General features: G+C 31.6%; 5 protein-coding genes, 1 long non-coding RNA gene and 1 pseudogene across 38 annotated transcripts in view; 2 read left to right on the top strand and 5 right to left on the bottom strand.

Moving 5' to 3' along the window:
- Positions 1–4,933, top strand: part of LOC111283556 (lysine-specific demethylase JMJ31-like) — a 6,368-nt pseudogene extending 1,435 nt beyond the window's left edge. Inside the window, exons 4-13 of the transcript XR_016337115.1 lie at positions 1–115; positions 1,262–1,380; positions 2,008–2,070; positions 2,255–2,292; positions 2,401–2,538; positions 2,619–2,678; positions 3,051–3,164; positions 3,332–3,425; positions 3,585–4,136; positions 4,633–4,933. The product of XR_016337115.1 is annotated as a lysine-specific demethylase JMJ31-like (transcript). The remainder of the gene's footprint in view (positions 116–1,261; positions 1,381–2,007; positions 2,071–2,254; positions 2,293–2,400; positions 2,539–2,618; positions 2,679–3,050; positions 3,165–3,331; positions 3,426–3,584; positions 4,137–4,632) is intronic.
- A 4,497-nt stretch (positions 4,934–9,430) lies between these two features.
- LOC111283861 (protein indeterminate-domain 12-like) lies at positions 9,431–13,333 on the bottom strand. The gene is made up of 3 exons (XM_022872499.2): positions 12,309–13,333; positions 11,816–12,212; positions 9,431–10,455 (listed from the first exon to the last, which is right to left on the bottom strand). The coding sequence occupies exons 1-3, from the start codon at positions 12,475–12,477 to the stop codon at positions 9,705–9,707; spliced, it is 1,317 nt and encodes a 438-aa protein (XP_022728234.2). The 5' UTR covers positions 12,478–13,333; the 3' UTR covers positions 9,431–9,704.
- A 4,769-nt stretch (positions 13,334–18,102) lies between these two features.
- LOC149519785 (uncharacterized) lies at positions 18,103–23,382 on the bottom strand. 2 transcript variants are annotated; one of them, XR_016341033.1, is made up of 6 exons: positions 23,166–23,382; positions 22,589–22,741; positions 19,453–19,588; positions 19,282–19,356; positions 19,092–19,214; positions 18,103–18,289 (listed from the first exon to the last, which is right to left on the bottom strand). It is a non-coding gene; the product is annotated as an uncharacterized LOC149519785 (long non-coding RNA). The 2 variants fall into 2 exon arrangements; XR_016341032.1 differs by lacking the exons at positions 19,092–19,214; positions 22,589–22,741; positions 23,166–23,382 and adding an exon at positions 20,253–20,946.
- A 1,316-nt stretch (positions 23,383–24,698) lies between these two features.
- LOC111283650 (heat stress transcription factor A-7a-like) lies at positions 24,699–28,123 on the bottom strand. Of its 10 annotated transcripts, none has more exons than XM_089758637.1 (5): positions 27,404–28,123; positions 25,673–26,496; positions 25,346–25,548; positions 25,126–25,228; positions 24,699–25,049 (listed from the first exon to the last, which is right to left on the bottom strand). In XM_089758637.1, exons 1-2 carry the CDS (start codon positions 27,710–27,712, stop codon positions 25,711–25,713), a joined length of 1,095 nt encoding a protein of 364 aa, XP_089614763.1. In that variant the 5' UTR covers positions 27,713–28,123; the 3' UTR covers positions 24,699–25,049; positions 25,126–25,228; positions 25,346–25,548; positions 25,673–25,710. The 10 variants fall into 10 exon arrangements, with proteins under 10 accessions (XP_089614763.1, XP_089614758.1, XP_089614764.1 ...); XM_089758632.1 differs by having other exon boundaries at positions 25,715–26,496; XM_089758638.1 differs by having other exon boundaries at positions 25,715–26,496; positions 27,497–28,123.
- A 5,895-nt stretch (positions 28,124–34,018) lies between these two features.
- LOC111283351 (kinase superfamily protein) lies at positions 34,019–49,431 on the top strand. 20 transcript variants are annotated; one of them, XM_089758620.1, is made up of 24 exons: positions 34,019–34,431; positions 35,066–35,324; positions 35,443–35,548; positions 35,636–35,777; positions 36,027–36,288; positions 36,862–37,229; positions 37,862–37,935; positions 38,742–38,904; positions 39,081–39,267; positions 39,998–40,232; positions 40,367–40,861; positions 41,410–41,467; positions 42,382–42,469; positions 43,295–43,369; positions 43,464–43,547; positions 43,688–43,831; positions 44,782–44,988; positions 46,515–46,597; positions 46,697–46,751; positions 47,588–47,664; positions 47,781–47,963; positions 48,611–48,767; positions 48,986–49,035; positions 49,129–49,431. In XM_089758620.1, the coding sequence occupies exons 1-17, from the start codon at positions 34,131–34,133 to the stop codon at positions 44,798–44,800; spliced, it is 3,060 nt and encodes a 1,019-aa protein (XP_089614746.1). In that variant the 5' UTR covers positions 34,019–34,130; the 3' UTR covers positions 44,801–44,988; positions 46,515–46,597; positions 46,697–46,751; positions 47,588–47,664; positions 47,781–47,963; positions 48,611–48,767; positions 48,986–49,035; positions 49,129–49,431. The 20 variants fall into 20 exon arrangements, with proteins under 20 accessions (XP_089614746.1, XP_022727551.1, XP_089614751.1 ...); XM_022871816.2 differs by having other exon boundaries at positions 44,916–44,988; positions 49,129–49,266; XM_089758625.1 differs by having other exon boundaries at positions 43,662–43,831; positions 44,916–44,988; positions 49,129–49,266.
- Positions 48,948–52,923, bottom strand: LOC111283352 (ETO1-like protein 1). The gene is made up of 5 exons (XM_022871828.2): positions 52,655–52,923; positions 50,857–52,569; positions 50,072–50,363; positions 49,464–49,773; positions 48,948–49,376 (listed from the first exon to the last, which is right to left on the bottom strand). Exons 1-5 carry the CDS (start codon positions 52,783–52,785, stop codon positions 49,156–49,158), a joined length of 2,667 nt encoding a protein of 888 aa, XP_022727563.1. The 5' UTR covers positions 52,786–52,923; the 3' UTR covers positions 48,948–49,155.
- Positions 52,924–58,369: 5,446 nt separating this feature from the next.
- On the bottom strand, positions 58,370–65,443 carry LOC111283802 (protein TIFY 4B-like). Of its 3 annotated transcripts, none has more exons than XM_022872420.2 (9): positions 65,061–65,438; positions 64,815–64,957; positions 64,499–64,668; positions 62,461–62,551; positions 62,201–62,363; positions 61,947–62,012; positions 59,555–59,612; positions 59,244–59,458; positions 58,370–58,690 (listed from the first exon to the last, which is right to left on the bottom strand). In XM_022872420.2, exons 1-9 carry the CDS (start codon positions 65,176–65,178, stop codon positions 58,674–58,676), a joined length of 1,041 nt encoding a protein of 346 aa, XP_022728155.2. In that variant the 5' UTR covers positions 65,179–65,438; the 3' UTR covers positions 58,370–58,673. The 3 variants fall into 3 exon arrangements, with proteins under 3 accessions (XP_022728155.2, XP_022728159.2, XP_089614741.1); XM_022872424.2 differs by having other exon boundaries at positions 59,555–59,609; XM_089758615.1 differs by lacking the exon at positions 58,370–58,690 and having other exon boundaries at positions 59,326–59,464; positions 65,061–65,443.
- Positions 65,444–70,258: the final 4,815 nt, after the last annotated feature.

Below are 70,258 nucleotides of genomic sequence, written 5' to 3'. Positions count from 1 at the left end.
TTTCGTTGCTTTGGAAACCCTGATTTTCAATTCATCCAAGAGCACAATATTCCATGGGATACTCTCAGGAGGTTATTCTTCATGCAGGTGATGCACTTTTCATTCCTGAAGGAAGGTAAGGTTAAGCTCTTATTATTATTATTTTTTTTTTATGAAAAACTAATGTTGTTAGCAGGCTTCCCTTAAGTTCTCTTTTTGATTGGCCCTTAAGTTTCAGGATAAGACTGGTCTTTCTTTCTCTAAGATTAATTCTATCTCTCTTCAAGTTTGATACACCTTAGTCATAAGTTACTGAGAGCGTCCACCCTCTTCTTTAAAGTTATTTAATGATCTTAGATTTGATCGAGTGTGCTCAATCTAGTGCTGTCAGTCTGGCAATTATATTTTGAATTCAGAGACTACAACTTAGACATATCCAGAAGTGATTTCAATGTGAATTTGTACAATTTTTTATGAAAATGGAAGGCAAGAGTGATCTTGACTAGGATATGAGGGACTGTACATTCAACAATACTTCCTAGCCAAATGTGAACTGTGCTTTTTCCCATTTACTCGGGCTGGTGGGTCACTTAAAGCATCATCTCTTTTTCTTCCATTTTTAAGATTGAGCACTCCATTTAATAATAATTGCTTGCTTTCAGGTTATTTGCACATTTGACCTAGAAGTCCAAAGGTATCTAATCCTATTGAGTGTGTTGTACTTGAAGGGAAAAAAACATGGAATCTTTGTTGATACAACCAATACTTCTAATCTATCCAATTTTCTCTCCCACCAGTTATGATAACTCTCCTTACCCATAAGAGAATTGTTGAATTGGGGAGCTAATCCCATTACTTTGATGCCTAAGCACTTTGATTTTGGACAATAGCCACCGTTTTAATTAGGAGTAAAGTAAAGTTCTAGGTGGTGCAAGTCAATACCTATATCTTTTGTGAGCTGACTTTTCTGTTGACAGCTTTTGTAGAGAATCATAAAATATATAGCGAAAGAGCAAAGCATATACTGAGAGGGCATCTGTTCATAAGACATAGTGAGTAAAGTAAATGTTGGGAAGGAGAATTTTAGACTTTACAAAAGATTTGGGAACTTGTAATGTCTTTTTTTTTTTTATGATTTTATTGAGTCAAGGTTGATTTGTAACTATTAAACTTAAATGTTGCCCTGTTGGTTTATAATACAAATAGCCATTAGAAGTTTTTTTTCCTCACAGTGTTTCTTCTACAGCATCAAGTTAGGTGATTTTGATTCCAATTGATACAGGTTCCACCAAGTAGATAGTGATGATTTGACTTTTGCTGTTAATTATTTGTGGCACTCCAGCATAATGTCGAGCCTGACAGACCAAATGGATAAGTATTATTTGTGCAGAATACTTAGAAGTTAGTAGCGGTTCATCATCTTTTAAAATATTCCATCTTTTTATCATTTGTCTTTTTGGCTATGAAAATGAATTTGTTAATCACTATTAATTTTGTAAGCGAACTTGAGTTTCTGTTACTCATGGAATGAACCTGTTATCTGAAGATTGACAGACGGAGAAATGTTATGTATACTGCTATGCCATTTGCTGCAGTTATGTTTTTAACTCTTGGTTGGCACGACACTCCTCTTGTCTGGTCATTTCGATATTCTATGATACACCATATGCTTCTTGGTAAATCCTTTTTTATGGATTTTGATTTCTGTCCAAATTATAGCTTTCTTTGAATTTTGATTGAAAATCTTATAGCTGTATAGAAAGATTGAATTTGTTGGTGGCAGATATAATTCTTCATCTGCTTATCTGAACCTCATTTAATCTCACCAATTCTTAGAGAGACATAAATCTTCAGTGCACTTTTGATATCTTATTGCTAATTGATTCTTGAACTAGTGTGGACTAGAATCATGATAGATGATGCATTATTGGTTCATGCAATAAACAGCAGTGTTCTTAACTTCTTATGTTTTACTGCTTATTCTGTATTTTTGGGGATTGAGATGTACTGCTGTCTCTGCTTGTTCAGTTGTTCCCAAGTCCATCAGCCACTGTGTTGTGTATTGTACTTTTGAAACTAGGACAGGACCAGGTACTTCTTGAGGGTTCTACTGCTATGTGGAGACAGGATATACCACAGCTGCCATGTAACAAAGGTTAGTTTCTGATAAGCATGCCAACTTTTGCCAAAAACAAGAAAAGATAAACATGCCGAGAAACCTATCTTATATTTTACTTAGTTGTGTTATCCTTTATGTTTTCTTTTAATTGATAAGGAAATGAAGCTGCTGATATTGTTTTGCAGCCATTCTTTGTGAATTATACTGGATAAGTTTTTATCAGATCATGTAGACCATAGCTTGGATCAGGCTAGTTGGAGAAAGGATTTAAAGGGAAAGAATAAAATGGCCTTCTTTTGTATGAACTGGAACCTTGTGCTCTCCAGGCTCTTCATGAACTAGTTACTTTGGTTCATGACCATGTTAATGCTTCTGATCAAAATCAACCAGTGTTGTCTACTTCAACAAATGGTTTGATGAGACAGATAAGCAAAATAAAACTTTAATGACAAAAATATTTCATTTTGAAGATAATCCAGCAGCTAAAATTCTCTGGATCCTGGAACTGGGCATCTTTCAGGATATGTTTCTTGCCATGGCGGTGAGTTTGCAGTCTCCTATAAATGTTGTTACACTTTTAGTATGTGCCTGGATTTTTCATTAATGTTGTTTTGATTTTTCTTGAATTTGAAAACTATTTTCCTGAGATATTCTTCCAGTATTATTATTTGTATTTTAAAATTGAAGAAGTTATGTTGAATCTTAATGGCACTTATTGAATTGATGCTTGTCCAAGTAAGGGTTCTGTCCTGTTTTAACACATGTTGCGGAAAACTAAATGCAAGAAAATTGAATTCTGCATGAACTTAAAACAATAGCGTGATGAATGCTTACCTATCTAATTTTATTCTAAATTGCCTTGTGTTCTTTCATTCTACCTTGCTGGTTTTCTTTGTTTCTCTTACATTTTTATGAAGGAATAGTTACCCATTTGTGCTCTATCATTTTCCAGCACAACTTCCCCAGAACTTTGGAAGCTCTAATATTACACTTGCTTTCACCAGTGGTGGCAGAATTCCTTACAGAAATTTGATGAGATAGATCAGCAGAACACCGAAGAAGATCGGTACATGTTAATATTTTTTGGAGTTCTGATTTAGGCTTCATTTGGATGGCTGGTGGGAAGGGATTCCCACTGCTCCATCATGTCATTTTGGGACTGGTCCCTATTAGTTGTTCTTTTCTATGTAATGGTTTTTGGCATCACTATGTTATTCATATTCATGGTTTCAGGAACAATTTCTACCAGGTCTTCTATGGTGTATTTGACAACCAATTTGTGGCAATGGATGAAATTCTAAATGGTAAAGAGTCATATGCATGCCAGGTGATGCTTTGACCTTGTTGAACTTTTTCTTTCAGAGTAGAATTCTATGGTTTCTGAGATTTGATACATCATCTGCACTGATATGTTTCTATAAGAAAAACCTTTCTGCTCAAATTCAAGTCCAATAATGTTTTATTTAAGTTTAATTTTCTTTTGCAGGTGTGGAGGGGGAGAGGTGTATGGGTGATTTGAGCTGATTGGAGGAATGCGATTTTCATCCTGAACTACATGATGGTTAATGTAAATAGTTTTCGGAGGAAATTCTATCAAGTCAGTCCACATTGTGCTTTACCACGACATGCCCATTGAAGTTGCATAAAACAATAAAAGAATTTATTTTGAAGGTTGATTATAGTCTTTCTTTGGTGTTATAGATTATTTTTCACATTTTTTTATCAGCAAGAGATTCAAATTTGTTAGTAGATGGGTGAGACAATGCAAACAACATGAAAGCTTGCTATGTTCATTCTTGCCATCCTTCCAGCAATTATAATTTCTTTTGCTGAGGTTTTTCAGTTACAAGGAAAGTGTTGAAAACCCTGTCCACTGCATGATTTTGGTAGATGAAAAAGAGGTCATCATCTGATTCTACTCATACTGCTCTGGATTATTTCAAATAAAGTTACTCTTGGGACCATTTTGCCTAATCATATTAAAGTTTATTTCCATGCATAGTCATCAAAACTGTGATTCTATTAGGTACTGTTTAAGGTATGTCTTTCCCTTCTTACAGCTACGCAGAACGAATCTAATTTAAATTTGTAATTTACTTCATTATAGTTTTCTAATCCAATTCACCCACGAAAAGCTTCACCCCCCCCCCCCCCCCACCAAACACACACACACACAAAGAAAAAAAAAAGAGGAGTCTTTAACTTTCCTTGTACCGGCACTCCTTTTCATTTTGTTCTTTATTCTTTTCCATCATTATATACTCAGGAGGTATGCTTGTTTATTGCTTTAGCATGTTATACAGTTGTTAAGTTGGCACAAGCTCACAAATCAAGATTATGCAGGTTGACTGTAAAATTCTTCAAAGCTTACCCAATAATATTTTAGTGCATCCGTTATGATGATTTTGGAATCTTGCTATGAGAAAATTGACAATATAAAATATAGAAAATTTTGCTGAATTATGGTTCATCATCTCACAACATAGATTAAATTCTAAACTTTGCATTCTTAGTCTTATACTTTTATATTGCAGGCATTCAAAAAAGGGTTGGATAAATACTTGGAAGGAAATTTTGATGTACCAAAACTGTATGTTGGATGAGACATCTTGTGATGCGTTCTTCTTTTGGGAATTGGTCCCATGGTGATCTCGAGATAGTAAATTGATGCATATTTCATCCCAGAAGCTTTCTGTCACAATCAGTACTTTTACATGTGAGTCATCAACAATTTTGTAGAATATAAATCATTGCTAATCGTGAATAGTGCAGCATATCTCAGTTACGCTTAGATGCTGTATGATTTAAATTACAAAGTTCTTCCCGTTGCCTTATCTGAATGTTCCATTAAGACTGTATGGCTAGCATAAACAACATGTTTAGGGAAACAATCTCTTCTTCATGAACTAGATGAAAATGGTAACATGATGGGGGATATGGTAATTAACTTGAGATAAGTATGCGCTTAATCCTGAAGTACCTTTAGGAAAAGAAAGCAGGACAGCAGTCTTCCTAGAATTTAACCACCCACACACAATGACAGCAACCTGCATTATTTTATATGTTTGAAATGGGCATTGAGATTGCCATTGCTAGGGACTTTACTCTATGAGTGTATTAGAAATGACTGTTAGTGGTGAGGCGATGGGATGCTATCATGGTTGTCGATCTCATTGTTGTAGTCCCTTTCTTTTAACTATCTTTTGCTAAGCTTCTATTCGCTAAATTCTAAAAGCTTTTAACGATGAAAATAGCAAGTATTAATGAAAATGGGCTTTTATAGTTATTGGCTTAAGCAACATGGTAGAAAGATGCTTTTTTACATATATAGGATTGTAGAAGCCATGCAAATATCTTTTTTCATGTGCTCATTTGTGGTGCGAATGTTAATACTGATGGGGGTTGTAGAAAAGAGGGGATTTGCAGCAGAAGGTAAAAAAAAGAAGAAAAGCATAGAAAAAAGGGTTTGGTAATTATTAGGATTGGAAGGGAAGAAAAGATGGCAAAAGTAAGGTTTGTTGAGATGAGATTCCCTGATGGAAGATGACATATGCAAAGTTCTGTTGAGAGTGGGAAAAAGGGGGAAGAAGAGGGGAATAGAAGAGAAGCTTTTGGTGAGAGAGAAAAAAAAAAAAAAATGAGGCAGTCTTTTTTAGTATGCAAATGGCATGTATATCATGTATTGTACCTTAACCCTGCAACTCTCATATATACTTTCTAAAAGCTTGGATATACCTATAAGCACTGAACTTCTACTTTCATTAATCCCAAGGCTCCTCTCTCTCTCTTTTGTTGAATATACTAACAAGGATTTGCCAGAATCTTTCTTTTCTTTTCTTTTCTTTTTTCTTTTTTTGTTTTATCAGGTTAAGGTTGTTAAAGAGTAAGGTGGCAATGAATTCGATTAATCTCCTAACAATTTGACTCACAAACCATTTGTTACCAAAGCAAAGTTGAGCTACTCTCTTTAACCTCAGTTGTTCATTTAACTCTTCAATCCCATAGTAAATATATATATTTTTTGTGTGTGTAGAAAAGTAATACCTCAAGTCAAACATTCAGATACAGATGATGGAATGGATTGGTGGGTCATGCAATCAAAGCAGGCGAAGCAGAGGCCTAACATTATTTGGACGTAATATGATTTAAGTTAAGTTGCCAACAAAAAGCTGCCATATTGGGACATGCACAGAAATTGATAAAGGGTAATCAAGAAAAAAAAGAGAAAAGTCTGAATTGTTGATTCAAGCTTTCAAAGTTCTATCCACCATCTTTTTCTTAACCGTTGACATTTTTTTCTTCTTCTTTTGGTTTAGTACCACTATATGTCCCGGACCACCAAAACACATGCACATTTTCACATAAACCATCATCTTAGTAAACCTTTTCACCCATGCTTACTCCAGGTTTTACAGCGCCCCTCCCCCACCCCATCTCTTTAGAAAAGCCCACTTGACTTCTTTGTATATAGTATTAATACATTTTCTTTCTTAGAATCCCAAAAGAAAATGATTGAGGGAAAAGAATTTCTTGGAAATTGATTAAACATCAATCTTTAAGTGGAATTCGAGGAAGTGTGAGGATGGAAAGAAAAAAAAATTGATGTGATTGAATTTGTAAAGAAACTATCACATATCATATGGTCTAGTCTGGCTGCCAATGATGTTCAAATTGAAACCAGTGGTTTCAATTTAACTTGTAATAGTCAAGAGATTACATAATGATCTATTATAGCTAGCAGTTTTTTTTTATTTTATATTTGTCCCCTCTTTGAAGTTTCTCTTTCTTTATCTTTTTCTCAATAGGTTGCTCTCCTTCCATGTGCAATTTCCACAAAACAAAAAACATGAGTTCATGAGTATTTGATTTTGCTTAAGGGTGTTTGGTTTGTGGAATTTGATATTTCAAGGGAAAGTGTGATCTACGAAAAATTGTGGATTCCTGGCAATGGGTAATTCTTGCCAGTTTCTCATTATTAGATTTTTTTGTTTGGTTGGAAAAAAGTCAAATTATTTAATTTTGTATTTTTTACTATAACATCTCTCACTACATAAAAAATATAACAATTTTTCAAGTAAAATAATCAAACATTAAAGACCTGTTTTAAAACAATTACATGATCAATTACTGTAATGCGGTAATCGATCATTATAAAATTTTCTGACTGTCAATTACTTCATTATAATTAAAATCAATGCAATAATTGATTGTTTTAAAAAAATTACAATGATTAATTACTTCGTTATAAAACAAAGGAACACAGTAATTGATAATTTGAGAAAAATTAAAATTATCAATTGCTACATTTTTTAGCCAATAAATGTATTAATTGACTATTTAAAAAAAAAAAAGATTAATTGCTGTGTTATAAAACAAAATTAAGTAAATAATATCAAAAAATTAGAATTATCAATCAGTGCGTTTTAAAGCCTATAAATGCAATAATTGATTGTTTTAAAATAATTACATTATATTATTATTACCTTATAAAATATTATTTGTTGAGAGAATCTTTTTGGTTGAAAAATGGAATATTAAACACCATAATAACAACATTCCTTGATCAATGGGGACACATATAATCAGTCCATCAATCCATCATGCATGCTTGTGAAGGTAATTGAGTTTTGATGGAAACCTGCATCAATTAGCTTCACAAACAATAAACAATTATATTCAGAATCACGCTTTGGCATCTCAAACCCATTCAAGTATCTTGTGATTCATGGTGAGCAGCAATTTCTTCAATATTTATCTGTTTTGACTGCGACATTAGAAAATTGAAAATTTCAGAAGCCCTATCAATAAGCATTAGCATCCGAGGAAGATGTTGTGGCTCGTTCATGTGTTGTCATATGATAAATATTTAAAAAAAAAAACATGTGGACTATGAGTACTTGAACTAGGTTGGCAGCTGGACCTGGAAGGGCATGATCGTCAATCCCAGGAGTCATGATCTCTTCTCCTACTCCATCCATCCAGCTTTCGCTACCTGTATCTGATGGATCTGCTTTTTTGTGAATAGTTCTGTTGATGTAGACGAAGGGTACAATGGTAATTCTAATGCATGGCATTCCATGAAACGTGTAGTGTAGGGTCATCATCATCATTGAGAGAAGACAAGAGAATGCTCACATGCAAGATTGAATAATTAATGGCTGATGAATATTCTTTCACTTTTTACTTTTTTTTTTCTTTTTAATTTTCCTCCTTCAGCAAATACACTGTGCTTGAAAAATCATATGTTTATAATCCACTCCTTCACTTGCTCTCAAACAACTTTTCAGAGAATATTGGTATTTGATTCTAGTATATTTGCTTTCCACTTTATTACATCCGTTCTTTATTTAAATTCCTTAGTATTACACTTTGCTCTTGGAATTAATAAATAAAGTTTTGAGTTAATTTCCAAGATATTGATAATATCAAGCCTTGAATAGAATTTGTTGGTACAAATCATATAAATTCGACCCTCTTTGCATACTTACAAAGCGGTCAATTGACTATACAAAAAGAGAAGAGGGGCTAAGTCGATCTCAGAATTACGAAATATAAAACTTAATCTATTGTTATTATTGTATGGATAGAAGGGGAGGTTAGGAGGTGAGAAAAAAAATGAAAATTTGAGATTGATTCAATTTTTGCTATTTATAGTAAAAGAAACACTTCAAAGTAATTCAAACTTCTTGAGGGGTAATTCATAAACATATGTCCTTTTCTCCACTTGGTATATATTCTTTCTAGGAGTCCATCTCACATATATAGCTACTCAAGACAATGCAACTTAATTGTGAAAGAAAAAGATGGTAAAAATTTTCTTAAAAAAATTAAAATAAAATAAGACATCGAAATTTTATTTTTTAGCTTAATGTCCCTCCAATTGGATGTAGTAATTAAAAAAAAATTTGTGATCCATGTTATATGGCTATCATGATAAAGATATGACATTACTACAAAGGAAAATTAATTTGAGAGGTACTTGCATATAAATTTGCATGTGACATTTTTTCCTTTGCAAAATCATAACAATGCCAATACAATATCCACCATACATTCATACACCTAGCTACTAATGTATTTTTCCATGAAAATAAAAGAAAATGTGCATAACCAAAATATAAATATTTCTTTTATATTTATATATATATATATATATAAAAGAAGTCATAATTTCAAAATAGAGGAAGGAGTTGTAAATGTTGAAATTTAAACCTTAAACTTATTATATACTACTTAACTAGTTGTGTTAAGATTTAGATTCAGATAAAAATATTTGTCATAGGAATATAGCATTGAACACAAGTCCTAATATTAAATAAGGCAAAATTAATATAATCAAAATGCAAGTAAACTACTAAATTTTTTTTTTGGGAAATTTAAACTCAAAAGTTAAAAAAAAAATGTGAAGAGGAGAGGATGACTAGCTAGCTACTCCATGATTATATCATTGCCCTTCTTTCTCACTTCTCTTTTTTTTTTCTAACAAAGGGAAGGGCATTGCTGTCATTACAAAAAGGGCTATCTCTAAAATATTATTTTAGCCTTTTTTTTTTCTTTATCCCACTGGTTTCATCAACTTACTTTTTTTTTTTTTCTTTTTTTGCCTTCAACAATCACCCCATGTTTCCGAGGCAGGCTCAGTGAATCCAAAACCTTGGGGCTTCAACAGCGAGTGGTCTCTCTCAAAGTGCTGCAACTCCATTCCCCCGGCGTAGTTTAGCACATCCCTCACGTTCATGCTAACGTTAGCATTCCCATTGCCACCACCATGATGGTGACGGTGATGGTGGTGATGGTCTCCAGTCAAACCTAGAAAGTCCCTGGTGAAACGGTCACTGCTCTTCTGCCACGTGGCCAGGTTTCTAGCAGCGAAACCCAAGAAATCCGGGGAGACTTGACTCGCCATGTTGTCATTATTGTTGTTGATCTGAGTGGCGGTTGCACCAATAGTGGCAGCCTTTTGGAGAAGTGCAGTGGCTGACAAGTGAGGAGTGGTCGACGTGGAAGCATTGGAGGGAGGGTTGTTGCTTACATGGAGGTTTTGGAAAGGTGAGGTGATCAGGGCCTTTGGAGGCGGTGGTTCTTGGAATATTAATGGTGAGAAATGGTGAGACTCAGGCTTGACATGAAGTGGGTTATTAGGGTTAGGGTTAGAGGCTTGAGTAGGGTCCCATGGTGGGTTGAGCAAGTTATGGGTTTGGAAAGTGAAAAGAGAAAATGGGTTGGGGCTGGCTTGGGATGAAAAATGATGGAGAGCTGGATTTGTGGCAGCAGAGGCAAGCTGGTTAGCTGAGAGTCTCGCACTTTCTTCAGCCAATGCATCGCAAAATGCTCTGTGAGTTATGAAGCTGTCCTTCCTGGAGGTTTCACGAGAAAGTTTACAAAGTCATAACAATTGCATTAGCAAAAAAAAGGAAAAGGAAATGACCCAAACAGTTTTGGATTGTCATAGAATTGCTTAGACATGGAGGTTTGACTATCCTCAATTTTGAAGCAAAGACAAAGTAAATGTAGGATTTTGACAAAATTAAGAGAGAATAGAAAGAAAAAGAGTATAGACTTTGGATCGTGCGTGCTCATTGGGTAGACTTATAATGCCATAAAGTTTACAGAAAAACAAAGGAGAAACTATCTTTGCTGGTCAAATGTAAAGGAGGAGAGAAGAGAGAGAGAGATGCATGACAGTTAATTGATGACTATGCATGCAAAGATGGCTCAAATTTTCAACAATTTGGTAAATTATGATGGATATTGTTAATATTTTGAAACTAGAGCTTCATGCATGTAACAAACATGTGCGGTTGAAACATGAATCTAATTGATGAATGGGGGAAAAAAATTCAGCCGTAGATATTAATTTTGCAGATTTATCAGTTTTTCATCATGAAAGTTTCAGAGTTTCTTCAGTGTTCTATGCATGTTAATAATAACATGCTACATGAAAAATTTTCTCAATCTCAAAAGCAATAATTATACTTCTTTTGCTTTTTCTTCGATACTCATCATTGTTTTTGAGACTGCAGTTCACTCCATTACAATGTACCAGAAGGAAAAACACAGGACAAAGAGCAACTCATGTCATAAGCCCTTGCATGAATTTTGTATGATAATAAATAAACATGTTTATCATACTAAAATATTGAAGAAACCGTGTAATATTCCCTGTTTATCATTAATATAGGTCTTAGAATTAAAAGTGGTGAGTACTCAAAACTCAGATCATCCTAGCAAGGAGGAGAAAAGGAGAATAAGATAAAGAAAAAGTCAAGAACGCTGTCAACAATGCAAGAAAAGAGGTACTGATTTCAGTTTTTGATTGTAAGATCACCAGTAACAGACACTTGTATTAATGGTGTCCACTTCGACGAAACGAAACCTGATGCTGCATTTATGTTCCAGTTATATTCTATGCATAGCTTACCACTCTTGTGTAAGAGAACAACTGAAAAAAACAAACCTACTAAACAAAAAACAAAAACGGCCCTAAAGACACAAGACTCCCACTTTGAACTAAAGACCAAGAGCTCTATGAATCCCCATTAGAGTCCAAAGTGATGAATGATAGCAAAGAAAAGAAACATAAAAATTTATATAAAGATGGGAAGGTTGGAAAAATGAGACAAAAACAGAAAGGTATAGAAAAGATCAAAAAGATCAAACAACTCAATTATGTGTTATTTTTTTTAGGATAAAAAGAAAGAACATAAAAAAAAATACCTTGAGAAAAGGGTTCCACAGTCACATCTGTATTCTCTTGTTCCACAGGTCTTAGAATGAGCCTTCCAATCTGATTGAACAGCATAGATCTTTGAGCATTTCTCACACTTCCACTTTTTCTCTCCATGTTTTCTGCAATAGTGTTTCTTGATGCCAGTAAGATCGCCTAAAGCCCTTGAAGGATGGTGGTGGACACATGTAGGCTCAGGGCAAACGTAGGCTCTCTTTTTGACCTCTTTGCTGTTTCTTTGCTTCAGCTTCCATGGAAGGTTATGGCCTCTTCTATGAAGCTGAAGGTTCTGATCTCTCTGAAAACCTTTGTTACAGATCTCACAAACAAACCTGTTGGTAGCCAATAGTGTCTTTGGAGATAAAGAAATCACTTCAGCATCTGGGTCTGTAACAGCATCAAACAGTAATTTAAAGACCCAAAAACGAAACCTAGACTAATCTAACGGAAAATTTGAAAGAGATGGAAAGAAATTAAGTCTACCTGGGTTCCCTGGGAGGTTTCTCTTCTTTTTAATTTTTTGTAGCTGCTGCTGAGGAGAAATGGTTGAAACTATAGGATTTAAGCCACCAAAGTCTTGAACTCTTGTACCCGAAGAAACACTAGCTTCCTCAGACAAAGAAGTAGAATTGGACATAACTGCAGGAAACATGCCTGAGAAGAAGAAAACTCCAAGAAGAAAAACAAGAGAAAACCCCAGAGACTAGTCTGATCTCTCTCTTTGTTCTTTTGATATCTTGTTCCACTTTATAATTAGCTCTTGTTCAAGAGTGAACACTCTGCACCTTTGAAAGAAGCAACAAAACGTAGAGCACCAAAGGGTAGCCCAGAAATAGAGAATCCCCAGCCCTGGACACAAACTAAACACAGCTTTGTTAATAAACAGGTGGCAGTGACATGTAGATACAGAAAGGCATCATTCATTGGTTGGCAAAAGAAAAATCTCGTGAAGAGATGATGATGACGATGATGGGTTATTCTCCATGTCGCTATCTAGCCATGGATTGCTTGTCTGAACAACTCTGCAACGCAATTCAGATATATCTCTTTTTCCTCTATCTATCTCTTAGAGAGAAAAAAAAAAAAACCATCAAAACCTGAGGAGCTCTTCACATGCAATTAAAACACGAGGAAAATACAGACAATAAGATGGTTTTTCTTCTAAGCCTCTCTACTACCCAATAACCCTCTCCTTTCTATCCATTTATGTGTATAAAAAGATTCACAGATAGATTGAGAGAGTGAGAGAGAGAACAAAGAAAGTTTCAGTAGCAGGGTCCTCTTGACAATAGAGTAGAGAAGGTGATGATTACAGTTGCAGACTAAAAAAATTCAAATAAATAAATGAAATTCCAGGTGAGAAAACAGGCTAAGAAATCCGAGGAAAAAGCTAAGAATTCTACAAAGGGAAGCAAGAGGGAGGGGGCAGCCCACTTGATTCAGAAAAAAGAAAAATTCTCTCCAATATTATTTTAATAATAATTTATCTTTTGAACTCTGACGTTGGCACTTTCTGTCTTTTCCTTTGTTCCTGTTATAAAACACCCAAACCCTAAAAGGGGCTTGATTTGTATGGAATGATAGTATTAAAAGTAGGGATTGCTTTGCTTACCACTAGATGATCACTTAGAAGAATAAGAAGCTTAAAAAGGGTTTGTGGGGTGGTAAAGGCAAAGGGCTAGTTTGAGATATAGCCCTTCTCTTAAGTTTCTCAACCTTTTCTCTATTAACCCACAACTAACATGATTGATCAATTGATTCGCTGTCATCAGCTTGTAAACCATACACTAATGTAAGAGCAAACTACTATGTTCTAATACATTATTTGAGAAACATATGCTTTCACTTGTTCAACAATCTTCAACTCATCTATCAATATTTTTGGCTTGTCTTATTAAGCTTTCAGATTATATTTTTTATATATATCATAATTAATCTCGTCTTTGCATCATATCCACAATTCTCAATGATTAAAAAGTTATATATTTTTAATCAACGATCACTAATTTATTGTTAAAATATTAAAATTTTAATTTCAATAATCAAAATTTAATTTTGGACAATCTCACGTATCTAACAAACTACACACTTGTAGTTATTAGTAGCTAATAACATTGTCCATTTAAATTTTGGAATCTTAAAGAATATCTTTTACATTCCACTATACAAGTGTTTGACGATTTTTATCCCCTTTCTGTCTCTCTTTCTTTTGTTATTATTATTCTATCACATCCCTAGTGTGTAGTGAAAGTGCTCAAGCAAACCCCACCGAGGAGAATTTGGAAGCCCTCTCTTCTTTTTCTATCCCTTCTTTATATAACTTTATTTATTCCAAACCCAAATGTGAAGCATGGGAAGATATTATCAAATTGACGGTTCTACCCCTTTCATTTGTCCAAATCAAATAACACACCTAAGGGGTTTTTTAAGTATTAGTGGATATAATAGTAATTGCATGTAAAAACATAAGGGGGAATTCCCTTTCTTTAAAGGGCATGCGTGGGCTAAACATGGCATCGGTAGCTCTTTAGTCCCAAGGCAGAGATGGGGGCAAGGGAAGGCAGGCAGCAAAGTGAGCAAACCATGCAAACCAATCCCCATTATCATAAATAATAGACGTGTGTAAGAGATCGGACCCTTTTTTTTTTTTTTTTCATTTGCAGAGACCCTTTGAGAAAACAAATTACATGATCACCTAAATCATGTTGTTGTTCGTGCAGTATTGTAAGTACTTTGGAATCCTATGTGATGGGCAGGGATTCTTATGATAAGTAAAATCTATTGAATCATTTGGCTTTTGAGTGAGATTCATGCTCCTTTTCTTTTTGGATAAGAAGAGATTTATGCTTCATTGATTCACCTTTAAGGCCGGAAAGTCTTTTGTGTTTGCTTGGCATGTATACTACCACCACCATTTAACAAAGCTATATCTGCTTTCTAATAATGTGGCTTTTTTGCAATAAAAACATTATAACGTTTGCCAATTCATATATTTTGTGTTATATTTATTTTGTGTTAAATATGCAAAAAAAGATGAAAATTATTATATCACAATTTATGTTAACAAACCAAATATAAAACAAATTTTTTTTTTTAACTCAATTTTTACTAAACTTTAAAATTCTATCATTTTCATTTCTTTTTTTTTGTATTATTTTTATATCGTAAATAAAATTATTAATCTTAAAGTTACTAAAAGACCACATTTTTAAACTTAAATAATAATGAATTTAATAAATCAGTTAAGGCAACATTATATGAATGATTATCTCAAGTTTTAGCCTAATGTAAGATAGTTTAATAAGGTATATATAAACATGCACATGTTGTAATTTCTGGATTTGATTTTTTTCTCTGTCCAGTTGACCAAAAGTTCATTGTCATAATAAAACAATAAAAGCAAAAAAAAAAAAAAAAAAGGGAAATAAGAAACATTAGTTTGGGACAAGAAGTAAGCCTAAAATATGAGCTTTGTGACTGGTAAATTGACCAAGAAGGAAGACAAACAAATGAAAGCCCCATTTAAAATCTTGAAGTGGTAGAATACAAAGTAATATAGGGTGGTCACTGATCTAAATATTAGTGATGTAGTCTTTTGCAAACCTAACTATTGAATGTAAGATTCCATTTTAAAATCTTGACTACAAACAATTGCCTAAAATCATTAATGACGGCAACAAACCAATGGAACTAAATTCGAATTTTGTGTTTTTGATCTTAAAAAAAAGTTCCCACCAATTTGGGATTGGCACATATGTCACAGAATTTAATCTCTGAATCAGAATTCATATGAATTTATATCCAAATCTTGGAGTCATATGAACATAAAAATTGAGTCTCGAAACGTGACACATGTTCATTTTTATTGGTCAAAATCTTGTCAAAACAAATAAAGTATAAAACTTTTAGGTAAACCCAATTTTGGATTTTTTTTATTATGATAATTTAATTATAAAAACTTATATTTTAGTTACTAACGATTGAGTAAATTTTTTTTTTGGTCACTTAATTGTTTGGAAGCTAAACAATTCGATGACAAAAAAAATCTCTCAAATATTAGTGATTAATACATAAATTTTTTATAATTGATTAATCAAAATAAAAGATCCCTAAAACTTAATGACTATTAGTAGAGTTTCTCAATTTTTTTTTTCACCTTTTCAAGATATTCAAGTACTGGTGCAGAGTTATGATAGCCATCTGCTAGTAGTGTTTCAATTGGCCATGCAATTTTCTGATTCTGATTCACGGGTTCTTCTATTGCCAGATTCTCGCATGCAGTTTTGGCTCTTTTGCCCCGCAATGGCAAAAAAAAAAAAAGTGTATTCAATCATTTTATCCTTTTTTTTATTTTTTATTTTTTAAATTTATTAAAATTAATAATTAAAAAATATGTAAAATTTTTTAATTTTACATTAATCCCTCCTCATAAATAAATAAATATATATATTTAAGCAGTGGACCAAATTTTTGGGTCTTTTTTCTTATGTTTTCTTGGAAATTTTGTTGTCATTTTCTCCTCTGTCCTTTTATCTTATCAAGATTCTGTTACCCAAATTCATGTATTCATTTGACATTCTAATAAGTTCAAACATTGTTACTCTTAAGGCACATTGGTGCTTTTTATAAATGAGTTAACAGTTCGAAGAAGAGGTCATAAATATTAAATTTTGAATTTTCAACTTATTGAATGTTATTTTTATAAAAAAATTATATAAACAATTAAACTAAAGTAAATTTTGGACTTAGAAATGTTGACGTTTTAACTATGTTGGATGACATACTAAATTAAGAATGTTAGAAAATTAAAAAAATAAAAGTAAAAAACAAAAACAAAGTAATCCTCCTACTCTGAATTGCATTGTCTTGCTATGACCAGTCAAACTTAATTTTTTTTCCCATCTCTGGCTTGGTTCTATGCTTACTATGTATAGCAAGATCATTGATGGTACCAGATTTCCCCTATTGAGTAAATAGCATGTTGCCAAATCGTTGCCATCCAACATTTTTAAAGTTTAAATAAGCTTTTAAGGTTAATAGCGAGTGTCACAATTAATGAGCTATTATTATAATTCATCTCTCTGTTTTGCTAGGAATGATAGAATAAGAAAAAAAATTTAATCTAATAGCTCAATTATAAATTAATATTTTTTTATTTTTTAAATTTAAATTTTAGTTAGTTAAATCATATATTCATCTTAAAAGATAACATTTAATAAATTAAAAAATTAAATTTCAACACATTTAATTTGTTTTTATTTTCAAACTTCTGTCTCTTTTATAAAAAAAATTGAATAACATGATTTTATAAATTTTAATGATTTGATTTTTTTTTTTTAATTTTTTATCAAAAAGAAGCCAACTACAAAACGCTTGAGGCGAGTATCAGCAGCTTTATGGTACGTAGTTGAAAGGTCTTTCAAGTTTCAACAAAAACCCTATACTAATAGGCTTTTGAATTATGGAGACCACAGGCAAGAGAACTGAGCTCCACCTGTTCTGAAAGTTGACCAGTTGAGGCCTTAAAATTTAGAGCCCAAAATATCAGGAGGGCCCATTTAAGAGGTACCAAAGTAGGGCGGAGGACGATATATGGGGCCCACATTAATAATCGTGACCTCACGAGATGGTACTGCCCACATTAATGATCATGCGCTCTTCAACCCTTCACCAATCACCAACTCCCCTCCCGTCTAACTCTTCACGAATGTTGATTAAGCATAAAATAAAAAGGTTGTTAGATCGAATAATTCTTAAACTATAATAAAATATGTAATATAATACTTAAATTTTTAAAATTTTAATGTAATATTTAAATTATAAATTTATAATATAATACTTAAAAATTATTTATTCACCAAATGTTCTTATTTAAAATTTACCTCATTAAAAAAATATATTATATTAATTAATAAATTTATAAATCAAATACCATGTTAAAAATTTTTAAAATTACATACCCCATCTAATATTTTACTAAGATTATTTATGACACTAATTCAAAATAAAATAATAGAATTCCTGTGTGGCAGTTATGGAGCCAAAGACAATAGGATGGGTCCTAGATCACAATTACGCACTATAATCCTTGTGACCAGCCCACTGGAAGGATTTACCTAACAAAATCGGAAGAAAAAAAATGATTTTGTGATTGGACTTGGATGATGGCTTGATCGTCTTGACCATGAAATTAGAGATTTTCTTTTCTTTTTTTTTTTTTTTTTGTGCGTTAGGGTCATGGCACCAAAAAGAGAAAAAAGAAAGTGCGACATACGAGTGCCTAAATGAGATTTTAATCATTGTGCTGAATAATGTTATGTTCGGTGACTGAGTCACGGATGAGAAGAGAAAAAGAAAAGAGCAGAAGTAGGACCACAGATCATGAGCATTATGGTAGTAATGATAATGATGACATGATTACCAATTTTTGGCTCCTTCTGTTCCCTCCATCCACCGTGCTGCTCCTGCATTGCCGATGAGTTAGCACCTAGCATAGATATGATATGAATATATATGAAAAATTAAGAAAAAAATAAACAAATAAAAGAGGTAACCAAACTAGCTGCAACCAAATCAATAATTATGAACAAAAATTGCAGAGCTATTCCAAAGAGAATTTCCATGTTCCCTTTTTTAGAACCGATATTAAGATCCCCAAGAAGAAAACAGGGAAGCAAAATGCAGTCACCATACAGAACAATGGTACTCAGATGTTAACAGTTATAAAGCAAGAGACCAAGCTCAACACAACTTTATACATCATGTTGACCAGCCAAACTAGTGTAGCAGACTTGATACGGTGTAGAAGTGGGACTCTGTCAACATTATTTCAATGGCCCCCACTTGACTTTTATTTACTTTCCTCCAACCCAAAATTTCGGAAGAGTTTATAACTATTCTATTTATACTTCTTCATAAGATTGGAATAATTAATCTTTCCGTAGTCATTTTTGTTATACATAAGAGGTTGCAATCTGATGATAAAGGGTAAAGATTGTACGTATTAAAATTTAAATCTTAGACTTAATAGATACATTTCTTAAAAGTGATTACATAAGTTAACTGAGTTAAATTTCAGATTCATCCCTCTGCAGTCATTGATTCCCCAAAATGACTTCAATGTGGACCATGTGTACAAAACATTTATTTTTACCCTGCCATGATGCAACTTGCGCATTTAGGTATAAGTAAGCAACGACAACATCATCAGATTCATATCAAAATAAATGAAGCCCTCGTACTAAAAAGTAAGAAGAAGTTGCAAACCTCAACAACTAGAGCATGTGACATGCTTGCTTAGTGAGGTTATGGCCAAGAATTCAGGATTAATATCATCATACAGTTCTGCTCTGCTGTCTAACGTATTCTAGTCCTCTGGCCCCTCGTGACCTATTTATTCTATTGTTTTTATTAGCTTGGCTGCACAGTTATATGGACAAAAAAAAAAAAACACTACCTTGTCAGATGGTAGCCCACCAGACAAAAATCATATGTCGTGCATAGCACCTTGGAACAGAACCCCTTTGCATACCTAACATAAAAGGGATTTCTCATCTAAAAAGTGATGAGAACACTAATAAAGGTAAGCAAATTTAATTATAGTACAACTAAGAAAATGGCCACTAACCTACTCACGGTACTTTGAACTTCATAAAGTTGAGTAATCCATTCTGCTTCAATTGAAGATGCTAAATCTTCGTTCCGGTAGAATTCTGCCATAATAAGTGCAGTTAAGATCGGCAAGAGCCAAGATCATTGAAGTCCTATGCCAACACAACAAGAACATAATGAACAAAATTTGGACTCCATGCACGTGATATGGTTAAAATGGTAAACTATAGTCAAGGCATGATCAAACTTCGTGTTAGCACAGATGATATAAAACAGATTATCACTCTTAATCAAATCATACTATTCTCCACAAGATATATACAACAATTGAAAATTAATATATAATCTATTTAAAGATTTTAGGACACTTCTGGATGATATTAACCTAATAGGTTGAAAAAAGTGCATTTTCTTTGCATTTTAGAGCAGCAGTAGGTCCCATTAATTAATGTCTCCCAAAACCCATCAAAAGGTTTCAAAAATTTGTCCATGCAATGAGAAGCATCTTTTGACAGATGTTGCTGCGAAGGAAATACTCCCCGTGTACCAAGGAAATTTTGCCATGCATTTAACTGACCCATTTAATTCACATATGCTCCTAATGAATATGCCAGCCTTTTCATTTTAGGAGCTACTTTGGTGCGCCAAAAAAGAAAAAAAAATAGATTAAAGAGATGTAAATGAAAGTGCTACAAAACGAGTTATATACATAGAAAACCAACGAAGACAGAAAAATATTAACACAATAGTATCTTTCACTAGACCATAGAAAGAATCTCTGGGGAAGTTTGCTAAAAAAAAATATCAAACATTCACCATTCAGGGTACCCCACGTATGATCAGGGGCATATCTTTAGCTGGTAATCCCATCAATCTGTCTAACAACACCTAAATCAAGAAGTTGCAAAAGCAATATTATTTTTTGTCGCATTACTGAAAAAGTCAACCACTTGCTTCAATGTGAGGCCACATTAACCTTGTATAACCATCAAATAGAAACAACTATTGCATAGGTTGGATTCCAAACTAGCTTTAATTGTCAGAAACTTTGATGTGAGGCCACATTAACCTTGTGTAACCATCACATAGAAACAACTATTGCATAGGTTGGATTGCAAGCTAGCTTTAATTGTCAGCATTGTTCTGTTGGCTCTATAAAAGAAATGCCAGCCATTATTCTTGTGTGATAATTTAGGGTTTTAACCAGGTAGTTTTTAAACACTTGAAGTATGAAATTCACTTCCATAGATGAAAAAACCTATTTTACAAATTAGAAATATACAATCTGCAAACTCTCACGTATCTGATGCTTAAAACAGTAAAAGAACAGGAATTGTATGCATGTGAGCACTTTTTCGGTGAAGCCTAGTTCCTCACTATCTTTATTTTTCCCTCTAAATATTCTGTATTTTTCAAAATAATAATCAGACACAAAAAGAAGAAGAAAACATCCGTATGAATTGAATGTGAAATGTGCTTGCAAAATTAAAATTCCATGAAGCGTAAGAGAAAAAGTACCGGTCAGAATAGGGTTGACAACGGGTCAGGTCGGGACGAGTTTTTGCTCGCCTCAAACCTGACTCGAAATTTTTTTTTATTTTTTTCATACCCGAACCCGACCCAACCTGATATTGTATAAACAGTACCTGATCCAACCCGAAATTAATAAGATATTATTTTTTAAAAATATAAAATATTATTTTTTAAAATATAAAACTATAATTATATAAATAATATAAATAAAGAATTTAAAAAATAATTTTTATATAATATCGGATCGGATCAGGTTTACCTAAAACCCAAATCCGACTCGACCCAAAACCCGATTTAAAAAAAAAAAAAACCTACCCTATGAGATTAGGTCGGGTAAGAACCCGCCAGGGATGGGTTGGGCCGCCAACCCTAGGTCAGAATCATGTCAAACAAATTCTAATATTTTCTTCTGCTATCTGTTCGGCCAAGATAAACAACACATATTTTACAGACATGCTCTAACCTGGTCATTCATTTTGCCAACTTCTCTTTACTACACTCGCATCATTTTTGACCTCCCCTTTATTGTACCAAACATTTTCTCCAATTATGCATGACCACTCCATGAAATGACTCCGTATATCTAGTCAGCTACACTTCATATGTTCAACCATTCCCAATGCAAAGACTGACCACTATTTCTTGTCAGTCATGCATCAACAAATTTCTCATCATTTCATTTTTGCATTTTAGTTCCTTATTATACACCATTAGACATCACTATCTTATAGCTGTTTACCTCCCTCCAATTTCTCTCGCGGATATACCAATTATCACCATCGGGCCAAAATTTATTTTACTACAACTCCGTTAATGAAGCTCAAGCAGTTTATTACCAGCCTTGTGTAAACTGATAGTCCATGCAAAGTTCAGCAGTATTTTGTTTTTCTTCCAACAAATAACACACACCATAGGCTGCTTTCCAAAAAAAATTAATGGCATATGCTCTATTTTATGATTTTATGGAACATCATACTGTCTTAGATTGTATAGTTAAGCATTGATTCCTTTGTAAATCATAAGATTAACCATATTTATATGTTCTTGCCCATTCAATGCGTTCTTGGCATACAGCACTTGTACAAGTTCACTTACTTTCAGTCTGTTACTCTGTCACCATTCCAATATTTTTACCTTCATAATTTAACCACATAATTAACTAGAGAAGAATAAAGGATGTTAATCAATTGGCTGGACCCTATCCCTTTTAAACACTTCTTCTGTCTCCATATGCCAATGTCTTGCTACAAAGAAAGTGAAACATACTTCCCAAGCACCAGTTATATCATGTAGGCCATATAGCCACCCACTTGCTTAAAATTATATTACAAACAAAACAAACACTCATCACGAGAATGTCATTGACAAGAATAGAATCATTTAAATATTGACCTAACTTAATTACCCCATGATCATGTTTGACAAGAACTTGAACAAATAGAAAAAACCGTGTTATTTAGTCTTTACCTTTTCCTCTGTATTTGATAAATGATTACCAGATATAAGAATAATTACACATTTAGCAATTTGCACATCGCTATCTAATCAAAGTGTTTCTCATCATTTTATGTGAGAAATAGAAGGCCTAACATTACTTGTTTTAAAAGATAACAGTTTACCTGGTAAGTTGCAGGATTTTTTATGGGTCCTGCAACTGAGTCCCCATGCTTCATTCCGAAGGCATTGCCCCAGTTGTCAATAAAATATTAAGCTCCACTAAAAAATGCCTAGGCAGACGGATTCTTATCTAACATCGCCAAACAGTTATTGTCCTACGTTTATAAACAAAATGCTTAAGTTAGGCAAATCAAATACGACCTCCAAGGATGGTGGCCTGTTAAGAATAACAACAACCGAAACAAAAAGCCACATTAAAACACGAAAATGCAATAAAATCAACTTGTTCCTGCATGATCTTACCAACATCAACTACAAAGCAGTAGCCATTTAACAAAATGAAATGACCATTACTTTAAACTTGCATTAGATTTCAATAAAGCTCAAATGATTTCTTAATCTTATCTTTATATTTTTTTTCAGCATCTTTAAATCGATTGGTTTAAGCTACATCAATTAGCCAAACGCAATTGAACTAATTCATCGTGACTCATATCGACTACTGAAGAAAGAACAACAAAATCATCAAATTCATTCTCGGATTTTTAGCATTAGCATAAAAGACATTCGTGATCAAACCTCATAAAATTGATATATCACATCAGATTGACTTAATTAACAGTAATTTCTTGAAAAGAAAAATCAAGAAATTAATCCAAACGAGTAAGCTTTCAACTATTCGAAGCAACGTTAATTCCAAAATCCATAGATTTACAACAAGTGTAGCATAGTTTTTTACTGCGAAAAAAAAATCTATAAAATTTAAAGGAACAGGAATGGAGAAAACTAATAGAAAGCAATTACTCACCCTACGAAATCCTGTTGAAGAGTGATATATATTCAGAGGGAATACCTCTCCTTTTCCCAGCCAGCATTTGAAATGAGAATCGAGGATGCTTCCTTTTGTTTCTGCTGTTTGGGCTTTTAGACGCTTAAGATCGAAGCTTAAAGCCCATTATTCATGGGCCTTTGTAGTATATTGGTTGGTATAGGACTGTTAAATACCTTTTATCTTGAATGGTTCATATGTTTAATAGAAATTTTAATTTCAAAATTATACAAAGTTCTTTTTTTTTTTAAATATAATATGCATATTTAAAGATTATAATACATAATAATATTAATTTAGGTTTTTTTTCGAATTTAATTTTGATATTGAAAAAAACCTAATAAACTCAATCTAAATATACATATTCTATTTTTTTTTAATTTAAAGATGTAAAAATTAAATCTTGATCACTGAAATTAAGAGTTTAATATTTTATCAATAAATTACATGAATTTTAATGTAAAAATTTTAATTTCTATTCCAACTTGAACTCAAACTTCATGTAATGTCAAGAAGACTTGGCTTGATTTGATAAAAATTATGAATATTTCCATTTTTTTTATATTGACAAATTCAAATTTGTGTAATTCCTTCTAATGGTTTTTTTTTTTTTTTTTTAATAATTCCTTCCAAAGTTGAATAGATAAGATTTGACAAGTTGAATGTCCTAAGTAATGAAGACTTAATGATAAGCCATTGAAGTCAAACCAAAAACTTACAATGCAAGACAAAGAAGAATAAAGTGCTTAAGGATATCTTGTAATATGGGTTAGGTCATTAAATCTCGATTTAATTTTATAATAAAAAAAAAATTATTTCTCGTATGATTATATTTTTTCTCTTCAAATAATTGTATTAGTGAAATTTTTTGTCATTGAAATTGTGGATTATGAAGATGAATTACTGTAAATCTTGAAAGATTAATTTTTCATTATCAATTTTTTTTACATATTAATTTAAGATGAGGATAAATTTTTTAATTAAAAAATTATAATAAACGATAAATCTTAAAAAAAATATATATTAAATTTATAAATTATTTCTCAAAAAAAATTACTGACAACAAAAATCAAACTTACACCTTACATACATAATATTCAATCTTTACCAACTCAACCATGCTTTTAACTGCGTCAATATTTTTGCCTTCTTGCTTTTCCATTTTTTCTAGTAGTTATTCCTTCTGTCTTTTTTTTTTTTTTAATGTTTAAACAAATTTCAATGGATTTTAGGGTGGTAACCATAATCGACATATGCGTCTCTATGCAATTTCCGCCACAAAATGAGAAAATTTGACGATGAGTATACGCATCATGTTCATATCCTCCGATGACACCAAGTCATTTTCAATTTACTCTGCAAATCCCAACTTTTGATGAAAAAGACAGCAAACGAAGATAAAAATCTCTAGCTCTTATCACGGAATTCTTGAATAATTCATCATCTAGAGGACAATAGGCGAAAGCAATATCAGCAGAAACAAGCAAACCAAATCATTTGTTACCGAAAGCTGTAACAATTGGTGAAAGATTTGAAAGCGATCCGTGAGAATCCATTTGCCGTAGCCATGAAAAATATCTACATGGTACTAATGCAAGGCAACACTTCATGATCACCGACCACGGCTCTCCCTACTGTCTCACAAAGAAAGAGAGAAAGAGACAAACTTAAATACAGGAAAAGTGAACCGACAAAAAGGTTAAAAACTACCGAGTAATCATCATTGGATGGGATCCAATAGCAACATATTAGTTGTGTTTTTTTTTGCAACTTGCAGCTACATCTTGTCGATTTTCAACAGCTTCAGAACAATCTACACTCATTCGAGGCCAAGAAAAAGAATTACAAGAGGGCAGCCAAATGGTGAATTAAATGCATTTGTGCATATAGTACAATGGGTGTTTTTCAAGGGGTAAAAAAAAACAAGAACCTTGAAACAAGTCATGACGGTGACTAGTGATTACCACAGATTCTGATCTACAGCTGCAATCCTAACCAAAGATAGAGAAAGATAAGCGGCAAAGGAAATACAAAAGGGAAAAATGGAATGGCAGATGAAGAAAACAGGGTTAGAAACACCAGTGACGAGAGATTTTCCACGGGATACGGTCTTGGTATGTAATTGCCCCTATCCTGCCAATAACAAGAAAGCATCAAAGCAATGTGAAGATCATGGCCTAACTGGTTTTTTTTAAGACCCATTTGCAGAAAAATTAGAGAAAAATTGTCACCGAGGGAATGCTGAACGGGCCCTTACAACTAGCAATGCTATAGAATCTAGATGTTCAGTTTCTCTTACTTTGGACTTGAACCCAAATAACCCAACCGATCAGCCAATACATTCACATCTTCATCTTCACCAGCTTCAGTTCCCGGTACATCTAACTCTCCTTCAAATCTTTCATTCAATAATTCTTCCCAAAATCCTTCATCGAGATCTTTGTCATAACTCTCCCTATTTTGGAGCTCATCTTGTGCTTCCTCTTGTTCCCTTCTTGCCCTACCATAGCCTTGCATTTCCAGTGCAAGTGCTTCCAACTCTGTTACCTGGTATCCATAATCACCAAATTCTAAAGGTTCAGTTTTAACAGGATTTATTCCCTCGCTACCTTGGCTTGATTCACCCACATCAACACCAGTAGGTCCTTTATCAATTGGCCGCCTCCTTTTCTTAGACATTGCTTCTTCAAGCTCCTTTCTCTGCTCTTTTTGTTGGATTAGCTGCTGTAGAAAGGCAGGATTCTTCATTGCTCTAGCCAAGAAAGACATCATCTGTTGCTGCTTCTTTTCTGTGCCTTGCAGCCTTTCTTCCAAGGCCTGCAGATAGCTTCGAGTGTTCTGTTGCTGCTGTCTTAGCTTCATTAATTCCATCATTAGGACCTGCTTGTCGCGCCTCAAACGATCAACTTCTCCGTCTAGTCCAAACCTGCCAACTTCAACGCAGGGACCAAGAGCTTGTTGAGACGGTGAGGGCTGAGATGTGGTCCTTCTTCTCCTAATGTTCTTCAGGAGATGCTTCTGGCCCCTCAGAAACCCTTCATTGGCAAACTCCCACTTGTCTGGATCAATCTTTCTAAAACGCTACAGGAAAAATAAAATTCCATATTCATCATCAGTTATCAACTATAAAAAAATTTCAGGCTGAATGAAATCACACTATAACCAATCAAAACTTTAGAAACTAATAATTTATTTTTAATCCCAATGGTGATGGAACAGAAATAGTTAAGAATTCAAGTACATCATACTGAATAAGTAATAGTATTATATTTCTTAGTCTTGCCACCAAAAAAATAATGGAGCAAGGTCCCACTTCCAGAAAGAACCACAGCAGGTGAAAACAACAATAAAAAACCAAATGAGATTCGGAATACATTTGGATGTGCATGAAGTTGGCAAATTGAAAATATGAAATTAAATATTATAGCAGTAAAATTAAGAAACGTAGCAGAGATATTAAAATAAATGGTGGCACTCATCTCATTGCTCGAAAGTTAAAATGCATAAAATAATGGAGAGGAAAACCCGGAAAGGGGTTCAAAGAATTTTCTATCCAAACAGAATTAAAAATATATATATCATGGGTTTATTGGCTTTTCTGATCTGGAATTCATGTAGGATTCTAGAACTTTCAAGAACAATCTCAAGCATCAATTATAAAATATGAATAAGAATTTGTACCAATATGAAAGCATTTCTTATAAACGGTAAAGAGGAAATTATTAGCATCCAATGAACACGGAGACATAAGATACTTAACAATTTGAGAAAACCCAGAAAGACTTTCATCCAGGAGCAGTCGTGAAGTAAACTTGCACAAAGAAAATGAAAAAATAGCTAAAATAGAGGAAATTAAAAGAAACCCCAGAAGAACATTTTACTCAGAAGCCAAAATCATTGCTAAACTTTCAAAGTACCCCTGTTTTAATCTGAATTTGAACAGAAAATTCAAAATTGAAAACAGAAGTTAGCAGATAAGAACACTTACGTAAGTATTCAGCTGCCTAACAAAACTAGAGAAATTATTGTGCTTGAAAAATCTAGGGAGGAGATTAATGGAGAAAGAGTGAGGATCCCATACAACAAAGCTGCTGCCTCCTCTGCTCCAAGAAACTATGTAATTAGTATTAGGATCGTCCACCATGTCAAAGGTTTTAGTAAGAAATGGCGGTGGCCCTGAATCATGGAGACCCTCCATCGGCTGAGGTGGTGGCGGCGTCATCATTGACGGGTCTTCTTCGGACTGTGAATAACTTGAACTCGGGTACTCTTCCTTTACCGGAAAATATGGATACATGGTTCAAAAACAATTTGATTTTATTCTTTATTGGATTCAATTACTGTCTTCGATGATTTCTAAGTTTATTGCTGGAAAATTTGTATTGATCAAATGGAGAGTGGTTAAAACGAAGAAAGGAAACAACGTGAATTTAAAAACAGAGGAAACTTCATATAATCCAAGCTAAGGACTCAAAGATGCAAAAAAAAATCCATAAACAAAAAATTGAAGCTGGATCCAAACAGAAAATGAAACAGAGAATTACGAAAAAGAAAGAGAAGGGCAGAGTGACGCTTTAGATTTTTTTTTCCTTTTTTTTTTTTTTTTTTTAAGTTTTGCTAGGGAGGTCGTTTATGCCGTTACAGTAGAGCTTGGTAAGAGTGTCACGCTTGTACATAAAGAAGCCACGAAAGCAGTGTATAAAGGGCCAAAAATTAACATAGAGCTAGGGGGTGTTTTTAAATATCATTTAGAAAGTTCTAGAGTTATAAAATGGAACTCATTATTTTATTGATTTTATATTTTATTATGGTTAAATTGTAAGATGAGAAAAACATAAATCTTTTTATTAAAAAAAAAAAAACCCTTTTCTATGTTTTGTTTGTAGCAATTGGCCATTTTGCATATTCGTATTGCAAAAAAAATATTAAAATTTATATATTTATATTATATTTTATACATTTATATTTTATATAAAAATTATATATCATAATTTTAATTAATATAAATCTATAAAATATATTTTTTAATTATATTAAATTTATATATAATTATTATTAAAATTTTAAATCATATTATTTTTTTTATTTTCATATTATCATATCATTATTTCATATTTTTAATTATCATATATATTTAATAAAAAAATTCGTGTGTGATCTTTGGAAAGTTCTGGAACTTAAAAGAGTATGGAGGACATGGGAGGAGCATGGTGCGAGTCCCATTTTTATATACATATCTATTTTTTATTTATAAAATAATGATATAAAATTTTGATTGCTTGAAAAATGGACCCAACTTATAATTGAGGTCTAAATCAGTTGGAAATCACTACTAGATTCAGAGCAAAAATCTCACAAATCATGTAAGGTTTTACTCTTTTGGTGATGTAGAAGAAAATAGTAAGGTATGGATTTGTGTTGGTTGGCTTGGTAAATGGAATTAGAATTGAGAAGAGATGTACCATAATGGACATTTTTTTCCCAACTTTCACTATTTTTTTTCCTTTTTGATCTATAATATATCTCAAGTTGAATATATATATATATATGGTATTAAATAAAAAAATTAATAATAAATTATTTCTTAAATTAATTGATATGTTATTGAATTTAATACTTAAAAATTATGAATTTAAAAAAATTTAGACGTGTGATGTCTTATTTAATTAGATATGTAGTAGAATAAAAAAAATTTAAGGGTATATTAAAATTTTTTTAAAAATAAATAAAAAATAAAGAAGATAAATGAAAAATATGTGGTTATGGTGATTATGACTTTAGAAAAAAATTTCAATTTTGTTTTCTCCTACTTTTGGAAAGATGAACTCTTTACACTCCCTACAACACTTGAGTTTCATGTGAAAAATAAAATCTTTTATGCTACTTTTACTAACGACCTCTTAATTACTTTTCTATCTTTATCTTTTAAAAAATAAAACAAAACAAATTAGATTGATCAAAATAATAAAGATTAAGAAAATTGGTAAAATTTATTTGAGTTAATTATATGTTTATTATTTGAATTAAAAATTTTTTATAAATTAATATCTTAAAAAGTAAAATGCATAATTTGTACAATAAAATTTTAAATTATATATCATGTTAATTCAAATTCTAATCCCACTAATTATATTAATTTATATATATGTGGTTTTTTATTATAAATATTATTAAATTATGTGTTCTAAATTTATTATAAAAATATTTTTTAATATAAATTAAAAATATATTTTTTACTTGAATTGTAAAAATTATCTAAAATTAATCAATATTTTTTATTACATGAAATCCATATGATATTTATATAAAATTGTTACAGAATATTTAATATTTTTATTTAATAAATGACATGCATATAATATAATCATACTATTTAAATACCATATAAACAAGTTAAGTTAACAATATTATAATTTAAATAAAATAATACATTATTCCAAAATTTAAGATGTAAATTATAAATTTTTTTCTTCGAACACCAAATTATATATTTTTCCCAAATTCAAATATAAAAATATAATTCTCATTTTATTTTTAGTGCCAGCTCAAAATTTATCTATGCTTTTTTTTAATAAAAATTGAATGTAACATCATTTATTCATTAGTGCATTAATATGTCATTTGTGTTGAATCTCGGTAATTATTGTTTATCGCAGTAAAGTTCTTGAAACATTTGGAGTAAAATATCATGGTTAAAATATTTTATGCACTTACCAGAATAATTTACTTATTCCATCTCAATCATTTATTCACAAATCTACCCAATTGTTTTTTTACACAAAAATTGCCTTTTTTTGGCCAGACAAAAATAAAATTGCTTATAGTAGTGAATATCTAATTTCAATATTCTAGTTTATAGTAATATTTGGTCCGTGATGCTGTTTTATTAATGTTGGTTGCTAATAATCACAAAAAAAAATACTTATTTTATTATATTTTATTAAAATAATATTATATTATTATCAATAATCGTTATTAAAATTATTTTAAATAATTTATAATTATTTATTTTAAATTATCAAATATGATATATTTTATTTGTCTTAAAAAATTAAATAATTTATCTATTTTGAATTTTGTTAATAAAAAAAATATTATATTGGAGTTGCCTTCTCCATCTGAAATTCGTATTATATGACTAAGAGAAATAATGGCAGGTTTGAATATTGCAAGACAATACATGCTGGACACTGTGGCATGCATAAACACGACACGTCTCGCATGCCTTTACAACGGTGACGGCGACGAGTGGATAACTCATTTGCAAAAGGTGTCATACAAATTGATCTTATCTTAATTTTAAACCCAAAAGAATACGGCAAAGATTTAATTATTTTAGTATTTTCAAGATAAATATAATGACTGGGATATTTTACAAAAAAAAATCTGTTAAATATTTATAAATTTCTGATAAATTATTTGATAAGTGAATAATTAAAATTTAAATATAAAACAAAATAATAAAAATACATAAATATTTCTATTCATATATTTTTTTATCATTTATTTTATTTTAAATTTTAAATAATTTTTATAATTGAAATGAATCACTTATTCATAACATAAAATGACATCAATTCAACCAGATTTTTATAAAGAAAAATTATTAAATATTTTAATAGTAAAATTTTTATTTTATAATTGAAATTAATGGTATGATACATATTATTTAATATATATTTAAAAAATAAAACATATAGTAACTTATTAATTTTATTTATAAAATTAAAAAATTTAAATAATAATATATCAAATATTTTTTTTATAAATAAATATATAAGGCCACGCAGAAAAACCACATTAATGCCAAAAAATAAGACCACGTCACTAACAAATATTTATTTTTTATGTCGAACTTTCTACATTGTTCAAGAAAAAACATACATTTTGTAAGATAAAATAGTTATAGAAATTAATAAATTATTTTTTGAGAATTCAAATACGTGGCCGATTCCATTAGGAAGATGCAATGGTAACTCATACACGTGTCGCTGGAAGAATATATATATATATATATATATATATATTTGGTTTTGCGGCATTCCAGTTAAACAAGCCTCGATGCCTTTACTTTCAGCAGTTCAAAGTGCCAAGCTGGATATTCCGGCTTTTATCAACGCCGCACATCATGGCATGGGAAGAAAAAAATTCTATTTGTGTAGTTCTTCCCTATGTCTTGTATATATAAAATCTTTTATTTTAGTAAATTATTTTTGTTACATGTAATAATTTTTAATATCAGCATGACACAGAAAAACACAATGGCAGACCACCCTCATATCGATAAATTAATATTTTTTTAGAATAAATCATAAACAAATGCTAAATATCTAGTAGCACTACTTGACCTTTTTTAAAATAATGAAGTAAAATTTTATAAATGAAGAGATTTAATGGATATAATTACAATGAAATAAACTTTATAATTTTAATTTAATGTAATAAAAAATAAACATTTATTTACATTTTTTAGATGTTAAGTCTTTTTTTATTAAAAAACACTTATATAGAAAATAGAATGAAAATTTTGTTTGCCCTTTTTCTCTTTTTTTTTTTTTTTTTTTTTCATATTGAGCCAAAATTTAAACTTATGGGCTAAAAACGGTAAATGAACCCTATAAATTGCTTGGAAAGATAAAAAAAAGAAGTGCTATTTACACCCTCACTTTCTCTCTTCGCACTTCATTATTATTAAACACTCATTTTTTTTCACACCCTAAACTAAAACATTAGTTTACTAAAAAATTCCAACACCCCACACTTCTTCTCTTTTTCTTCACTGAAAAGCCCTTAAACATTTTAGGGATTAAGTCCAAAATCAATCTTCAATCACTCATTTGATATTAGATAGCTTAGAATCATAGGTAAATTATTTGTTGTTTTTTTATTTTTTCGTTTGGTTTTATATTTAGTTTAAAATATTTAAGAATTTAAGTTTAGAGGTATGATTTAAAATAACAATTCGAATATTTTGAAAATAAATTTTCAAAAATTATAAAAGGTTTTTAGAAATGGATATATCCAGAAACTTCTTTAATGAACTAGAAATTCTTTAAAGTTTCTAAATAATTGCAATGTTTTCCTAAAATGAATTTTCAGTAAAGTTAAAAAGTTTTCGAAAATAAATTTATAATAGAATTAAAAAGTTTTTGGAAATGAATTTCTAGTACACCAAAAAAGTTTTCACAAATTTATTTCCCATAATTTACTAAGAAAGGATGTAAAGGATAAAAAAAATAATTAATTAATGAGTATTTAAGTAATTTACTATTATTTTTTTTTTGTCTATTGATAATTTTTTGGGGTGTAAATAGTCCCATTATAAAAAATAGGTGTTTTGAATACACCACCAAATTTTCTTTTTATACCATAAAATTTAATTTTAAAAATACCCACATACCAAATGTCAATTTTAATATTTGTTAAATGATGAAAATACTCTTAATAACGTATATACTTAAAAACTATCGTGTATTTCTCGGAAATGGATTTATGAGTATTATATTGTGTTATTGGAAATTCATTTTTTAGAAAGTATTATAATTCCCTATAATGGATTACCGATAACAAAACATATCTCTTAGAAATCTATTTTCGAGACTTGTATTGCTTTCTCATAAATGAATTTATGATAAAATAATATAAGTTTCAAAAATTTAGTTTCGAGAATACATTAACTTTTTAAAAAATTATATTTAATTATAAACTCTTGGTAATAGAAAAATCGAAATCTTTAATATTGAAGCCACTAAAAAGTATCATCAACTCAACATATGAAATATGTATATCCGATAGTAGAAACCTTTAATCTTTTGGTAAAGCACTATCCAATAAATAATGTTTACAACATTTATTCAATTTTAATAAACATATAGTTGAAAAGAAATAGCTAATTGTGAAAAATACTTGTACAAGTGAATATTGCATCATGCATTGTGAGACAGTCACGCTTTTATAGCATATGGTGTAGTGGTCAATTTGCACGAGTACCTTTTCACACTTAATAATTTTTCTCATATGCACATCTGTTAAAATTGTAAAAATATTACAAACATTATTGAATAGTCAGTACTTAATGGTCAAAAGATTAAGGTTCTTTATTGGTAGATTTGTCTAGTCCTAAAAAATCAAGAACTCCAAACTTATTGGATTTAGAGATCCGAAAAATTTAAATTATTCTCGTATATTCATTTATGAGACAACTAAAGATTTCTTAAAAATATATATTTAGTAACTTTTGATAGTTTTTTAAAATGAATATCAAAAAGGTTTTGAAAATTTTTGAAAATAAATATTCAAAAAGATTTAAAAAATCTTAGATATACATTTTAAAAAAGTTTCAAAATTTTTTTGAATATTCATTTTCGATAAACATGACATTAAAAAGTGAAAAGAAAAGAAAAAAGAAATGATACGAATGGAAAAGGGTAAAATAAGAGATGGAATGTAATTAATAGAAATAAAAAATAAATTTTAAAATTGAGATGTATATAAAAATATGGTATATATATAATGTGGTGCATTTAAAATTCCCCCTAAATACAGAACAAGACCTGCCGAAATAAATAAATAAAAAGACCGAAAACCCCAGCTTTACAAAACCGGGCGAACAAATTTGCAGTTAGCGCGTGGTTCTATTCCTTTCTTTCCTCAAGATTTATGTCAATTGTTCATCTTTGCGGTTACATTCCATCAATGAAAATCTAAGTCGGTTAATGAGTGACACTATCACGATGCCGTTCAAGTTAGTGGTATTCGTTTTAGGATTCCTGGTGTGCTCCACGACACGTTCTCATGGAGAATCCTCTACCTGTTTGACGGTTTACAAAGAAGGCGGTGCACCTGCGGTGTTCCAATCTCCAAAATGCCCTCGTTGGAAGCTTCCGAGTTACGACTCCGGTAAACGCGCCGCCACCTCCAGGACGGCACGTTGCCAATCGGCCATGCTCCAGGGTCGAAGAAAGCACATGGAAGATCGCACTCTCTGCATGCTCGATCTTCACATTCCCTTTCCAAGTATCTCTCTATCTTCCTCTCTGTTTCTATTTGTGTGGCGTTATGTTTTTTAGGGTTTTACAATGTGTTTATAAAGAAATTGTTTTTACTAGTGATGCAGTAGAGTTTAACTAAAGAACATGATAAATTTATGTTACAATTTAATAACAGTTTTTATGTTAGGATTTGAGAATGAGAATTAATTGTCTTCTAGGGTTTTTTGTTGAATGAATTTGCTTTTAGTGGTTATTTTATTAAAAAACTTCATCACTTTGGGGAAAAAAATCCTAGATAGGGATTTAATTTTTTTAAGGTTAAAGTTATGAAGTTTTGTCTGTTAATTAAATGCCTAGTTCGATTCTAATGACTGGAATCTATGTAGTGATGATATTAACTTAACTCAAATATGGGTGGATTGTAAAAGTGGAGAGATATTTTGCTAAACTAGACTATTAACTTCAAAGTTTACTACTGACTTAGTGTTCTTATAGAGGCAATTTTGTTCCAGAAGGATCTTATTAAATGATTAATGATTCTGTATTTTTCCTGATTTTTTTGATGGTTGAAGAAGTTTGTATATATCAAAGATTTAATAACTTGTCTTAAGTCTCATGCTATAGTGGTTTAATATATAAATTTTTCTATATTGGGGCAGGCAAAATGGGGGTTAGGCAAGTTACAGTTGGAGTTGTTGCAGTTTTTGATGGTCATAATGGTGCTGAAGCTAGTGATATGGCTTCAAAACTTTTACTGGAGTATTTTGCTTTGCATACATATTTCCTTTTGGATGCAACTTTTTCTGTTGTATTGAAGAAACCCTCAGGTAGGTTGCCAAATGTGGGAGAACGGGATATTGTTTTCCAAGTGCTTAACCGGGACGAAGAACTTGGAGGGCATGAATTGAACTCTGAAAGGTGCTTTCATAAGTACACTCAGGACATGTTTATGTTTCTGTTCCTTGTTTTAGAAAAATGGATATAGCTGTTGGTTGCTGTTGGTGATATCTAATCCCAAGTATAAATGCTTGCACAGATTTAAGTTCCTTGTCCCAGAAAATCTTGATGATTCTTTTCACTTGGACATATTGAAGGAAGCTTTGTTAAGGGCAATCCATGACATAGATGCAAAATTTTCCAAGGTATCTTCAATTGGTTTTCTCTTTCACTTCTTCAGATCTATGTGCATTAAACTTTCTTTTATATTGATGTGATTTCAATCTGTGAAGGAAGCATCTAGAAATAACCTTGGTTCGGGTTCAACAGCTACAGTTATACTGATAGCAGATGGTCAAATTTTAGTTGCCAACATTGGAGATTCCAAAGCCATTCTGTGTTCTGAAAAATTTCATTCTCCTACTGAGGCTAAAGGTAAGATGAATCTTTGGTTGGCACTTGAATTGACCTAAAATTTCCCTGGACTCAAATATATTCTCCATAGCATGATTAGAAGATATTTTTCCCAACTCCTTCCCTTAAAAAAGTTACTCATAGAGTGTTGTCTATCAAATCATGTCATTGCATGTCAGAGTGTAGAGTATTACTGTTAATTTTTTTTTTTTTCTAAATCCACAAGAAAATGGTGAAGTTTATTCATCTCGTGTAGCTTGCATATTGCAGCAACTTTGTTACAATTGTACAAGGAGCAGAGGCGCAATGGTGCTGCTTCACCTTTAAGAAATTCTAACTTTAAACTGGCTGCATCCAGTGGATTAGTGTATTATGTTGTCAAGGAACTAACTAGAGATCATCACCCTGATCGAGATGATGAAAGGTCTCGAGTAGAAGCGGCTGGTGGCTATGTTGTTGATTGGGGTGGTGTGCCACGTGTGAATGGTCAGCTAGCGATTTCCCGTGCTATTGGTGATGTATTATATAAAAGGTGGTGTTCTAAATTGGAAGAGTCAAATTCTACTGAGAGTTCATGTAGCTTTTCTCCATTTATCTTCTATTTGACAATAACCTCCAGAAAATTTTGAGATTGTGATTAGCATAGTGTAATTCAGCTTAAATTTGCTTAAAATAAAACTAAAATTGCTGGTTAAAGTCTGTTGACATCTTGGTAAATTTTTTTGAAGGGAGAGAGTTATTTTCTTAAGTCGGTGCATGGCTCCATGTTAATAAAAATGTTTTTATTATGCATATATAGGTTTCTTAGAAGGTTTTCTTTCTTTTTAAATATAGAATGGTTTGCTTTATTTTTAAAAAATCTATTAAAATTCACATATTACTAAGAAATGGGAAATATCCTCATTTGAAGTACACAAAGATTAATCTTTTGGTATCTATTATTTAGATAGCAATAACATTTTCTAAGTTATGCATGTCTGTGCTTTCTGCTTTACTTTTACATTATGTTTGTTTTTCCAATCAACAATTTTCATCTTATTATATTTTAAAACTCTCTTTATCTTAAAAAATTTTATTAAAAATTATTCTGTGCATGTTTCTCCAGTTACGGTGTTATTGCTGCACCGGAGGTGACAGATTGGCAATCTCTGACTGCTAATGATAGTTATCTGGTGGTTGGCTCTGATGGCGTATTTGAAAAGTTGAGCTTGCAGGATGTTTGTGATTTACTTTGGGAAGTAAAGAATCATGCGACTATTGGATCAAGACTATCTTCTTCATGCTCACTTTCACTGGCTGATTGCTTAGTGAATACTGCCTTCAAGAGGGGCAGCATGGACAATATGGCAGCTGTTGTGGTTCCATTGGGATCTGCTTATCTTTCTCAAAGCTTGTTGACTGAAAGTTGTGGAAGAAAAGGGGACAAGGAATTCCCAGCTAATGGACTACAAAAGTTCATTTTTGAACGATCAGGTAAGTGTCTCTTGCTAGACTTTCTTGTGAATGATTTTTGAATGGAATGGGCACTGACTGAATTCATTGGTAATTAGAAGAAATTGTCATAAGGAAGTTTAATGAATTTGATCTTCACTACCTGGTTCAGGAGAGAACTCATTTGTTTTAAATATATGCTCTTTTTAAGCTTTATGCGTGCACATATCAGTTTATATTCAGCTTTAGGCGTGCACAAATCAGTTTATATTCAGAGCCATGTAGCTAGCATGTTTGTTTTAAGCAGCCATCTTGATTGGTGGAGAGAATTCCATTGCAACACTATCATCTTTCCTTGCATTTGTTGTTTACTACATCCTTCTCAAGGTGCATGCTTATTGATGTTCTGAGTCTTCTTTAGGTAAGCTCTCATTGCATCAGTGTAACATGGGCATGCTCCTATTTAAGTGCATTTGTCGTGTATCTTTTCTGTTCTCTTGAAAATCTTGTTTATATGCTATATTATATTGTTTGACAGCTTTAACTTTTTGGTTTGAACTGTAGTTTGATGATACATCTTAGTTATTTCTATTTATTTATTTAAGATGTTTGCTGCTGTGATGAATAATTATTTTCTAATTAATAGGCTTGTTTCCTTTTGCCATCATGACCAGGTAATGGTATTAGTCCTGACCTACTGCTGTTGGAACATACTCATCCAATCACAACCAAGTTTAACAGGTTATTGGTAAGGCTGAGAAACTAATGTGTTTCATATGGAGATAAATTTCTTGTTTTTTTTGGTTCCCGTTCTCAGAGAGATATCTAGGGAGTGTTTAAGTTTTAGAGATATTATCAGTTTAAAAGATTCAGTTCTACTTTATACCCCCTCCAGTTTTATGGCATTTTAAAAGTGAAAAGATGTGAAGATCCTTATCTACTGTTAAATATGGAGTTGGGAAATTGCAAGGCATTTCTCTTTTTTTTTTGGTGTCTATGGGCTCTGAAATTTGAATTCACTCTCCATGGTGGCATGAACTGGGGCTGTTCCATTTTAAAGGAAATATATTATCTGAGAAGAAAAGAAAACTATATAGCAACTTGGGAAACTCTACTTTGATCTAAGCATGCATTCTCATTTTTGTGGTGCTTCTTTCCCACTCTTCTGAGTGAATTCCTGCTCTTATTTTCTTGTTGGGTTTGAAAGGAAGAACATTTTTATTTTATGAGAATCTCAAATTGTGCCCAATTATAGGTTAGGGTCTCCCTGTTTTCCCAGTCAAAGTCTAATTATTATGGCGCTGACTGTAATGTTCCTTTGCTTTGTTCCAATATTAGTCTTCTACAAGTTGTTTGGAGCTTAAACAAATTCTCATTCAGTTGTCATTATTATCCTGTTAGACTTTAAGTTGTATTATCCCTGTGTGGCACTAAGGAAATTTGACTTTCTAGTCATTGAAGGTGATTGAGATAATAGAAACACTATTGTAGGAGCTTGCACCCTAGTGTGGGAAATTTTTGCTTGTATGATTTTGTTTGTCTTTTGCCACACAGGTTCAAGGAAAACATGGCAGTTATGGCTGTTTTTATTTATCTGAGAAGCTTGATGATGATGTGAATGATACAATTCAAAGTTTTCAAACTCAAAACGCAGATCAGGAAGATTATGTGCATGACTTACCCCAGGCTTTACCTAATGCCTTTGAACAACCCTGTGGTATGTAAAGTTCTCTCTCTTCTTTTTAGCTGGCAGGTTGCATGGTTTGTACTTTGATCTATTATGATTTTCCTGTTTGATTCATTTTGGTAGGAACTGAAGCATATTGACTTCCTTAAAGTTCCTGACATTAATGGTGCAATATTGCAATATATTTTCTTTAAACAATCTGTTAGGTGGACCTTTAAATGTGTACAATGATTGGAGTTTTTGCTTAAACTTTGGGATGACTGTTGATGGAGCTAAAGATCAATGTGTAAACCCAGAGGGCTTCGCTAGTTTCCTTGGTTTGCTTGAATCCATACCCTTCCATGATACTAGTTCAAGTTATGGGACAGAGGAGTATCCAATGCCAGACTCGAGGTTTATTCTTTTCTTTCCTTAATGCTTTCCTCACCCTTTTGCATTAGCTTGGTGATCTTCCATGGCATTGATCCTCCATCATAGAGTTTAAATGCATCAATCATGCCCAAAATCTTAATAATGTTGGATCACCTCCTCGGCAGTGATCTTTGGACAAAATTGCCCCTAATTCATGTAAATATATGTAAAATAAAATAAATAGATATTTATATGTTTATATTCATATATACGAGCATATATATCGTTATTTATTTATTTTTATTCACATGTGATATGGGTTAACATCAAATTAGAGACACTTCTATCATTAAAAAAAGACATGGACTATTTTTTTTTTTTTGGATAATATTTTGATTCTACTATTTTGTTCCTAACAAGGTGATAGACAATCACCATTGACAGGATCACTAGACTCTTCATCTGTGAGGACAATGTATACCAAATGTTCCTTAAAATTTCTTGGAGTACAGAAGTGGAGGAAATTAGAATATCACTTTTTGGCATATTGCTCGAAGGACCTTTTGATTTTTACCTCAAATCCCCTAGAAATCATAGTTCGTTCTCTTTAATCCAAACAATAGAGATAAAGTTTTAACTTATGTGTAATTTTGTATGTTTAAAACGATTGTGTTTTCTCCAATAAGAAAACAAAGGGTTTAAAAAAAACAGAAAAGTGGTGGTTCTTTATTGTCATTTCACCATTATGACACTTATACTTTTCTTTTATCAGGTATATACTAAAGAAAAGATTTGGTCGTGGTTCTTATGGTGAGGTTTGGTTGTCGTTTAGTTGGAATTGCCATCAAGGCAGTAATGCTTCAAGCTGGAGTGAAGAAAACAAGAATACCAATTTTGATGATAGTCACTTTGACACCTATAACAGTAGTTCATGTAGTAACACATCTAGTCATGATAGTCATGTTGGTTCTCCTGATGGCAACTTGTTTATTCTGAAACGCATAATGGTAAGCCATTCTGAAGGTTTCTATGTTGAACTCATCTTATGCAATGCCATTATCTTCGCTTAATGAGTGGTTTCTATCTTGTTTATGACTGTTTGGTCTGGATGCATCTTATGCCATCATCTTCCCTATCACAGGTGGAGAGAGGGGCTTCTGTTTACTTAAGTGGTCTACGGGAGAAGTACTTTGGTGAAGTCTTCTTAAATGCCTCTAGAAATCTTGGAAGTTTTCCATCGGCTGAAGTATCGGAACCTTTCTTGGAGGCATCACAATCTGGTTTCGATGACACATTAGATATAAATTTAGAACTAGGAATCACTTTGAGTTCTGAAAATATAAATCTGAACAAGTTTGGATGGCACAGAACTGCCTCTGAAGAAGGTTTGAACCATATTGCAAGATATGTAGAGTCATTTGAATCACGATCTAATGAAATATGGCTTGTATTTCATTATGAGGGCATGTCACTATCAAAGCTTATGTATACTGTGGAAGAAGCAGAACGTAATGCAACTGAAGAAAAGGTTGAGGAAGTAAAACAAGTTCAGATATTGCGTCCATCAAAATGGTGGCATTGGTTGAAGACAACAGAAGAAGGACAAGAGGAAATGCGCAATCTTATTCGACAGTTGGTACATCTTACAGATTTCAGATTTAAGTTGCTGTCATGATTTTGTTGATAATCCACCTGCATAAAAGTGTTATCATTCATTCAAAATCCTCCCAAAAAATTTCCTAAAAATGAATTAATGTTAAGGGATAAAGGAATACTCATTTTAACCTCCCTTCTTTTCACTTACATTTTCAAAAGATTTATTCCATTCTTTTCCCTATTTTTTATTCTTTTCTAGCTCTCATCTTTCTGTTTCTTTTTCTTTTCTTTAAACAAATGGATGGTAAGTTTCTTTCTCTCCTTTATTTGTCACAAATTTGAAGTTATATGATACTAGAAATCTTCAACTCATTTTAAACACTGTTGTTTATAAACAGTACTTGTAATTCAAGTTTTAATAAAACTTGTTTCAAATCTCAACTTGGTAACAAATCGTGGCTTATATTTGTTTCCTTCTAGAAGTTTCTCATGTACCAAATGTGTCCTCCCTACACTATATTATATTTACTTTTGTGATCTTGTTTTAACTGCTGTCTTGATGTATGCTTTCTCTTTTCATTTGCTCAGTTGGTAGCACTGAAGTCCTGTCATGATCGCAATATTACCCACAGGGATATCAAACCTGGTGAGGATGGCAACGCCTTGTTTACAATGTTATTTAACTTGTATTATATTTTTAAAAATAAAAACTTGGGATATTTGTGAAGATATATATTGACTGCCTTCACTAGGTCCAAGCTTCATTGTTTGGTCCCATTGGCTTAGATGATCATATTTGGGTAATCCTTGTTATACATTCAGCTCTTGGATTTCCTGTTGACACATGCTACATAAGTAAAAGTTCTACCTTACATTTGGTGCATTGTTTTTAATAGTCCATCATGTTAGGTCGACCATTATTATTTATGCTTTTGCTGTAGGGTTAGGAGTATGGTTCTATGATGTGTGCTGACTGTTAAGGGGGTTGGAATGAGAGCTGTGCATGTGAATGTCATTGCTCTAGATAAATAGACTGCCAGCCTGGCAGATTAGGGGTGGTAGGGATTTGATAACATATAGGAGTACTATATAATTTTACTTAATTGTTCTTTTCTGTTACTGTTTTGTATCAATTCAACTATGATTTGTTGGATTCATCAACTTGATAATTGGCATATTGGAAGCACGATGAGTCCATCCTTCTTGAAAGGTTGTATCAACAATAAGTAAAAGAATTTTGCTTAATTAACCTAAATATCTTATCAGCTTTTGTGGATGCTATGATTTTATGTTAATAAACTAGCATATGGCATCATGTGCTTAATACTTTCCACTATTTGTTTCTCTTTGGAAGCATATTAATTCTGGGCTCATAGTTAAAATGCTGTCACAAAACTTTTAGGAATTGCCTCGTCAAACATTCTATATCCATATCTGCTGATCATTGGAATAAAATGATATATAATGATCCGTTTGTTTCTTTAGCTTTCCTATCTATTTTTAGAAAATTATTCTATGAATTTGTGCTAATTGGTATATTTTCATATTTCTTATTGGAAGAGAACATGGTTATATGCTTTGAGGACCAGAAGACTGGAAGATGCTTGAGAGGAATTCCAAGTGGAGATAAGAATTTTACCACTAAAATGTATTGTTCTTCATATCTTATTAACACTGTTTTAAATGTTTAATTTGGTTCTCTTTTTGAAGTTGGTATGCATGTTTTACTCTGTTACTCATTGTATTGTGTATGAATGGTTGAAGCATATCTTTGTAGTTCTCCAAGGTGTCACTTTTTAGGCTTACGGTGTGTTTGATGCATGTAGTAAGTGGTTGATCTATATTAGAACAAGACGAAAGCGCTTTCCCGATTTCTTTTATTTCATGAAGACTTTTATCTTCACGAGACCTTCTGCCTGACCTTGCGTGCTCAAAATGTATTGAGCAATAACTTATTGCTTTCATATTGTTGTTAATGTGCATTATGCTGCAATTTTCAGTTGCACTGTACATGTCTTTCAAATTTTGTGTTACTGTCCTTATGGTCCCAAGTGCTCTCTTCCCTGAGATATGTTCCCCACTCAAGTTCTAGTGCTTTGCATGTCAATCAACGAATGAAACTTATAAGCCAGGTTTGATTCCTTTGTTTGTGTGCGAATGTCTTTTGGCTTGCATGCACCTATCTTTTGAGCAGTATAAGCACACTTTTTCCAACATATAATAGCATATGATTCTCAAAAGACAATGCTTCCAATGAAGATCCTAATTCATTGCTCTTTGTTATGCAATTTCAAATTTAGCAATTTAGGACTTCAGGATACAAGTTAATAGGAAAAAATGGTTTTATAACTTGGTTAGCATTTGCAGTTGTCGCAAAGTTTATGTTGCATTGTGTAGTGTGTGGTTAGTTCTTGTGCTTTAAAAACCATCGAGTTACTAAATTTATTAATGCTTTTTATTCACCAATTATTAGGCACATCATTGACTTTGGAAGTGCAATAGATGGGTTCACAATGAAGCATTTATATGGATCAGCTGGACCATCTAGGTGGTGTTTCTGTTTAAGATGTTTTTTGTTTTTCCTTATCCATGATTTGGTTCACTAGGGAAAACTTTTGACAGATATCTACTTGTCTTTACAGATCCGAGCAAACTCATGATTATAGCCCACCTGAAGCTCTTCTTAATGCTAGTTGGTATCAGGGGCCAACAAGCACTACTTTGAAGTACGTCAAGATCCCTTTTCCTTATTTGTTATATCCAAAGTTCTTCTTCCACACTGAAATCATTCTCAAAATTCTTGATCAATGTTCTGTAACTTTTGTTTATTGGACTAGTAGAGTGCTTTTGGAAATGATTTTGACAGATATGATATGTGGAGCGTGGGTGTTGTGATCTTAGAGATGATTTTGGGGTCACCAAATGTATTTCAGATAAGTGCTGTAACGCGTACTTTTCTAGATCATCATCTTCAGGGTTGGAATGAAGGCTTGAAGGAGCTTGCTTATAAGTAAGTTTCAACTCCATTTCTTCCCTTAGAAAATGATTAGAAATGACCATCCTTTAATATTCTGCATCTCTTACAAGCTTCCTTTCACATGTTGTAAATTTATTGTGAGAGCTTTTCTCTCTTTACGATACATGGATAAGCCAATTAATTTACTAGCCTTGTCTTTAATGCGTACAATCATGAATGTCATGTTGGCTTATTTGCATCTCTTCTGTAGGATGAATTTGAAGGGATATTAACTATTTTCTAATTTCTGTATCCCCTTTTTTTCTTTGTTGAATGACGTTAAGAAGAATCAATTTTCAGTTTTTAGTCCTTTTATCTTTTTCTGTAATTATATTTGTCCAGTAAAAAGAAAAAGAAATATAATGGCCAAGTTATTTTGGACATAAGCTTGTTATATGGGCCACAATGTAATATTAGTGTAAGAAATTAGTTTATTTAAAAAGGTTTATGAAATTATGCTGTGATTTAAGCTTCTCTCCTGTTTAAGCTCCAATTGGATGGTTAAAGCTTAGTTGTAGCTGTGTGTGTGATGAAGTGAGGGCTATAGACCCATGAAAGGTGGCAAACTCTTGGGCTTTGGGAGTTTAATACTGGCTATGTTGGTGCCTTAGAGGAATTCTGAAGATATGGGTTTGATGTGATGATGTATAGACAAGTTTTGAGCTGGAACTTTTGAAAGAAACAAACAAAAAGATTGAAGAAATTTCAGTTTCCTGAGGCTGCCTACACCATACTGTCTAAAACATTCTGCTCTTTGTTGTTGCATTTTTCTTGTCCTTTACTTTTTATACTACTTTAATGGTTTTCTGTTGACCAGTTAATTTAGAGTTCTCTCTGGAGGTTGGAGAGAGGGTAGAATGAGCTATTCTCCTGTGTTTCTGGCTTTCTGCAAACTTGTGTAGCCGAGGCTCTAATTATGTAACTAAATTGTTTATTTGAAACAGCCAAGAAGTTTTATGCTGAAAGATATCAATCTATATTTTTATGTTTGTGAGTGAATACATCAAGCAAGAGAGTATGTTCTACTTGGAAGAAATGGTGTCTAGTATCCTTATAATTCCTGGAGTCGTGGTTTCAGGCTTAGATCATTCATGGAATTGTGCATCCTAGTCACTGGGAGTTCCTCCAAACATCATCGTGAAACGAACCAAGTAAGTTTCAATCCTCGTTGCTAAATATGTTCCATATTTATACTATTGCAAGAACATGTTAGTAATATTGCAGAGTATTAAATTTATTTATTTTTTGTCTTCAATTCCCATTCCCTCCGTTATTTGAAGTTGGCATAACACTTTTGGCCCTCAAACTATGCAAAAGTGTCATTGTGGCCCTTCATCTCCTATTTGGGGCAATTTGCCTCTTATTCTTTTATTTTTGGTCAATTTGACAACATTTTAACTGGAAAGAGGATGGAGCCCTTAAGAGTACCATGTAGGACGCTGCATGTACTGCCTGCCAGCAAAATTGCCACATGGCATGATGAGTCAGCAATAAAATTTGACTAACTGATGATGTGACACCCAATGCTGTAAAAAAATCTTCTTCAAAATTTAAAGACACTGAAAGCTGTAAACTTTGACTAACATTAAATTTTTCAAAGAATGACCATCACTTCATTAGAGAGAAGATCGAAGAAGGGATACTAATATGATTTATACTCCAACAGGACTTCAAACTGCAGATATTCTTACACAGGCTCTTCCAAGAAAAACTTTTGTAGTCTTGATCAGCAAGCTGGGGATGATTGACATCTATGCCCCAGCTTGATGGGGAGTGTGGAATTTCGTGACTAGTCATCTCTTTATCAAGACTTAGAAGACTAAGACTTATCTACATAATTTTTTTATTAGATAAATTAGTTGTAATCTTAGAATAATTAGATAAGTTATTTTAATCTCATATTAAGGTTTAATTCTGTAAAGATGTTAAGCTAGTAGTTATCTTAGATTAGGATTTAATCCTGTAAAGATGATAAGGTACAGCTTATCACCAACACCAACGCTTGAATATATACCATGTACTTAACATTATAAATTCAAGCCTTCATTCACTCAAATCATCTGTTCTTTCATCCTAAAATTTATTATATTTCCTTTTTGTCATCTTACCAGCAATTAAACCATTTCTTGGTAGAATCCCTCTTGGTCTGGTTTGATGTTTTCACTATAGGTCATGAATTGAATTGCGATAATAGAATTAGATATTGTTGATATGTGTAAGCTGGTAAATATGAATGTGTGATGCATGTATTTAGGATCAAAATGGTTTCATGTGATAGAATAATAAAAAGCATTAAAGCGATAGTTCGCCAGATTACTAGGTAAGTTTGTAATGCATTATAAGTTAGTCTGTCACTCTGCAGAAAATTAATCCAAATATCGAATATTTTATACCATCTAATAGTGGCTCAGATTGTGTACTGAACAAAAAAATTGTTGAGTAATGAATCATCCTGAATTATGTTTCACTTTTTTACATGCGCAATGCTACTTCAGTTGGTATACCACCCTTTTATTTCTTCTGAAGACAGTTAACAAAGGTGATCAAATTTTAAGTCAATAGATGAGATGACAACGCATGTTAGAAAGGATGGTGCTTTGTGGATGCCTTTGTTTGTTATCCTTAATTGTGAAATTGATTTCCTGTGTTTAGTATTTAACCACATCATGTGGTATAGGGTGGCATGTCACCTGCCTCCTGGAAATGCTCTGAGGAGTTTTTCTCACGTCAAGTAAGGAGCAGAGACCCTATTAAGCTTGGGTAGGTTCTTGATTTCTGTAATATATGATTATCTGATTTTGTTATGTTCCTTAGTATTACCTCCCACTTGTTATATTTTTGTTTCAAAATTATCTGCAGATTTCAAAATGTTTGGGTTTTGCGGTTAGTGCGCGACCTGTTACTCTGGGACCCTGTAAGTGTCCAGATTTACAAGTTCAGTGGAAAATTATTGATGCATTTGCTTTTTAAAATTTAATGAGAGAGTACATTAATATAAAATGAATAAAGTTTAATTTGTAACCTCTCTTGTGCAATGACAATGCTTCCATTCAGGTACGCTTTTAGTGGGACTTTGTGAATGTGTTTTTCTCTTGCTGTTTAGCAAAAACTTCATGGTAAACTGTAGATCATCTGTTTTTTCTTAGTAGAATCCGTAGGTTCAAGTGGCTTTTAAAGAGAAAATCCCTACATAAAATTTTCAATGTTCTTTGAATCAGTTAAGAGCAAAAGAAATAGTTTTTAGTATGCTATTTTTGTTTGTTGGCTTGAGAATAGCATGAAGTTTCAATTCTTTTGTTAAAGAAAAAACATGATAAAAGTAATTCTTAAAATTTATAAAAAAATATTCTCGAAAACAATAATTTGTGTAAATGCATATAATTTCTTTTTTGACATTCTTATGCAATCATTTTAAATTATATACGGTAGCTTAAGATTATTTTTAGCCATTAAAGGTACTAGTTGAGTGGTGATTTCAACCTTCTTTAGAGAAATAAGGTCTTTCTATAGTGAGGATAGTTTCTGAGCATCAAATGCTTTTATATATCTTCCTTGAACTGGTAGGGTGTTTAATGGTCTAGATGACAAATGAGTGTGTCAATGCATCTTCTTATAAAATGGCAAGTTCTAGAGCAATATATCCTTTTACTTGTTTTTCACTAACTACTAGTTTATGGACAAATGATTTTTGTATGCAATTGATTGTATGTATGATGTTTTTGGGCTTGAAATGCATTTTGTGTTTTGTAGGATGATCGATTAAGTGTTGATGATGCTTTGAGGCATCCTTATTTCCAACCTCACAAAAGTTAATAGAAGTAGACAAGGTCAATCATTTCTCTCAAACTTAAAGACTGTTCTTGGAAAGTATATTTGTCACTATCGTCAAGAAATGCAGTTATTTATGTTTACTTCAGATTGACCTGGTTGTTACTTAAAACAGGAAGGCCAAGAAAGTTGAAAGTTGATTTTATGAAGATAACAGTGATGAAATACATTGAGAATGGATGGAAGGTGAATTCATCCTGAAATTTTTAGTTGCCAGGTTCCTTGCAATACAGAATGCCAAGTACCAGTGTCATTAAATCAAGGTGATCCAATGTCATGCTAAAGTGATGACTGCAAGGTATGCTGATTATCTTGTGAAAAAATATCCTTGGGTAAATTATTGTTGTGAGATACCGGTGATCTCTCAGATTTAGCCTAGTAGTAGAGGGGTTATCTTAGTATGAGGTGTAGACTTATCATGTTTAGGGTATGCTCTTCTATATAGGCATTTTGAACTAAGTCGGTGGCTGTCTTTAACCTCATGTGCAATTACTTAAGGTTTGCTCTTAAGAGATTCCTCATCATAAAATATATATTTACTAACACCAGTTATCCAAATTGTTCTCCAATTGTCCATAGTTTGCACATATTGTCGATGGTTATGATCAGAGAAGCAGGGAAGGCATGTTTTGTGTATGTTTTGCCTTTTTTTATAGTTTTTAAGAGTCAGGTATAATTGTTGTAAAAAGGGGTAATTTTTTGTTAATGGCTTTGATAATTGTATTTTTCAAATAAAAAAATTGAAGGTCATATGATAATAGGTGGCTAGCAGACATCGAATATTCAACTTTAGGTGCTATAGGATAGTATTATTTTACGGCTACTCAGAAAGGCAGATTGCTTTTTAATACTATATATTTTGACACTATCCTCTCTAACGCCATAACTTTTGGAAAATGCCATGACATTATTGAGTTTAATTGGTTTAACCCTTTGTGTATGTAGCCCAAGGCACGGCTCTTTCTAGAGACTGGTGACTCCGCTATGTGCCGTCCACATCACGCCCACACGCGGGTTGGGGGTCTTGAGTTTCAGCTTTTGATAAAAGCTTCTTCACTTTAGCCTCGAGGGAAAGTGTGGTATCAACACGCTTTATGATGTAGTAATGCTCGTCACTTTTGTTTCTCATGAAAACATCTAGCTACATGTATATTTGTTTGTTTGTTTCTTTGTCCTGATGGAAGATATCGTCTACATTTTGTTTGTTCTTAGCTGTATGGAAAATATTTGGACTCGTGAATTTTGTTTGTTCTTAGCTATATTGACTGATTACAAGAGTAAGTAGGCATTGAAAATTTTTCATTATCAAAATTCTTACAGGATATATTAGAACATGGGTTCTACGTTGCACACATTTGCTAGTATACATGGTAATAACGCAATTCAAAATTTCTCCCCCACCCTTCTCTTTTTTTTTTTTTTTTTTTATAAGTTGTGATTTCGTTTTTTTTTTTAATTTTTAGCCAAGGAAAAAGGTACAAAAAATAGATTTATGGCTCATGGCAGTTTACACGGCTGTGTAGTTCCAACATTTCTTGATGGTTTGGGTCTACAGAGAGAGCAGCTCGACAATCTCGAAGGGCACCCAACACATCACCAACATGCTCATGGAAGGCAGCCCGTAGGTGTAGAAGGTGAAGATCTGGTTTAAATGCAATAGCCCTAGATAGTTCGTCAATGGCTTCCTTCTCCTTGTAGCTATCCATTAACACTGTTCAACACATGCAACATAGATTTTTAGGATCAGCTAAATGAAGATTTGCTGCAGTATATTAACGATAAAAAAAAAAACCCTAACCTGCAGCTCGATATCGGTAAGGATAGACCCGGAGTGGATCCAATCGAGTGACCATATCCAGATCAGCCTTTATGAGATCACGGTCACAGTACTCAGACCTCTTCTCGTAAGCAGATGCATTATTTTTTGCCTTTTCAATCAGTTTAGTCATTTCCTCATAAGCTGCAGCCTTATCGTTTCTGAGAAAATGGACACGCGCAAGGCCTTGATGGGCTCTCGTGTGTTGGATTTTAAGGGCATTAATGTAGCAATCAGCTGCTGAGTCCAATTCCCCGCAATCAACAAACACACTTCCAAGATTGTTAAGAGCCTGCAAAATGGAGCTCAAAACCAGGATTAGACATCGCTGATGTGTTTTTGCATGAATGAAATTCAAACAGCCCAAGTACGGAGGACAATTGACCATTTACAAATCACAGCAGTTCATAGCAACAACTATATGTTTTTTGGTAGTGATGCAACTACATGATAGGGCACAAACAAAGATTTTTTTTGCTTCATGGAAAAATATTTATGAACTTATGAAAGTATAGCCGCACACTCTGGAAGAAACTGTAGTGACATAGAGAAGATTTTGAACGAACAAGGTAGGGCAATGGACACCTCACCTGACCTTTTCGCAGATTATCTGAAGGGCATTTCAAGGCATTTTCAAGCAGTGAAATAACTGTTGAAGAACATGATAGATCGAGACTAGAGTCAGCCAATGCATAAGCTTTAAGGAAGAAGGCCTCGAAGGATCTTTTAATTTTAATAGACTCTTCTGCTTTTTGAAGCCCTTCTTCACAGTGACCAGTATCATATAAGATCCATCCCTCATAAACCAGGCGCTCATGTTCACTGGATGCATGTTGACAAGCTAATTCTAAACTTCGCATGGCCGCATCAGGACAATTCAACCTGATCAAGTCAACCCACATAATTCTTACAAGTCACATAAGCATGATCTGACAGCAACCCAAACTTAATTTTGGGGATAGATGGTGAAAACAAAGCAAAAGAGGATGGTGGGGGTGGAGAGTGGTGACTTCGCAATGGAGAGAAAACAATGGATGATTGAGAAAAGGAGGAAAAGCATACATGGTTGAGGGGTAGATGAGGGATGATAATATATGCTGTAAAAGAGAGACGAGAGCCAGACCCTTATGTCTTTTTTTTCATTCGGCCAATGACCCTTATGTCAATGCATCTCTTCTGAAATCAGTTAGCATGGAGTAAAGACTACAGGGTTCAGACATAGATAGGATAAGCACTTATTACACACATTTAAGTGAATTAAAAACCATAAGGCTTGGTTTCAAATGCTTAAAAGAGAAAAAAGCTGCAGGTTGACCCATTTAAAATTAAAAAAACTTATGTCCAAGGCCCATAATAGTTTGTAAGTCTGCCATACCTGAGGAGAAGTAATGATTGTCTGAAATATAAAACTCCATTTGGCCCACCAGATTCAAGCATCTGGTAGATTACAGAGAGAGATCCAATATCGTCAACAGAAGACCACCTATTATACAACTGCATCCAACAATCTGCGGTTGTCCAATTGTCAACATGCTCACGTACAAGTGTACGGAGCAGGGATGCTGCCACCCGTCCCTCAAACATTCTGTAATCAGGTGAAAGTGTTAGAATTGCCTGAACATCACAAATTGCTGCTTTGTAATCCTCAATGGCCAAATAAAGACAAAATCGGAGTTCCAAGCATTCTAATGCAAGTTTAAACCCAAGTACCCGGTTGATCTCAGCCAGAGCAGCTTGAACATTCTGTTTCATCATTAGGGAAGCAGCCCGATACATGTAGGGGTAGGTAAGAGTTGGGTCCAGTTCAGTTGCTTTCTCAAGGTCTTCCCACCTCTTATCACCTTCACAGTACAATGACCTTTCCTGATACATCCATCCCAGTGGGTTAACAGTCGAGATGACAGAGCTGAGCTTCTCATAAGACCAAAGTTTATGACCCTTAATGTAACCCAGTCTAGCCAAACCTGAAATAGAGTAAACATGACCTAAACTTACAGCTGCCTCAAAAAGGCTTTTAGCCTCATCATACTCTTTCCTCAGAAACCTTACACATCCCAACTGATGAAAAGCTAACATTCTCTGCCTGTCAGTTTCAGCAGATTCAATTAATTGTTCTAGGAAACAAACATTTTTATCAGATCGAGGATCAAGGTTCATAGCTACTTCACTTAATAAACAATACAGTGAAAATGAGGCCTGTCCAAGTATGACTGATTTCTGTTGCTTATTGGCATGGCTAAATATTTCCACCACCCGTTCATCATTCAAACAATCAGGCAGTGCATGTAGAAAAACCTGCAAGCATGATGCAGCAAGAACAGGGGAATTCTCATCAATGGCATATTCGATGATCTCCACAGCATCATCTTTGGTACAAACCAAAGATGCAAGTTTCCTATCACAAGCATCTTTGAGTCTTTCACAACAAAACTTGTTTGCAAAAACTAATATTTCCAACAAAAGATCAGGAGGGACTTCACTCAAACTGCCTGTCATGCTAAAGTCACTGATTGTCCTCATACCCAATGGGGAGATATTATTTTCAGATAAATCTATGTCCTCACATAGTGATTCAGTGAAGTACCCATTAAGCATGGCATGAAATGGGGCTGAAAGAGAAGCAATTTTCTGCCTATCACAAACTATTTTCTCATCTCCAATCTTAAAGTTCACGTTCTTGAGGCTCTTGTCCCCATTCATCATAAAAGTCTCCTGGGAACTGCCATTCACCTCAATTGGAAGCTGAGAAACAACATCTATTGGCCCAAACTCTTGTGCACATTTATTGCAATTTGCAAGCAAGTCAGCAATAAGTTCTTCCCCTTGCTTCTCATACTTTAACCATGCCCCAAATACAATCCTCTCATGGACAGTGCCAGCCTTCTGCCAAGCAGAACGAAGGCTTCTCCGCATCAATTTGGTTTCCCCAAGGCCCCTAAAGATCTGAAATTGTAATAAATAAAGATTCGACCTCTCTTGCAGAGAACATGACTCTAGTTCTTCATGAATTTGGGCTAAAACCTCTACATAATCAATAGGTTTAAAGAATGGCAATATTGGTGGCTCAGGAACCTTGACAAATGATTCTCTACAACAATTATACCAAAACAATCTCAATTTAAAAAAAAAACAAAAAAAGAGCAGAAACACAGAAAATGAAAGGAAAAACTTACATGGATGAAGAGGTGGTGTGGGAAGAAGAGAATTTGGTAAGCTTCCCTCTTTCAACTTGGAGCCAAGACTGAGGATTGATTGCATTGAGCTGTGATTCTTTACATGAATCAGAGGGAAAGAAAGTCCTCATTGGGCATAACAGATTAAACAAGTCCCAGATCTCCAAAATAACCAAATAGGGACTTCTCTCTCTTTGCTTCCCAAACTCAAAAACACAACAACAAAAAGTTTTGGAGAAAAAAAAAAGATAAAAGGGAGAAACACACACAAAAGAGGCAGAACAGTTCCCTCCTTATCAATAATCACACTAGTCCTATTCAGCTAAGAGACCATTCCTACCTCACCAAGCAACAAAACTTCAATTATATAAATTTAATACAAGCAAACAAAATATCAGAAACAAACAATCATTCACTATATTTTGGATATGGGTATCTCTTAACAAGCTGGTACAGCCTAGAATTTACACCAACAAATTAGGAAAAAAAAAGGGATCTTTTCACTGTAAAAAAAATAAAGTTACTAGCTGATCCTATTCCAAAAAAAAAAAAATCAATTTTTAAAAAAGAAAATAATTAAAAAAACCAATAAAATGAGAAACTACCAATTACCCACCAACAGTTAACCAAAGATCTTTACCTCTAAGGCAATCAAACCCACATTGTAGCCTTTTACAATAAAGCCAAAATGCCTTAATAAACACACTCTTATGAGAGAGACTGATAGAGAAAGAAGGAGAGAAAGTTGGATTTTGAGTTTTGAAATTTTGAAGAAAAGCTTATCTGAGGTTTTGAAGAAGGCAGTGGGGGAGATCAAAGTTTGAAGGGGGGATCCACAAGGGAAAAAAGTGGCTGAGTTCCGACTTTCTATGCTTTTTGTAACGGTTCTTTTGTTTGGTAAAGGGGAAATTTTTTTTTTTTTTTGTCTTTTTCTTTTGTCACTCACTTTCCTTCGGTTGGAGACCAGAAAGATTGCAGCTACCATTCGTTGGAAGTACAACAAATAAAGGATAAAATAAATCTAAACAAAAATATAGTTATGAAAAAGGAGATCTTCCTGTACATATTACTCATATCAGAAGAAAAAAATTTTTGATTTTTTTTTTTTGCAAGACCCACTAATATTTGGGTCCACAACAGCCATTGGCGAATTGTGTTAAAAGAATTCGTTTTTATGTACTGTAATTTTTTAATTTCATAAATTATGTTATTTATTATATATTTATTTTATTTGTGAGAAATAAATGTATTTAAATGTTGGATAAAATAACATTGGAACAAAATTAGTATAATTTTTTTTAAAGAAATACAGTGATCGAATCATGATTTGATGTCCAGTAGACCCACATGCTCAGCAAGCTTTTAGAGTAGAAGGGGTGTGAGTGGGTTACATTCAATAGTTCCTCTGCCTCGTCCTTGGCTTGGAACTGGTATTATTTTATATTTAATAAATATTTAATTTTTTAATTTTATATTTAAATTAAATAATTTATTTATTATTAATTAATTTTAAATTAAATATTTAATATAATATTAAAGTATAAATTTTTTTTTATTTTTTCGAATATTTGGCCTGATAATTTTTTTTATTTTTGCCATAATAATTATTTCACATATAATAAATATTTAATTTTTTATAATTTTTTATTTAAATTTAAAATTTTTATTTATTATTAATTAATTTTAAATTAAATATTTAATACTAGATTTAAAAAAGAAAAAACGCAGAAACATACGAGAGAATAAGTGGTGGCGGTGTTCCGCCTTTCAATTCCTGGGGGGAAATGCCATGTGAAATAACCAAAGTGTCCTCACAAATGCTGAAAGCCTGGACAGGAGCCAACTCATTTTGGTCAGCCATATGTCCCCCAAGCCAGCCTACCATCCCATTAACCAGATACAAGAATAGAGTTTTTTTTTTTTTTTTTTTTTTTAAAAAATTTATTTAGTAGTAATTGATTAAAGGTTTAATTGTAAAATTATTTTGATAAGATTAAAATAATAATAATATTTCATTATTGTAACAACAAAATTAAATATTTATAATAATAAAAATATATGTTTAATTACATACAAAATAATTATGATATGATAATTGACTATTTCATAAAAATAATAGATTGTTATAATATAAAATTAACTTCTATTTTAATTTTATACTTAAATAATCTCCGAAGATTTAATAAGTCATTTGAATCCTAAAATTCTAAATTTAAAGTCGGTTTTAATTATTTAATTAAATTATAATTTATTAATTAATTATTTAATAATTATAACTTAATTATAATATAATAATTAACTATTTAATTGATTATATAAATGTAATATTTAGTTTTAAATACTCCTTCTGCTCTCATTTGTTATGTCCTCTATTCATTTTTTTATCAAACAAATTTAATTTTGATCATTATTTTTTTAAAAAGTTATATTAAATTAAAAATTTTTATAAATATGTTTTGAAAATTTTAAAATTCAAAATTTAGAAATCTAATTTTTAAAAGTTTTTTAATTTTATAATTTTAATAAAAATGATGGTCAAAATTGAATTAATTTGATAAAAAAATCACTAAAAAACATGCAAAGTAGGACGGAGGAGCATTACTTAAAAAAAAAAAAAAATTGCAATGGGAAATCTCCAATTATACGGCTGAGATGCTATCCTTGAGTTTATTTTAATCCAAAATATCAATTTAATCAAAATGAAATGAAAGTCAAGAAAGTCACTTTCCAGGATCTGCATTAAATTAAATACTATCACTGTTGAAAATGATGTTTCTCTCTGTCTTTTTTTAATATTTAGAGCACACCACAACAGTCTCTCTCTATTTCTTTATCATGGGTAGGGTTGATAGTTCAAGCCGACGGATTTCAATTTTATCTTATCTTAATAGAATTAATTTTTTTTTAAAAAATTAAGTTTTAAGTAGGATCAAATAATTACGAAAAATAAAATTAAATTAAATTTTAGATAAATTTAACTTAATTTGATTTGATATATATAATTTATTTATTTATTTTTATATTTATATTAAAAATAATATTTTATATATAAAAATAATATTTTATTAATTTTAAATTAAATCAGATCGTATATAATTTATATAATATTAAATCATATTGAGTTTGATTATGAAAAAATAAAAAAAAATTTTAAATCAAATCAAATTTTAATTTTATAAATATAAAATTAAATTAAATTTATAACAAATAAAAATTTATCTCGACTCAATCTGTTACAATTTTTAATTATAGATACCCTAGCAAAGTGATAATCCTTCCCACCTCCTGCGTAAGCTAATTAAATTAGAGATTAGTTTACTCAAAACATTTATTCCTTCACTTGATCTTTAATGTTGATCTACTCCTTCACCTATTTTTTATTATCTATAATTTATCTTAAATTTGATCATTTTAAATAAAATTTAAAAATATGATATGAAAATAATAAAAAATATATAAAATTATACAATTTAAAATTTTATAAAAATAAAAATATTTAATATATCAATATAAATTATAATATTATTTTTATATTTTACATATATTTAATCTAAAATAAATATAATACCAATACACATTTAATTTATCCTTATGCACGATTATATTTTGGTAAGAGAAGGTTATTTGGAGGATGCAATTGTGATGCTCTCTTTTGTCTTGTTAGGAAAAGGTGCATTCGAATTGAGATGTAAATAATTTCAAGAGAGAAAAAAATGAAAAAGGGCAAAGCCTGACATTAGTGGCTTTAATCAAATCATAGTGCAATATGAATAAGCTAGTTGAAAGGCAAATCATGTTCATCACAAAGCAATGGCGGACCCACTTTTTAATGAGCAGTAAGTAAAGCACGAATAAAGCACACGAAGATAGAGGATCAATAGGAATTGGAGGAGGGGAGAAGAAACTGAAAGGCCTTTGATTCAGTTCATGGGCAAGCTTTGAGGCTAGTGCGTAGTGGTGTGGTGGGAGTTTGGTGAGAAATTGTCGACCACTAGAGCGTGTGGTACGTTGGTCATGGCCTCGTGGCCTGGTTAGGGGACTTTTCTTGCCTTCTCCAATCAGAGACTAACCTGCCAAAAGAAAATAGGTTAAAATAACAAAAAAAAAAAAGTTTTATCGTTTTATTTAAATAAATTTTATCATTACAATCAAATAAATCTTTAAATTTTAATTTACATTTAAATTAATTTTTAATTTTTATTCAAATAAATTTTTAATCTTTAATTTAACTGCAAATGTAATTTAATTATTAAAATAATAAAAATATTATTATATATTTTATTATTTATTATTAAAATAATAATATAATACTATTTATTATTAAAATATTTAAAATATTTATTTTTAATAATATAAAAAATAAAATATTTAAAATTAAAATATAAAAAAATTTTAATATTAATATTTAAATATTTTAATTAAAATTAATATTTTTTATTAATATAATAATATTTTAAGTCAAACTAAATCAAACTTGAATTTAAATATTACATTCAAAGTTTTATTTGAGTATAATTATAAAAATATTTAAAATTAAAATATTAAAAAATTATTTATTAATATTAATAATATTTTGAATCGAATTAAATTAAATTTAAACTTAAAAAAATCATGTATAAAATCTCACTTAAATAAAACTATACTCAAATACGTTAATAAATAATTTTATTCATAAATTTTTTTTTTCAAAAATTATCTTACCTTTTTTAAAAAATATTTTTTGTTAATTAATAAATCATTTTTTGTTCATCAGTCAATTTTCTATCAAATACTTAAAAATATAAAAATAATTTTTTAAAATTTATTTTTTACTAAGAAACAAAACCTTAATTTCACTGACTCACATTTAATTGTTTACCTCCCTTTTATCTCTTCTCTGTCTCTTTTATTTGTTTTTGTTGGGTTTGAATTGTAACGGGCATTTCATAAGTTGCTTGCAACCTTGTTATTCCTCTTTTCATTTTGAATATAATGAATTTTTTATTCCTAGAAAATGAAGAAAATTCATAAGATTTCAACAGGAAACCGTGTACAAAAATTTTAACCTGAGAAAAAGGTAAGAAATAAAACCAGAAACCAAATTTCACAATTAAAAAATTGATAAAAAATGTATTTAAAAATTTTAAGAGACAATTAAAAAATTTAAAAGTTCAAAGAGAATAGTGAAATACACTAAACCTACTAGGAGGAGGGCAAAGGCTAGACACTCTATTTAAAGACCCTTTGACCAGTCCTCGTAACGTAAAGATTATTCATCAATTCCATGATCTCATGCGTTGAGAATTCCTTCGAAAATTAAAGAGAGATGCTACCGCAAACACTACTGGAATAATGTTTGGCCATCTATTCTTCTCCTCCTTCAAGAGAGATCATTCACTTCCTATTCATGTAAACTTTCGTTAGAAGCTAGACCCTTTGGATGACTGAATCTGAAATTTTACAGCCTAACTTCGTGATCTTAAAGGATTAATGCTTGACACAAAAAATAAAAATAAAAATTATAAGCTAAATCTTGCACATGATCAAATGCATGCATGTCGTGTATACGCATGTTTCAATTACGTTCAAAACCCAACATAGCTCCCCTCTTGAGCTTGTTAGATCATGGTTCATTTGTCTGGAGATGTGACCTATAATATTTAACTTTGCTATACCATGTTTTTTTAAAACTTTCAAATGGTTCATTTGTTTTCAATTTCATATGAAAGATTGATATTAGCTAGAAAAACTTTGTTGCATAAAATAACCATGGTCCAACATAAGTAACTCTTCTCTTTCAGTTGCCTACATCATCATTTAGCTTACTGCAATTCACTAAATGAAATCGTACAAAGAAAAATATAGATCAGCAGCACTGAACTAGATTCCTCATTTAGCTACGTAACCATGGCCTCAATTAATACAACAGGTTAAATATTATGCTACATACTCTTAAAAGGAAAGATACACTGTGAGCATGCTTCATCCATACCTGCATCCGTACTTAGGCCTTGGCCACCAAGTCATGGCTGATCCAAGCTCATATTTTAAATACATCTGCAATAAGGCAATCACATCCATTTATCTTAAGTTCCATGTTCAGATGTTCTGATAATAGTTTGATATAATAATAAGAATAGTGAAAAATTATACAAGATGAAATGCAAGGAGATGACCGGCTCGCCTGGTAATACTAGTCCATTAAATTATGCAAGTTTACTGTATAAATATGATGCATTTCTGCTAATGATCAGTTCAGGCCGTTGAACGATATTGAGCTAACAGGAAAGTTTATACTAACTAGTGGCACTAGTGTAAGACTCATATAATAAAAGCCCCAGCAAAACTGTCCAAATAAGAGAATCCACAACCGGGCTTCCTTTCCTGCTGTTAGAATCCAAAGAAGCTACAAATTATGATAAATAACGACCTAACATTTCCACTAGGTAATAACTTACGAAATTGCAGAATGATGATGAAATCTGGGGCTGGGGGTGGAAGTTTCAAAATCAGTTATATGCAAAGAGAATGGGACATTGGCTTCTCATTAGTTCAAACCCATTATCGCATAAAGACAAGACAAGGCGTGCAAGAGATAAGTCACTCTCACCTTTCGCATCAGGGGGTGTAGCAAGACTGGCAATCTTTGGAACATTTTCAATGGAGCTGCACCAAAGAGGTGTGTGAGGTGGCCATGCTTGGGGAGAATAATATGGTTCACTTTGCTTCAACTGCTGCTCATTTGAGAACTGATCTCCCACTTGATTTAAGTAGATGTCTAAGGTAGGAGATGAAGACGTTGCCAACTTTCTCTTGTTCTTAAACCTTCATCTAACAGGGGTATGAGAAACAAACAGCAAAGCAAACTAGACTGTAGGCTTATTTGGTTCTGATGTATGACATATTTGCCATGAAAGATACCTGTCTTTCCTCTTCTCAAGATATCTTTGCACCAATGCTTTTCTGCTATTGGGACCTTCTGGAAGCAAGTTACATAAAATAATACTTAAAAGCAAATAAAGACAAATTATTGAGAAAGTCGATATCACCAATGCGGAAAAGACACCACCGTCTTGTATATTTTGTGAAAACCATAATATATTGGTTTCTTTTCATCAATTGATCATTAGATCAAATGATTACCTTAATGACTAGAAATCATTCCAGCCATGAAAATGAGCTTTACGGGCTTTATTGACAGTACCAGTTATCACATTAATATTTATGCACAAACACATAAAACATGCATCTAAAATTCAAAACTCAATCCTATTTCATTTTTGGAATAAAAAAGGAATTTTGACTTGACCCCAAAAGAATGTTCGCAGATAAAGAAAAGGCACAAGAAAGAACAACTTTGCTTCCACAGTTTGGCCGATTTGTACTAGCTTGTGATATTCAGATAATGCTAAAAAGCTTTATCTCTAATAAATCTGATGTCCAGGTTGCAAGTGGATTTACCCAGCTAAACCAACAGATGAAGCTGAAAATGCATGCTAAGGCTCCATTTGGAAATCGAAAAATAACATCCAGAAAATAAAAGACTTTCCTTGAAGAAAATTTTTGGAAAACAAATAATTTTTCAGTGTTTGGATCACTTTAGAGAAAAATATTTGTCGGTGTTTGTTTCAAAGGAAAACAAATACATTTTCTTCGCTATTAATCTTCTCCTTCGTTTAATCTTCTCTTTTAAAGCCTTCTTTAACTCAACATATTCATTTTAAATACATAAAAACACACAAAATAAACAAAATAAAATAACCAAATAACAATATTTGAGAAAACAATGATTTTTTTTCAAAATACCCATGGGCATACAAGATAAGCTTAGAGATTGAAGCTCCAAAAGGGAGATCAAGGAGGATAGAGAAAGCTTTTGATGAAGAAAATGACTTTTATGAGATCTTGTGAGTTTTCTTGTTGCTGCCATGGGAATGTTAGGGAGCTTTCTTGCCTTTTTGGTGGCTTATTGTATTTGAAGGAAGAGAAGAAATCAACAAGAAATGAGTTTAGAAGAGAGATTGGTGTTAGAGAAGGAAATTGGAGCTTGTTTGCTGGATTTGTGAAGATTGTAAGCTAAAGTATTGTAGATATGCTTGCCTTTTGAGAGAAGGAGAGAGAAGTTGAGCTGGAAGAAATTGTCTTCCGGACTAAAGGAATAGAAGACAATTACTCTCAAATGGGCACCGTTAGCTTTTGACTAGAAATCAATTTCTGTTGACTTCATCATTTTTTGGTCATCCAAACACAAAAAAAAAAAAAAAAAAAAAAAAGCGGAAAATCATTCCCGGAAGTGATTTTCCATTGTACCATATGGAGCCTAAATGACATTTGTTTCTCTATACAGCAGTTCTCAAGTTAGACATAAATCTCTTGAGATTTTATCAAGGGTCCACCAGAGTTGTCATGGCTCAGAATCAAGGTCAGTTAGTCCATCCCAGTACAGCACCACCTAAGAAACACCGTATCCTTCTATTTCATATCAAAGAAAATGAGAAACGGGAAATAATCATAGAGCCATAGCCCAAAAATCTGTAGGCAAAATACCAGAATTATCTACTCAAGCAGACAAGCAATTGAGAGTAACTTCTAATAGATTGTACAGACAAATCTGTTCTAGCTTTTTTTTTTTATCGTTGGGAGGTTTAGAGGAGAGGTGACAGGGTGGGGATATAAAACGTCAGTTCTCATATAGTAAAAAATAGACCAGGATACAGGATACATGTTACTCCAACAAATAAACCATGTTTGGATGCCATCATGTCTGTTCCAGGACCAAGTTTATTATAAAAGCAGTTTACCCATTATCAAGTTCAGCTGAAGTTTCATTTATTTCACTTCACACGCAATCAGTATAACAAAAAGAAGATCAACCATTATAGTTGTTCTAGGTTACAACCAGCATAAAGGATTTGACAAAGGAAGAAAACAAAGAAAAAAAGGAGGGGAAGGAGGGTGGAGGCACATGGAGACTGGCTCTGGCATATTTAAAATCATTATGGAGATGATAAGAAATAAAGTCGGCAGAGTGCTAACGAGCATGAGAACTACAGACAAGGGAGTAGTAAATTCCAATCAAATTCATTAAATTAACGAATTTTCATCACACTTGCACCCTTGGTGTAGTTCAATTAGTTCAACTGTACAGAATTTAGCATTCAATGAAGATAGCTTAATGCTGAAAAGACAGGTTTTAGAACCAAAAGGTTAAAATTTAACCAAGATCAAAACAAAATGCAGCTAATAGCATTTTATAAGATTTTATAATATTAAAAGCAGAGATTTTATAAGATAATTAGAAGGAAGCAGTTACCAAGGCTGTTTTCACGAGATATATTGCTCTCTTCTCGAGGAAAGTGACAGTTTTCTCCAACCTTTACTGCAAAGAAATAGAAAATGCCATGCCAATAATCATTAGAGAATTATCCTGCGATCTAGACACTGTATCATACCCATTTTGAAGTGCACCTTGAAATCAAGCCAGTACATCTCCCATTCATAGAGACTCTTGGCATATAACATGGTTCATTACGAACTAAAACAGGTTCATTCAACTCAAAAGCCTACCTGTTTGCATCGATGGCAACATACCGATTGGAGAACATGGGCTCATTTTGATACCTGCAGCCTGTAAATGGCATGGTATAGTCCATGGTGCAGTCTTTTGATCAACTAGAGCTTCTTTGCGAAAGGAGACTGGGCTTGCAGCAAGCTGCAAGATTGCTTCCGCCTGCAAAACCATTGTAAAATGAATAAGATAACACTTGTTTACAGTGATATACCCAATATAATGTCTGAACTATAAAGAAAAGAGGAATGTATATTGCCTTGCAACCAGGCATATCATCATAGACATTCACTTTCCCACAGTAGAAAATTGTCATCTGTCCTGCTGGCTCTTTTGCTGCACCTGCGGTTCTGGAGGTTGAGAATTCTTCAGTCTTTTAAATTCAATTAGTAATATACAAGTAAGAAAAAATCAGTAATATGATATCTTCCTTAGAAGACATGCTCAAGGTCAGTCTAGATCAAGGCTCAAAATTTTCACTCAAAAACAATTTGATATAAATTGTTCTTAAGTTGGTAATGCTTCAATGAACTATGACTGCCGAGTATTTATTTTTTAAACCATAAATAATCTGAACCAAAATAATAAGATACAAGATTTCAATGCGAAAATCTAATATGAAATGAAGCTTGCTATCAAAGTAAAGAAGTAGTGGAGTTCAACCAGTAAACAAATAAGTCTAATCTCCTCAAAATCCTTCACTACAAAAGGTGACGAAGAAAACACTCACAGCCACTACCATCTCTGTGTAATGCTACAAGTCTACACTTATTTGATCAACTCTTATCCTGATACTTGGAAGGTGGTAAAAACTTTTTCAAGAATTTTTATGAAGACAAATAAATGATCATAAAATCAGCAACACCAGTGAAATATTAACTACACAACTAGGAGGTAAAGCCAAAATCATGAAGGTTGAGAAGAAATATTCAGTGAAAGTAATACGCTATAATCGCCCTTACCTATCTACATGAACCTCTAATCGGTAGTCATGTTTGGCCAAAAAAACAGTTGTCATGCAAGTTATAAACAGAGGACCTATGACAAGCCAAAATTTTGATAACAGAACTACAAGATTTCAACTACTTTATTCTTGAATATTCCTGAAAGAATCTAGTTCCTCTACAGTTGGTGCTGATCACAGAGAAACATCAACAGCAAACCCACATTTGACAAGCGAAAATTGCTAATCTCCAATATTCTAGGTGATGTATTATATGTATACCATATAACATGCTTTGAAATGTAAGCTTTAGCACACTTTCTTAGTTTACATTTCAGTTAATAAAATTGTCAAGCAAACATCCTTTAAAATGCCAATTTTTCTTCTAATATTTCGATGTTTCCATCACCTACTTTCTCCATCAAGAGCTCTTGATTTATTTATAGGAGCTAGATTTGGTTTTGTCATCAAAAGTAGGACAATAAATTCGGAATCAGTCCAATGCAAGCTAACCATAGACAGCGAAGAGGCGCTTATTCCCAGATGAGACGATAGTCAAGCACTCTAACAAGCAAAAAACGCGTCTGGAACTTACTCCATATTTCTTCTATAGCTAACTTCAATGTCATTCCATTTTAATGACAAGACCAATGAGTTATAAACTACTCACCTTCATCCTTGGAATTAATATGTACCAGTAACTTAGAGTTTCATCATTGTTTTGAGTTAAAAGACATTTATAGCATCAAGACCTTAATACAGTTACTCTATGATGACTCTGACAAACTAAAAAAAAAATATCAACACTTAGCGTGATGTCACATCATTTATCCCATGTTTAATACCATCATCGATCCTTCCGTGCATCCCATGCCATTCCAGAAACAAATATGCTGGTGTGGCGCATCTGATTATCCATCAATTTAAATCGTTAGAATTAATTATAGAGCATAATTGGGTGAATTAACTCTTGAGGATCCGCCAGAATCCACATTGCATGTCTAATACTAGGAGAAAAAGAACTTATGATTGGCATGCCGTCATTGTTGACCAAAAGATTTGGTAGTAATTGCAAGCACAAATTCGACCTCCGAAATGACAGATATCACACAGAGTATTCGGGCACATGTGCAAATTCATATTCCATTCACATTGAAATGCTCATTTTTAACCGTTGACTCTAGCAACCATCAATCTCGAACAAGCTTGACCAGCAATATATTGGATCAAATTTCCCGAAGAATAGGAGAATAAATGATCTCACTCTCATCGAACTTAGCTCAAATGCTTTTATTCCATGCAAAACTAGGGTTATTTAGAAAATGAAAACAATAGAGTGCCAAATATAAACAACCTTGGAGAAACAGAGTCATTTCCAGAGATGGCGGTTCGACAGGAATTATCGCCGGGAGAATCGGACTTGGAGGGATCTGGACAGGGACAAGGAATGGATTTGTTGGCTGGTACCAGGATCCCGTTATGCTGTGTCGTTTCGTTCGGCAGAACAGTTGAATAAAAAACGACCTGCGAAAATTTTATTTAATTCAACTAGTTTGACTAAAAGAGAAAAGTTTCTAAAAAAAAATATGTCTACCACTGGCACTTTTCATGCCTAGAATAAAGAAAAATAAAATAAAATAAGATTTATTTATCGAAAAAAATGCACGCACACGAGGCGGATTTTCGGGGCAGGGAATACAAAGTTTTTTGCGAGCTTCGATGGCGTCCGAATCTGTTGTCGTTTCGAGAAGATTTTTCAGCAAGATCACCTGCTGAATCGCCTGCGATTTGTTCCACGACGGTCTCCGCATCCCTACAAGCAAATAAAACCAAAAAAAGATAAAAATTAGAAACACAACATTCACGCACTTTTACATAGAAAGAAAAAAAATACACAAGAAAATGCAAAGAGAGACCTTTTTCTTTGAGGTAACGGCGGCAATCTTCGCGGGTGACCTGAGAAATGTCATCCTCAGTGAGTTGGTTGAGAGGCTTGTCTAGAGGTGACTGGGAGACCGTTTCTCCCGGCGACATGGAGTCTAATTTTCCGGTTAACTAATCAGCTGCCTTATAGCTCTAATTTCTTAGTTTCTCCCCGAGTCGCCGCGGGATCGATCATTCGATGAGAGGAAGGGGTTAAGGCAAGGGATTTTTCGCACTCTCCACTGATTTCTGTGATTACTAATTTCGTAAATTGAAAGTGCTCCAGGGGCTTTTTGTTCTGCCACGAAGAGTGAGAGTAATGAGAGAGAGTGCGTGACTTTGAGAGAGCCTTAGGTCGCAGCGTCTCAGCCTTCCTTTTAAACCTTTTTTTATTTATTTTCTTTTTTTCTCCACATTACCACCCCGGGGCGCCACGTAATTTCTCGCTTTTCGTCAAATTACCGTATTAACCCACGTCATTCTAGAAGGAAAAACTCAAAGTAATAGGAATGGTGCCATTTGCACCCAAGTTTTTTTTTTTTTTTTTCTTTACTCCGTATTATTATTAACATCTAATTTTTTATTCCACCCAACCAAATTTAAAACATAAATTTATTATAAAATTCAAACCCTTGTCTCTTCATATCTCATATTCTTCACTCGAAAGCTCTAAACTCTTAAAAGGATTAAATTCTAAATTAGATTTTAATTACCCATTTAACGTTAGATAATTTAAAATTAGATATAATTTTTTAATTTTTTTGTTTAATTTTGTATTTAATTTAAAAAAATTTTAAAATTTAAATTTTATGGTACAATTTAAAATATGATTCGAATATTTAAAAAATAATTTTTCAAAAATTATTAAAAATTTTTATAAATTGATGTTCCAAATTATTTAAAAATTTTTGAAAATTTATTTTTGAAATCCTTTAAATAATTTTGGATAATCATTTTCAAAAATTTTTATGAATTTTTAGAAGTATATTTTTAGAATTTTTTAATAATTTTCAAATATTATAGATTTATGTTACGCAATAATTTGACATCATAAAAAAAATTAATCTTGATAATATGATTAGCAGACTAACAAATTTAACAATTAAAACTTTTAATTTTTCGATCATTAAATACTATTCATTTAATAACATTTATAATAATTTTGCAATTTTGATGAACTCGCGTATAAGAGAAATCGTTATGCGTAAAAAGTCGCTTATGCAAGATGCCACCCTGAGGCACCACGTAATTTCTCGCTTTTCGTCGAACTATTGGATTAACCCAAGAATGGTGCCATTTGCACCCAAGTTTTTTTTTTACCCCGTGTTATTATTAACATCTAATTTTTTATTTAATACATTCCAAACCTAAAACATAAATTTATTATAAAATTTAAACACTCATCTTCTCGTACCTCATTTTCTTCACCCGAAAACTCTAAACTTTTGAAGGATTAAACCCAAATCAAATCTTAATAATCTATTTAACCTTAGATAACTTAAAATTAAAGGTGAACTTTTTTTTATTTGATTTTGTATTTAGTTTCAAAAAATTTAATATTTAAAATTTTTTAATGCAATTTGGAGTGTGATTCAAACATTCAAAAAATGAATATCCAAAAATTATTGAAGATTTTTATAAATTGATGTCTAGAATCATTTAAAAAATTTAAAAAATTTATTTTTGGAATCCCTTAAAAGCTTTTGGATAATTATTTTTAAAAGCTTTCACTAATTTTTAAAAGTATATTTTCGAAATTCTTCAATAGTTTTCGAATATTCATAGATTTTTGGCACACAATAATTTGAAACGATAAGGAACATTAACTCTGACAATATCATTAGCAGATTAACAAATTTGACAATTAAAACCTCTAATCTTTCAGTCATCAAACACTGTTTGTTTAATAACATAATTTTATAATTATGATAAATATGCATATAAAAGTAATCGTTATGTATGAAAATGTGCTTATGCAAGTTGACAACTGCATCATGTTTGATGGAGTGTGACTTTCTTATCACATATGATGCAATAGTCAATTTGCATTAACACCTCTTAATAATTATCGATTTTTCTCATTTATACATTTGTTAGAATAAAAAAAATATGCAAACATTATTGAACAGATAGTACAATCAAAAAATTAAAAGTTTTTATTACTTGATTTAAACAATTCATACCTTAAAGAAATCATTAAAAATTTGTTTAAAAATTATAATAAGGGATATCTGATATTTTTGTACTAGACATTAATCGAAGGATTGTAATAAATAAACAAAAAAAAATTACTTTCGAAACTAAATTTTTAAATAATTATAATACATTTCTAGATTATTGTAATTTTTTTTGAAAATGTATTTTCTTGTACGGTAAAGAAGTTTTAAAATATAAATTTTTGGTACATTAAAAAAAAATTTTGAAAATAAATTTTTGATAATTTATTAAAAAAGAGCGTGAAAGACAAAAAGACAATTAACTAATGAATATTTAAATAATTTTTTTAAAAATTAATTTTTTAATCATAAATAACACCACTCAAGCAATAAATCAGGATATGATAAAAAAGATATATGAATGAATTTAAAAAATTATATATACTTTTCTCATATCAATATAAATTATAATAAAATAATTTTATTTTATATAGTCTACATAAGACAAATAAATACATATATTTGAATTATTAGACGCAACTAATTCGGTAGGTCAAAGAATCAACGCTATGGCCTTTTTTTTTTTTTTTTGTGCTCGTCTTCCAAATTTTTATGAACAAAAATATTTTTTGAATCAGAAAGGTAAAACTTGTTAGACTATTATTAACACTACTTAATCAAGCCTAAATTTTTTGATTCCGTCCAAATGTTAAATTAAAAAGGTGTTTAGGAATATAGGAATATTTTATAGTATACCTTTTATATTTTATTATATATATATATATAAATTGTGTTATATATGTATATTTTTAATGTTAAATTTAGGATTAATGATTCTATTTATTTACATATTATAATAATAATAATAATAATAATTATTATTATTATTATTATTATAAAATTTTTCAATAATTGGAATTGGATTTTTTTAGTGATATTTTTTCTTTCAAAATTTTTCTTAGGATAAAAAATGATTTAATGAGTCAAAATATGGGGAGAATATTTTGAAAATAATATATGTATATATATAGTTTTTAACTTGAGAATTAAATTCAAGTAATTATGGAAAATTCAGAATAAATGAAAATTACATATGTACACTATTAATCATATTTAAATCATATTTTTATTTTATATTAAAATATTATGATTTTAAATAATTAAAATTAGAAAATATTTTACTAATTAATTATAATTTTATTTGAGAATATGTGAATTCAAATTTTTATATAAAAAACATATATATTTATTATTAAGTTAAATTTTAAATAATTTATATTTCATAAAAAAAAATGTGTGAAATGGGTGTAACGAGCAATTTTCAAGTTTTCTAATAATTGCATGCTCCGATGGAATGTGTGAATTAAGGGCTTTTATTTTAGAAATTGATTTTCTCTCTACCTATATATCAATACTTTCTTTTCCATAGAAATGTACATCAGAATTTAAAAGAGTCAAAAGAAAGAAATCAAGTTTCTTTAAGATTTTTCTTTAAAAATTTTATTATGGATCAAGGTATATTTTTATTAATTCATTATTGCGGTGAAAATCATTAAGTTCAAACATCAATTGAATTGGAAATCAGGATTTTATGTAGACTTGAATTTTGTATAAAATTATTGAAAATCTTACAACAACTTCCCTATAAAAAGGAATTTTCAATTAAAGTTCTTTTATGAATTCATAGCACGAGAGAATCAAATTCCAAGATAAGAAAGAAACCTACATCCATGCTCTCATGCCACTTACAACCCATTAAAAATTGCACTAACTTCCATCTTAGAGAATATTATCCCAATTAATTTCTCTAATGAAACCAAAAATTTAATAGCCATTGCAATCTAAGACCACCAATAGTCGAATCTGTAGATTATTATTTCGAGAGCTAAAGTATCAACATATTAGTTTTATCATAACACTTTTGTTTTACCTAACATGATAATAATTTCTTAATATGATTATAATATTTCTCATTTTATAAACTTGGTTTATCAACATATTATTTATCATCACATTTGAATTTATTCAATAATTATATAATTCAATTACAAATATTGAATCATGACTTTTTTTTCTTTTAGATTCGAGTTTTTCAGTTTTATTATATTTTTTTCAATTCAAGGATTGTTATTGGACTAATTAACTTTTTCTTTCAACCTTAAAGTTTTAAATTCAAATCTCATTATGCATAGTTTTTTTTTTTTTTTAACTTTATATTGAATTTTATCTAGTTATATATATATATATATTAATTTATTGGTTTGTTTATTCAATGATTTCTTATATATAAAGATAATACTTGATGATAAATTATTTGATATACTAACAGTTGAGTTTTTTAACTTCACAAGTGAAATTAAGATGATGACACATGTTTCATTTTAATTTTTTTTTTTAAAATATATAAAGAACATGTATCACCATCTTAATCTCGTATGTAGAATTCAAAAAACTCTACTGTCATTATATTTAATAACTAGTTTTTTTTTTTTACCTGTGCCGTGCACAGAGTTTTTTATTATATATTTTTGTAATTAAAAATTTTAATTTATATTAATTTTTATATTATATATAGATAAATAAAAATAATTATAATCAGTTATAATTTGTAGTTTAAAATTAAAAAAATTGTTTATATATAAATTATTATGAAAGAATCTAAATAAGCATTATGAAAGTTTTAAATTATGAAAGTAAAATTATATACAAATATCAATGAGAAAGTTAATCTCTTATTCACAATTATATAAATTTTTAAAAGTATATATTACTTTAGTGTAAAAACTAAGATTTACACATGTGATATATCATGAAAAACTTTTTCATATTTAATTTTGAAACTTTACCTTCTCAAAACTTTATAACAAAAAAAAAAAAAGAAAATATTGATTCTAAGAAAAAAAATCATAAATATATATTTAATAATTATTTAATTTAAAAAAATCTAAAATTTTAAAAATTTAGTTTATCCAAGTTTAATTTTAAATTAAGATAAAAGAAGTTAATATAATTTTGAATTTAGATATGTGTGTAAT

Source organism: Durio zibethinus, chromosome 3, assembly GCF_047325235.1.
Source record: "Durio zibethinus cultivar Kanyao isolate XHJ-2024 chromosome 3, ASM4732523v1, whole genome shotgun sequence".
NCBI classification, from domain to species: Eukaryota; Viridiplantae; Streptophyta; class Magnoliopsida; order Malvales; family Malvaceae; genus Durio; species Durio zibethinus.
This window is presented reverse-complemented; position numbering and strand designations above follow the sequence as displayed.

Excerpts from the sequence above, each read along its gene's own strand:
- LOC111283861 (XM_022872499.2), bottom strand. The coding sequence starts at position 12,477 with ATGTTTCCTGCAGTTATGTCCAATTCTACTTCTTTGTCTGAGGAAGCT. Across the intron at positions 12,213-12,308 it reads AAACCTCCCAGGGAACCCAG|ACCCAGATGCTGAAGTGATT; the intron begins GTAGACTTAATT and ends ATGCTGTTACAG. Across the intron at positions 10,456-11,815 it reads TGTGGAACCCTTTTCTCAAG|GAAGGACAGCTTCATAACTC; the intron begins GTATTTTTTTTT and ends TGAAACCTCCAG.
- LOC111283650 (XM_022872222.2), bottom strand. The coding sequence starts at position 27,712 with ATGTATCCATATTTTCCGGTAAAGGAAGAGTACCCGAGTTCAAGTTAT. Across the intron at positions 26,497-27,403 it reads TTAGGCAGCTGAATACTTAC|CGTTTTAGAAAGATTGATCC; the intron begins GTAAGTGTTCTT and ends TTTTTCCTGTAG. Across the intron at positions 25,549-25,714 it reads TATTTGGGTTCAAGTCCAAA|GATAGGGGCAATTACATACC; the intron begins GTAAGAGAAACT and ends TGTTATTGGCAG.
- LOC111283351 (XM_089758616.1), top strand. The coding sequence starts at position 34,131 with ATGAGTGACACTATCACGATGCCGTTCAAGTTAGTGGTATTCGTTTTA. Across the intron at positions 34,432-35,065 it reads TCTTCACATTCCCTTTCCAA|GCAAAATGGGGGTTAGGCAA; the intron begins GTATCTCTCTAT and ends ATATTGGGGCAG. Across the intron at positions 36,289-36,861 it reads GGTGATGTATTATATAAAAG|TTACGGTGTTATTGCTGCAC; the intron begins GTGGTGTTCTAA and ends ATGTTTCTCCAG.
- LOC111283352 (XM_022871828.2), bottom strand. The coding sequence starts at position 52,785 with ATGAGGACTTTCTTTCCCTCTGATTCATGTAAAGAATCACAGCTCAAT. Across the intron at positions 52,570-52,654 it reads CACACCACCTCTTCATCCAT|AGAATCATTTGTCAAGGTTC; the intron begins GTAAGTTTTTCC and ends TAATTGTTGTAG. Across the intron at positions 49,377-49,463 it reads TTACCGATATCGAGCTGCAG|TGTTAATGGATAGCTACAAG; the intron begins GTTAGGGTTTTT and ends TGTGTTGAACAG.
- LOC111283802 (XM_022872420.2), bottom strand. The coding sequence starts at position 65,178 with ATGTCGCCGGGAGAAACGGTCTCCCAGTCACCTCTAGACAAGCCTCTC. Across the intron at positions 59,613-61,946 it reads ATCTCGTGAAAACAGCCTTG|AAGGTCCCAATAGCAGAAAA; the intron begins GTAACTGCTTCC and ends ACTTGCTTCCAG. Across the intron at positions 59,459-59,554 it reads CTTGAGAAGAGGAAAGACAG|GTTTAAGAACAAGAGAAAGT; the intron begins GTATCTTTCATG and ends TGTTAGATGAAG.